Raw genomic sequence first — 72,089 nt, forward strand, 5'->3', positions numbered from 1 at the left:
TAGACAGCTACATTTTGGCCCAACTTTGCACACTCTATTTGCGGCTAGCATGTCTGCATGGAGGGTGCACTTGTTTACTTGCATGTGTGCAACTGTGGGTGTAAATAAACATTTTTTTTCACAGTGGTCAAAGGTCGGCAGAATAAGCTGCCTTCAATTTACTCTACCTACACGAGTCATCCTTGTTCTTGCAGCTCTACCTTCAAGAGTTCAAACTCCAGTGACCTTGGAAGCCAGACAGGCTTACTGGATGAACTCTATGTTTACACTTTTACATAAAGGAAACAAAGCATGTGCAAAACCTATTTTACACAATAGTTTGGCTATGATAACTTCCTGCCCCCCCCCCCCCCCCCCCCCCAAAAAAAGGGGAGAAGGTTACCTTCATAGAGACAGCTTAAAATGAGTATTTAAATTATGTTTTTGCATTTCTTTCTTTCATTTCGTTTATGATCACCTGGTAAATTCAAGTGAAAATGTTTATGAGCAAAGATAAGTTCCTTATTTGTACTAAAATTCAATAAATAAAATATTGGCATAATTTATTCTGAAATAATCATGAAATCTCAGAAAAAAGTCACCCCAAATTACATACATATAAAGTCACACTATTAAGCATTAGCAAGGTATTAGGAAGTGCTTAACTAATCATTTATGTATCATTGTCCTCATTACTTAGGTGTGTTACTGTTACACAATGTACAGCTATCACTGCTACTACATTACTGCTATTAAAAATCATAATCACAGTCATAATTATATTTATGTATTTATAAATGACATACTAAGGAGGAGTATTGCCATTAAATGAAATAACCACTTGCTAATAGCTTACTAATACCTTAATATAGCTTAATAGTGTGATGTAGTAGTGTTTAATATTATTCATTTTTTATTTTTATGATATTTTATGTTATTTTATTTAACTTTCTGTAGAAATTATTGTTGATTTGTATTTATTAGTATTAATAAATGTATGAATCTGTGTGTCCTAGCAACTGTGTGGGTAAAAAAAACCAGAACGTTTCCATGTGTCAGTCTTTGTGTGTGCGGGGTTACAGTGTGTGCTCAAACTGTGTTTCCTTTTGCGTGTGTAAAAACATATGGTGAGTCAGTGTGTCGGAGCCGTGTGCCTGTGTGTCTGTGGGGGGAGGAAGAGTGGATAGGTGGGGATGGAGAAAATTGAGGATTCAGGTTATACACCAATAGATGGCACTCTACCCTTTTTTGATTGGCTGCTGTGACCAAGACTAAGACAGGTCTCACAAGCACCATCCAAACGGAAGAGGAAGTTGGATAATAAAATGTACTTTTTCCCTCCGTGGTCTGGGTTATTTCTGCCTGCCAGCTGCTCTTAATGTAGAGAAGCTGAAATGCAGAGGGAGTAGAGTGTGATAGAGGTTTAAAGCACTATTTCACCTACACCTGGCCATGTGTTGCCTGTATATGTGTTCATGCTTGTATATTAGCTGTCTAAACATGATTGCTTGTGTACCTGTTTGCAGTGCACTCTGTGTTTGCAGTGCGATCAGCTGTAGTTTATTGTAGCATACCCCCACTCATGGAGCAGATAATACTCAGAGTGAATTACATAAATGCTTGAATGAGTCACCATAAATCATTCCTCTACCTTTTTTGTCATGACATGCTCCAATTAGTGGAAACTTGATTAGGTACACCTTATACACCTTATAGTCCTAAGTTGAACCCTGTTTTGCCTCCCAAACTGCCATAATTCTTTATGGCTTGAATTCAACAAGGTAGTGGAAACATTCCTTAGCGATCCGGTTCATACTGACACAATAGCATCGCACACTTGCTGCATATCTATTGACTGAACATCCATGATGCTAATCTTCTGATCTATGAAATTGCTTTGACACTCTGTTGGACTGAGATCTTGTAACTGTTTCATGTTCAAGAAACCCATTCAAGATGATTTGTATCTAATAATATGGCTTGTTTCTGATGGATTGAAGCCAATCAGAAGATGGGTACACTATAGTCATAAACAGATGGGCATGGTCAGCAACAAAATTATGCTCGCATGCACCTAAAGGGCCCAAAATGTGCCAAAAAATATCCCCCCCAGTTTTACACCAATACCACCAGATGTCTTGTGCTTTCACAGATGCTCTTGTGATTTACTTGGTTGTTACAAGTGGCTATTTAAGTTACTGTTGCATACCTTTGCTCAAAGCAGTCTCACCATTCTCCTTTGACCTCTGAAAAGGGATTTTCATTCAGACAACTGGTACTCAATGGATATTTTCACCTTTTCGGACCATTCTCTGTAACCTCTAGAGATGATTCTGTGGAAAAATCCAATTAGATTAGCAGTTTTATAAATCCTCAGACATCCAGTCTAGCAGCAACAATCATGCTGTATTTAAAGTCACTTAAGTCACCTTTCTTCCACATTCTAATGCTCAGTTTGAATGTGCCTAAACCCACTGAGTTACAGGCATGTGATTTTCTGATTTGATATTTGTGTTAATTACAGTTACTGTGCAGCACCTTAACTGCAAGATATGGTCTTCATATAATGTAGTTAAAGGAAACAAATTAAGCTATCTTAAACCGTATTGAGTTTCTATTTTGTCAATAATAAGGAAATGTGTCCTATTGAGAAGAACTACATAAATTGCATATTGAAAGTTTTACAAACAACAGATTGTGTCTTACAAATCTCACAAGAGCTTCAAAGATTTTCTGACTAAACTAATAACACACAAACAAAGGTAATTTTGCCGTGTCTTTATTAAACACACAGAGTAATCATTCACGGTGCAGGCTAAAACAAAAAAGTAGATGAACCTATTTTAATGACTTCTTCAGAGGCTACTTGAAGTCAGGTGTTCCAATTAAGTTAATGCCATCTTATATGAGGTAATAAAAACATGCTAAGTTTGGGAGCTGGTCTAAACCATCCCTGAATTGAAACAACTTTCATAGGACCATAAGTGATGTATTACATAGATGTATGAACCTGATATAAAGCTAGAAAGGCATTTATACAGAGAGGTGTTCACCAGTCCAAAACTGCCTACAAACAGGAAATTCAGGCGCTTCCCTCAAAAGAGCACACTGGGAGTATAACATGCATCATAAAAGACGTGAAAAATAGAAGAAATCTAGATAACTTGCACAGCATTTTGTTAGAGGGAATAGGCACCGCACGCCAATACTAACATAGAGCATCGCAGTTTGAGACTCTTTTCCTATTTTTAAGCCCGGGTTATTCCGTAATCACTGACGGAACAGTGAATTTGCAACTCTTAAAAGAAATGTTACAGGAAAAAAATCAGAGCAATAGTGTATGATCTAAAGGTTGGGTGTTGCAATATTAAAATTACCTGATGCAAATTAAAGCAGAATGCTTGGAAAACAAGAAAAAAGGCTTGAAATGAACCCTAACACTATGCTGTAGCGTGAACTCAGAGTTTGATAAGGTTTTATAAGGAGAAATAGTGCAAATATGTACTCTCATCTCATTGTTGTTCTGATTTCTTTTTTCAGTCTGCACTTTGAGTGATGACTCAATGTATATATAAATGCATGTTTCAATGCATATATATATATATATATATATGTGAAAATGAGCAGGGGTCATTTATTGACAAAACATGGACATATGCACATATTATCTTTTGAAAATAAATTAATAAATAAACACAAACAAAAAGCAAGCCTTACTTGGTAACAGTGTATAAAGGAGCAAAAAGGGATCAACTAAATTCATAAAATGTAAAAAGCTGTAGTCATTCAGACAGGTACAAATGGCTAATATTGTGAAGATGTGGAGATGATCATCAAGCAGAGCCATACAATAGGAGTACATACATAAATATCTCATTATATTCACAAAATATACACATAATATAACAGTATATGGCATTCACTGTCTTCTAAGGTGTGGTAAAAACTTCTAGGCAAATAAGAAAAACAGAACAAAACATTATTTGATAAAGAATCAATAAGCCATGTCTGTGGAATGACCAAAAAATAAAAATAAAAACTGCAAAGGCCAATTTGTGGCCAAAGTCACCAGAACAATAGAATTCTATTTTATATAGAGTCCGTTATCTTCTACATTCAACAACCCTAACATACACATAAAGGGTCAGAGTTCATGCATATGTGATTCTTGCAACTAGGCTTTGGGTAAATGCATACAAGTTCAGTTAGTATAGAAAAAAAGTTTCTCAGCACTGTTTAAACTGATTATTTGACTGAATATTGTTCTGCAGAGAAAATGCCCAGTCACTGCTGGAGGTGGAACAAAGTCAGTGCTCCGAGGCTCCATTGGGGTTGCACCAATAGTTCTCTGGCAGTCTGATTTCACTGGCAGTTCCACAACACAGCCTGACATACAGGGCATTAAGGGTTGAAACGTCCCATCTCTTCAGCCTCTGCCTCATAGACAGAGGGGAAGAGGGTGATGAATAAAGTAGGGAAAGAAGGAAGATACAAGGACAGTTTATAGAGACTGCCATTATTGTTACTTTAGTCTTCTAATTTACATGTGAAAAAAAATGCACAACAGGTTTTAAAATGAGCAAATCTTTGAAAATCAGTTTACAAAGATCGTAGATCACAATACACTTTATCTCAGTGTCAACTGAACAAGGATCTCAAACACAATTTACCTAGAACATCAGATTTTTCATGTAGGATACAAGACATTCTATCTTTCACAGATCTACAAACTTATTAAAACAGAACAAGCAGAACACGTCTTTGCTTAACCCTAATAAAGTGGCTAACCTAATGGCAACTGTGATCATACCATGCAGTGATGGCATACAAAACAGCTATGTATAATCCTTGGCAATATTCAAAGACCCTTCTATTAATGTATTATTATTATTATTATTATTATTATTATTATTATTATTATTATTATTATTATTATTAACAGATTTAAAATGCTAATTTAGAAAAAAAAAGAAAACATTTGCATCCTACCAACATTTTCTATGAAATTGATCTGAACCTTAGAGTTCAAATTGATTTATTATTGCATTTTTTGTTGCATTGCATATTGTCTTCATTTGACCTTTGCATTACTGATTATATCTGTGTTTTCACAAATGTTCATATAAGATACAATAATTACATAAAATGATTGAATACTATTAAACATGATGTTATTTCTTGTTTCAAACTAAATATTCAAAACTGAACAAGAAGATGGGGAAAAACTTCTCCACCATAAAGTTTGTTTATGTTTCATCAATATCAAACAGCCACTCAACAGACACAGACTTCAGACTTCATACAATCTTTTGGTGCTGTAGTCAGGTGTTTTTTTATTTATTTAATATGAATAATAATTATTAATACTATCAAATATTAAATAATATTATTTTTTGTGTCTTTGTCAATAAAAGCACTTTAAATCAAAACACCCTTCGTGCATGATGCATGCAATGAGGCAGTAAACACACTGGTTTAGATGTAGACACCACATATCTTGAACATGTTACCCTTTGTACTTAATTGGAAACACTGCATAATCATATGCTAATCCACATAAGTGGATTATTAATGAATATGTCTTGGCATTTTGTATAATTGGTGATGATAGGTTTAATTTTCTATTTCTGCTGCTTTTTAATGAAAAACTAGAGCAATGGCTGTCATCTTGACAAATTATTGGGAACCAATGCAGGAATCATTTAACTCCAATTAAAATTATGAAAAAAAGGAGAAAAAATAAGTATTGAATAATAAAATGCTTACATTAGCATATAAAGGTTTAAATATTTTCTGTGAAAAGGGGGTTATTGCCATGCCTCGCTGTATTAAATGGTTGCAAGTAATGTCAATATTTTAGTCCAAAAATGTGGCTCAAATAAGTAGTATGCGTGGATGTTTTTAACCCTCTAGTAACTGTATGCACACGTTTTTTCTATCTGCATCTGCATGTGACACTAAATATTCAGTGCAGCCAATGAATCTGTGGAACACACCATCTAAACCCTTTGAAGATTTTTCTTCACATCCTCTATACTCCAGCAGAGGGAAATTAAGCCAATGAACCAAAAAATAGAGTGTTGGAAGGGAAAAAATGAATAGTGGAAAGTAGAGCTGGCAGTGAGAGAGTTCCTGCAATTCAGTCACTCAGTCACAATGGATGCAGTATCAGGACAAGTACACTTATTCCCTTACATGTGTTCTAAATATTGAAGCAGGAAATGTGTCATTTCAACCACAGATGCAATATCATTCTGATGTCTGGAACTGCATGTGAATTGCATGCACACAGAAAATCAATACATACAACAAAGTGGATCTTTGTGGATGCTTTAGCTCTTGCTCTCCCAAAGTAGGTCCTACCCCAGCTATTACTAATGGGTAATTTTTTTTATATCTCAGAGATTTGAAATGAATGAAAAAGAGTGGTAGAGAGATGTAGTTTCTGTTTTAAATTATACCAGAGCATGGGGCTCTGGAGCTCATATGGCTTTGAGTTGCCTGGTCAAGTTGGCAAAAGGATCAGGTACATCTGCTCTCAAAGCACTTGCTTTCCATGCAACAAGATAAAATGAAATACAATGCACTGAGGTGGCAAAAAGAGAGCTTGGCAAGTATTTTTTTCTTTGTGTGAAAATCCAGTTTATTAAGTGATCAGATTGCTCTATGTGGTGAATCTCCCCATAAATGTTCTATCTTCTCCAGCACTAGAATCCGGCAACCTGCTTTTTTTGTTTGTTTGTTTTTTTAAAATATATTTTTGCTTTTGTCGTGTAACTTATAGACGAAGTTTAGTGGCAAACTTACTCTATATTATATTTTTAGATTATATCTGCTTTGCTGTTAGGAAGGGTTCAATGGGTTAATGTTGTAACCCATTGAACCCTTTCTTCTTTATCTTAATGTTGTAAGATAAAGAAGAAATTCTACAGGTAGCCTTGAAGCCTTTATCTGGAGTCTTTCTATACTATGTTTACTTGTATTTGCAGCCATATAAAAGTCAGTGAGCTGATATTAAATTAGAAAATATTTTATCTGAATAAATGGATAAGCATAATATTTTTGGCAGTTCAAAAATAACTTATAACTTTTATAACTTATAGATGTGTGGCTGCCCTAGTTCTGCAGCCAGGTAAACATATCCTACAATTAATATCTGAATCTCCTGTGGTATTCTTTCTGGATTAAGGAACTAGATCTCTTCAAAATGTAAATAACAATGATTAGAGATGGGTCAGATAGAGCCAAGTGACTAAGCAGCAGTCAGTAGTAGAAGGGAATATAATGTCCAAATAGGTGGTACATCAGGTCAGGAGCATGACCAGAGTCATGGTTATCTTTTGTTTCATGTACTGTGTAACTCCAGGTTCAGACTTTTCGCTTACATCCTGAAGTGTTTAAGGGGAAGCATTTGGCACAAATAATCCGGCTTGTGTTGCAATGTGTACATAGCAGTTTTTTGTCACTTACCACCATTATTACTTACCTACATGAGTTGGCTACTTGATATGATAAATGGAGTAGGAGCATTGTAAGTAGTGCAAAACATCAAAAGAACTTAATAGCTTACTTAACTGGGTTTTGCTTTTTTATGGAGAAGTGGAACTTTTTGTTTGTGCCTCTTAAATTTATATCAGATTAGCCATAACAATGAATCTAATTGCCTAGCACTGGGTTCCACTTGATCTGCAAAAGCAAATCTAACCTGTCCAGATATGGACATGGGGTGTCTGAGGCTGGGTGTCCTCTGGTGCCTGGCTTCTTTAGAGTGTATCTCCTGTGAATTTGTGGCTCATTCTGGAGAATTCCACTGATTCATCATCAGATAAGTATCTGGGAACTTTTGTCTTTGTTGTGTTCTTCACCCATTCCTGAGGAGTTTTTATATCACGGGGGTAAATTATACAGCTTGGGAAGGTTGCAGTTGTTGGGGAATGTTGTTGCAATGGTGGGGTGTGCTTAGTCGGGAACAAAGGTTAGGTAAGCAGTTCAAGTCAAAGTAAAATCCATATGAATGTCAGAGCCCAAGGTTTCCCAGAAGAGTGCTGCATTTAAATGAACTGATCAATGTTGTTCACTTCAATGGTCGCTGGTTTTAAGGTTGTGGCTGATACATATAAATGTAAATGTATGCATGTAAGTGTGTGTGTGCCATCCAGAAGAACAAACACTAGGCCTAGATGGTATCCCTGTAAGACAAAAATCAGAGAAGAAAATGTTGAATTAGTAAAAATTATTTAAAATAAAATAGAAAGCATCATGATCATGAAGAATGGATTTTAACACATTCAACTAAACTAATATATGCTTACAGAAACCTACACATGCATACCTATTCAAATCTGCATCTGTCCATATCTGCCTGAACACCATTCCAGACTGAATTTAAAGGTAAAATAAATCTGAAATTATTCAGTGTCTCACTGCCACTGTTCTCCTGAAAGACTTTGTGAAACCCATCTGAAAACTTAGCTAGGTAGTTTACATCTTTACCATCTCTGCCTTATGTGTTGAAGCCGGTGACACTTTTGACAGCACTGAGAGCCATTTTTAGCCAGAGAACTTTACATGCCTGCTGGCAAAAGTTGGAGGTTTTCTGTGTGTTTTTAGTTAGAATTCACTGCAATACAAAAATGAAAACAAAATCTTTAATAGTTTCAGTATGCAAATGTATTTTTTGTGTCTTTTAACTTCATCCTTTATATCATCAAGTTTTAACTGTGATATGCTGAGACAGATTAAAAATAGGCATTTAGCATTTGTAAATCCAGTAGACATAAGTGTTTAACCATAGTGTCATTCCAGTCAAAAGTAAAACACAGTGGAGTATGACAACAAATGTACCATTGTATACTGATTTGTTATAATTTATTGTCACTGCCTTGTATTATTGGTACACTCTGGGGTTTAAGAGGGCTGGAATGATCTAGAATAGCATTACAGAATCTTCGATTGAATGACTAAATAAATCTGATAGTTAGTATTTTGTATGAAACTGCCTAACTTACTAACTCCATCTTTCCAGCTGATGCTACAGTTAATTCACCACTTGACCCTACCCTACCTACTGCAGCCCCTTCTCCACCATTGATTCATTCCTGTTATGCATTCAATTGAATTCAACAGTCGCCTCAAGGCGTTTTATATTATAAGGTAGACCCTACAATAATACAAACAGAGAGGAACCCAACAATGAAATGACCCGCTATGGGCAAGCACTTTGGCGACAGTGAGAAGGAAAAACTCCCTTTTAACAGGAAGAAACCTCCAGCAGAACCAGGCTCAGGGAGGGGCGGCCATCTTCCACAACCGGTTGGGGTAAGAGAAGGAAGACAGTATAAAAGACATGCTGGTGAAGACAGCCAGAGATTAATAACAAGTATGCAGATATCAATAATGTTGCACCAGCAGTACTTCAGCATCTAGCTAGCACTACAAAATAACCTTTTTATGGGTAATCTCAAATGAAACCTTTCTAGCAGTTCAACAAACATCACCAGTGACAAACAGGTTCTCTGTGCAGTTTGGCACAGAATCTGTGCGCTAGCTAGATGTGCACAGTTCACGTATTTTCCAGGAAGAACAAAGATGTTTTAAAACGTCCCACTTTAGGTGGAGAAAAATGCAACAAAGAGAGGACACTGAGAGATTACTTTCAAATGTAAGTGCTGCTCAGCATGTGACATTTGGTAAGCTGGAAATTTAAGGCTTAGGACTAATTCATATTAGCTTTCAGTGGATCTCTATATGATTTATGGCTAAAGTTGGCAATTCATATAATGAAATCTCTTTGACAACAAATTAAATGATGATTGAAATTCATCTTATTTAAAGTCAAGGAGGACAACAGGTGCCGGCCAAACTGGGCAGGGTGCAATAGACTTATTGGGCACATTGTACAGTAGGCAGACTCTTTGCTACACAACTGTTGGGTTGAGCTAGCAGCAGTAGCATCATAAGAAAGATAGACATGAAACTCAAACAATTTCTAAAAATGAAATTCATGGGAGATTTTATAACAGCAAATATGCTGGAAAAAGTGAAAAAAAAAGTCTTATTTATGGGTAAAGTCAACAAATATTTAAGTATATTCGATTGGATTTGGATATTTTGTACATGCAGTTTTTATGGTCCCCTGACCATTGAAATGAAGGGTAATTTTGATAATGTTTCAAAATAATTACTAAAATAACTGCCCCAAATTTGATTCATTGTCGTTGCTAAGTAACAGGACTTGTTTCGAGATGAGGTCGAGTTGAATTTGAATTTCTTTAGCAACTCTTCTCAATTTCCATGTTTACAAAGGCTAGGTTTTGGAAAGCAGCCATAATACAATATTTCACGTAACTCCTGCATATACTATGTAGCATGTACGACAAAGAGCAAAGGAAAACCTAAAGAAGGAGCAACATTTATATGAATATACCCTACAAAATTATTGTAAGACTTAGTTGTAAATGAGTCTTTTTCCCCTTTTGCCCCCTTACCTACACTACCTCCACTTGGCAAAGCCCACTTGGCGACCCCTGGGAACACTGCATAGATTAAACAAAACAATTTGCAATATACATGTGTCCAGGTGACAGAAATTATATATGTGACATTTGCTACGACATTTGTCATTCCATTCTCACAATATTTTACTGTCAAAACAATTCATATGTCTTTAAGAAAAAGATTCAAAGAGTCTGACTTGAAATGAATCATCAGTCTTGTTCTAGGGTGCACTGACAGGTCAAAGAACTGCAGACAGGCTCTTAAAGGAAGTGAACTTGTGACCTTTTGGTAACAGCACCATTTATCTTAAAACAAGGCTGCCTTTCCTTATTAACTGCATTTGTTCAACTAACCAAATGACAAATTTGCATCTGTACAGTTGCTAAAGAGGACTGATCAGCAAAGCACTGGGAGAGTCCCACAGAGACAAGTCTCTTCTTTGCAGTTGAAAGCCTGGGTGATTAATGCTGAGAAAATGAGGTAGAGGGACAGCACTCTGCTTAGCCTGTCAGGCTGTCCCGTTTTATCAAGGAAGATTCAGACTGCAGACTGTGCACCATGGCAGAGTGGAAGATGTGGTAATATAGTGGAGAGATGGTGACTGAGAAAGGAAGCGTTTAAAAGAGTGACACTAGATAGAGTAAGAAATAGAAAAAGCAAATGGGAGCAAGGGGTGATAGACGATGCGAAAAAAAGAAAAAAGAGAACAGATTTCTTGTTTGATAACAAATTATCCTATTAATATTTGTAAATGCTTGTGTTTTTTTTCTGCATGAGTGTGCACACAGGCTTCCATGCAAACAAAGGTAGATGTGTGATAAACGCCTGACAGACAAAGGCAGATGTAAACAGTTCTCACAAGACCCAGGAGAGAAAAATGATAGATAGGGGATCACTGTTTATATCGGTCTTCTCTACTCCCTGTATGAGTGGCCTGTAATTGAATGATCATTACACCAAAGCTATGGCTATGGCCCTGCAGTTGAAAATAGGAATTGAGTTTGAAAGAGCATTTAGTGGTTTTGATTTATGAGCAACAATAGGGAAGTTGTTTTTTCAAGCCTGGAACTCTGATGGCCAATAAAGAGGAGCAAGGCTTATCGCCTGCTGTACCCACTCTGACACACATACACCATTTAGCCTGCTAGGCAGCCAGCAACCAGTCAACCAACCAGCTGGGGCCCTTCACGGAAGGAAGTGTTTTCAGCAAATTTGTTTCCTTCATGTCTCGCCCTGAATGGTGCTATTCATTAAAATAGCCTGCAGTCGGTAGGCACTGCTGCCACGGCACATTTATACACTTGTATGCCTGTATCCTCACTGAAGTAGACACACACTTGCACACAAATCCACCTACACTCACAGCAGACCAAAATCTTTTCTTTTGGTTCACCTCATCTTTGCAGGAGACCCTTCAATAAAAAAGCAAAGACACAAAGAGAGAAAAAGGGTCTGTTGCTTGCACAGCTATCTGCTTTCAGTTAGGCCGCTGGAGTTGTATATTTATTTCTCTGAAATGAAAAGAGCTGCTCACTTTCATTTAATAGATACAATATTTGGATTCATGTGGGTCTTACTGAGAATCAAGAGGTTACTAGTGTAGGTGGTGCTGCACACAAGAGCAAAGAAATGTAAAGTGTTAACTGTGAAAGTATTGTGCAGTGGACCGTGTTTCAGTCATAATCTATAGCGCTCCCGCTATTTTAACTGTAATTTAACTTATAATCTTAGGCAGTGTTTGCACCACTTTAGCCACAATTCAAAATATCAGCCAAATATATCTCAATTATCCCAGGCAACAAGCAAATTAGGTAAAAATGCAATTCACCATTCAGGTTCTCACCCACGTTGATATGTTTCCCTTCATTCATGCTGATAATCAGATGTTTAATTGAGAAAAGGGTGAACTTTACAATACCAAACAGTTTATTTATGGAGAAAAGTCAACTATTGGCAGCTTTATAACCTCTTTATTCATGTTTACCTCCATGTGGCATAAAGATTGGCAGCAAATTTCAGTGTGATTTTACTTGTAAAGGTTATCATTTGGGTGAGTCTGTTGGCAAGATGCCAAAAGTGAATTATCAAGCAACTATATATATTTCATAATAACAAAATGCATGCCAAGAAATGTTTTATGACTGTTTTTAGTGTTTTAGAAATCATCATTATGTCAACAAAAGCGTTGTGAGTTTTTCTCTGCACTTGTCTATTTTCATGGAATGGATTGAGGTGCAGTACTGTTACTTTTTAGAGTCATCTCAGCAGATAACTGCCCAGCTCCTGACATGACGAGCACACCAAAAACCTCTGATCATCCTGCCAGGAACTCTATTCCCTTGCCAAGCCCGATAGTAACTTATTGCTGCCTCTGAGTATTGTATCACCTCCTTCTTGCCTTTCATCAATTTCATCATTTTCTTATTTTTAATTGCTCCTGATTCCCAGAGCTGAAATGCTGTCACTCTGCAATTTTTCTACAGGACGTTTGTCAGGATTTCCTTTCAAGCTTGCAGTTCCTATCAATTAACAGAAACAGTTAGGAGTGTGTCACTAAGCGGGTTAGTCACACACAGCTATCCTGATCCCTTCCAACACTGTCATGTCATCTGACTTGTCTCAGCTCATGCCAGGGGGCTTTTCTCTTTTTAGAGAAAGAGCAAGAAAGGAGAATAAAAGGAGCTGAACCCACACAGTTGAAAAGCCCCAGAGTCAGAAGTGTTGATGCACATTGATAGTGTGCATATCGATAGTGTGAACATAAATGCACAACCAGGCAGACACATTTGTTTAGAGCATATGGCCGGGACAAATCAAGCACACTAAGTTGCACACATACACAATAAAGTGAGCCTTTTTATCTCTAACTAGTATAAATCTCAACATCCTATCAAAGTGTCATACGGGAGCTATAGATGTAATATAAGAGAGCACAATGCATCTCATGATGTCATCAAAAGAACCATAGCGCTATTTGTGCTTTAGCAATAACAAAGCCAAGACGCAGCACGACTGCTGTGTATATCAGCAATAACTGTAAGTTATGTGCAGTATACAATTTAAAAGACAGCACCTGAAAAAACAGAAAAATAGATTCAGATTTAGTTTACTATGTTGTACTATAAGTATTCATAATATAGTCTGTTGTGAGTATTAGCCTCTCAAGTTGCTGTTTCAAGTCACATCCTATATATGATTTGATGCTGTTTACTAAACTGATTTAGTGTAAGCTTAAGGTGTTTTGTTTGAAAGCTGTCGCCTTCGCTGAATTCAATATGTAGAAATCCTGATGTTTGACAAAAAGCTAAAGGATTTCTTTGAGATCACATTTTGTATGAAAATTTGAACGAAAATTTAAAAAAACTAAATATTAGTGGGAGCTTAGTTAGCAAACAGCAAAGAAAAGATCATCATACAGAGTGTGTGTCTGATCAGGACCTGGTGTCCACATATGTGGAAATCACATTTTGGGTTATTTAGACCAAAATACTGAATTTTGCTCTACAAGGTCCTGATATCTACTTACGAGGACATTATACTGCTACTGTTCTATGAAAATTTTAAACGAATATGCTCATATGTGGCTCTCATTTTTCTTAAAAACAAAAATAAGGCAAAAAACAAAAATCTGGTAAATCTTTGTTTTTACATTCATCGGGCCCCAATATGTCCAAATATCAAAGAGAAATTAAAAATCCATGCAGTGGAAGAGTTCGGGTCTTAGGAGGTTAAAAAGTGGATTGATTAAAAAAGTTAGCATGATTCAATAACAAACTTTAAATTTTCATTAGACTATAAATTAAAGTTTTAATAAGACATTAAATTAGCATTTGAGATAATAAACCTATCAGGAAAGTGTTTACTGAGGTCACAGATCAAGTGAGTAGAAGGGTTGTTTTCTGGTAGATTAATGAAGTTGCCAATTATAAAGAGAGCAAGCGGTCCCTTTTTACCATATATTTCACTTAATGTGACTGCAGATTCAACATAAAGTTAATTTTGCATTCAATATGACTTGAAATTCCCAAATGAGACCATTAAGTCATTAGTGAAATGTTGACTGAGACAATAAATTATGCGTGAATTAGGCTACTTTTATCCTAGTCTTCTCTACACTTTGACTTGTTTTAAGATAGGAGAGCCAACCCCTGCTGGCCATTACAGATATTGCACAGTTTTGTACCACATTAGCCCAAATATAAGAGAATTATGACTTTATAAAGAGGTCAAGCAATTATACATTAATTATTTTTTCTTTATTTTCTCTGGCTTGGACAGGCATGGCTCATTAAAGCTTTGCACACAGCTATTATGCCTGTTTACAAGTGCAATCTATGCATGGCAAATGATGGCTAGGAGATATATTTTTAGTAATGTTGCTAAGAGAAACAGAAGATAATTGCATGTTCATCCTATTTGGGCAAGAATTCATTATGTATTGAAAGTACATATTCATAAAACCTGTAAATAATGCAGTCCGTTCAGTATCAACCCCGTGACCAGTCTCTAACACGTTTGGAAAAAGTCATATTGGAAAAATTCTCTGTAAGTTGAAAGATCTTTGTGTATTTGATGAATAATATATGCCCTTCCAGAATAGCAAATGCACAATGAAGAAAGAAAAAAATGTAAAACAATATATATAATGAATACTTCACATTCCCATATTCTGTTTTCTCTCTCTGTCTCTAACTTCCTTTATCTCTTACACACAGAGACCCATTGGTATACAAACACACAAGTACACACACACACAGCAGACAAACTTTAGAACACAGATGGGTATATTTTCAGTTATATTTTGCTCAATAGCCAAAGGTCCCTAAGCGCAACAAAATCCACCAATAAGGAAGACAATATAAGCTATTTCTCACACACTTGGAGACTTAGCAAAATGTAAACTTCCAGAACCACCTGCCCACATAATCAGCATACTGCCTTTCTTTTCATCCAAAACTCTCACATTTTTCTTAATTGTGAGAAATGTGTATGCATGTATGTGTATTGTATTATTGTTGTGGGGACATAAACCAGATTACACAGTCATATTGTGGAACCTTATGAGCCTTTTTTGAGCAAAAAGCATCTTTTGCGTCTTTTAAAATTTACCACATATTGACTCTTCAAGTTTATTATGAAGATCTGGAATCAAAGTAGGTAATTGTAACTGATGAAAAGACTAACACCAACTGCGTGTGAGAACCTCAGCATGCAAACTTGACAGAGAAAAGACTTTCTATTACAGTTTGGTAATACTGTGGTAGTGTGGTATTAATATGAAAGTAGCAAAATAACTAAACCTGCAGTTTCCCATCCAACGTCCTCACTGCTCCTTCAGACTCCACCTTCTCACCCAATATTATTATTACTCAGCTATTACTATTACTCTATTACTCAGCTAAAGCCACTGATTATGCATGATATTACTTAGTTATTACTTTGATATTAATTTGTATTTAAGTCATAGTAAACTCCTATTTCCATATTATTACCTTGTCATTTCCACCTTATTACTCTATTATTACCACACTGTTACCAAGCAGTAATGTAAAGTGCAAATAATTTTCTTGTTCATATGTCAATAATTTGATGAACATTCCATATATCATTATATCTTATATAAGTACAGAAGCTGTACATTTGTTTCGTAGTAGTCAAGTTAATGCTTGACCTCTGACCTTGACCTTGAGGCTGAGATCTGTGAGATTCAAATTGTGTGAGATTTTAGTAGATGTACCAATGGTGCTAATTTGATACTACTATGTTGCGTTGTTCTCAAGTTATTGCATTCACAAATTTGGGTGTCGACGCCGCCTGCCCGCCCACCCTCCCACCCAGCAGGTTGCCGACAATATCCCATCGGGCTTTCCTAGCCGAGTGGGGGGAAAAAAACCCATTCAGTTATAGTCAGTAAGTCAGTAGTCATCCTAAAATCTGTCTGTTGTCTCTCTACAAACACATAAAAACAAATGCTGGAATCATTTGTAACAACATGCCATCTGTTCACCTGGACATCTCCATTGTGTCCTTGGTAAGATAGACAATCCAGTAGACCAGGTTGAAGGCGCCAAACGAAAGGGGGAAAAGGATGCGTGAGTATTTGTCGATGATGCTGGTGCCAGTCAGAACATTGTTGGCCGGTACAGCCGAACCTTGCTGGAGGAATGCTTGGGCATTGACCGGTGGGTTGGGAAATGTCTTGGCAGGACGCTCAAACATCGGGGTGGAGTTCATCCTCTTCTTAAGCACACTACTGGCATCCACCTTGGAGAGGAAAATAAGAACGATACAAAGTATATAAAGACCAGGGAAAAACAAAATGTTATAATGTCAGTATCTTATAACATCAATGCTAGTTAGTGTTAAGGGAGGAAATAAGGAAAAAAGGAAAAATCCATTCTGATGATAGTGGTGTGTTTAACATACTGTAAATAGATAAGTCCATATGTTCTATGGAGCATGTGATCTATATCTAAAATGAGTATGAGTATCACAGTAATTACACCCAGAAAAGAAAATCAATGATGTTTTGATTTTGATTGAAACTTCAGCCCATTCTGTCAAGGCTGGTGTAGTTGTGGGAGGCAAACAAACCATATTAAACGAAAGAAGCTCAATATATTGACGCATGGGTTTCTCACGCCTCATCAACTTTGAGTAAACTAGTGTGATCGCAACACATGCTCCCTGCTCCAATAGTTGTAAATCATATACAGTATGTGTACAGAAAGTAAGGGGAGTGTACATCTGGAAAATGGGTCAAGTAACAATGTGTTGCCTCCAGGTAGAGTAAGTGAGAAAGAACACGTTCCCTTTTAAAGGAACAAATTTCAGCATAAAAAAATACAGTCATTCCACGATGGCCTTTTATTGATCAGCAGCTTCACTGAGTAAGCACTGAACTTTATAATAATATAATTTAATATTTATTTTAAATATGCTGTTTTGTGCCATATTTATGCTTTATAGGACACTTTTTGTTTACATGGAAATTTCAAATATATTCCTTGTTAAATTTGCAAGTTTCTAGAACATTTATTGCAGAGCAGAGTTTGAACAGTTCTTTACATTTTATTTTGGGGGAAAAACTCCTAGTAGTTTACTAAAGCATTCAGTGTTTCTCACTTCAGTGTGGATATTTTTTAGCAGTCTTGGAACAAAATCTGAACTTGTGAGATTTAGGCAGGATTTGTGAGGCTACAGGATTACATGCTCCTCTACAGGTTAAGAAACTATTAAACTGTTACAATCCTAAGGCTTAGGGGAAACATTCCAAAAAATAAATAAATAAATAAAATCCATGGTGGCCAGTTTAAAAATCCATTAGCAGTTAAATTAGAGTTATTAACAACATTAATACTGAATCAAATTAAATATAAAATATTTGTCAGTCATTCCATGGCAGCTATGCTGAGTAGTGCAATCATGCTGTAAAATCTTAATATATTATACGTCTGGGGGTTTAAATGTGTTTATCATTTGAGGAAGTTAACAGGAGTGCAAGTCACAAACATTTGATATGGAGGTGTTAGACAAAGATAAAAAAGCTAATGTTTGAGCAGCATTTTAAACCTTTCTATTCTCTTTAAGCTGTATTATTATGGGCTTGATGAATATATCAAGCTCTGTAAAGTTCTATAGCAACACTGGGGAAGGGCTGTGAGAGAGAGAGCAGGTCCAGATGATCTAACCACCATTACCACCAGTCATTTTCGAGGTTAAGTTCACTCTTCAGTGAATAATAGTGTATCCTCTTATCTGTGAGTGGTATACTGTATGCTTCACAACACCAGGCTGTAGCTTCAAATGTCAGCTACCTGTTTCTGTTTCCCTTTTAGGTAACAACATGCAGTGAGTACACACACCGCATGCATTACTTCTGCATGGTGTACTGCACATGTCTGCAGTTGAGCCAAATGACAAGCTATTGCTCATGATGACAACAGGATCTCTTGGCTTCCTCTTAAATCTCATGGGAGATCAAGTCCTTGTCCCTTATTCACTGCTCTAGTTTTCAACAGACTCACAGAAAGGTTGGGTGCTGACTAACGGATATATGGATCATGTTTGGATGTGGGTCTCCGTGAGTAGAGCAGGTTAAGAGCTACACACGAGTGTGTTTATGTTTCATAGTGTGCGAAGGGGTTAATAGACAGCACGATTTCACTTTCTGTCCACTAAGGAGCCTCATCTCTGGGTGTTTGGATGTAAGTGGGTGAATATATGTAAATAATTATTACAAATTAAAAGCCATGGATATTACACACACAGTCACACACAACAGTTATGATCCAATAAGATGAACCATCGAAGGATACGGATAAATGAATGAAAAGACAAAAAATTTCCTGATCATTGTCATTTTGCACATTTAAACCATATTAATCTCACAATCTCACAGGGTTCACGAAACTGTTTTTTGTTTTTGTTTTGTTTTTTTACTTTTATGTACAGTACCAAGAGATTACTGGCAGAGAAATAAGGATAAGAAACAAATTGTTCACACATATATCAAAGCCTTCAAAAACACTGGTGACAACATAACTCTTTTAACCTCGCAAATTCAGTAACACAGAGATCTTGCCCTAGGCGAAGTGAATTCAGGTAACTTCTTTGAATCATAGCATGGTTGCTCAAGGTGATTGCACAGTTTAAGGCACAGTTGCACATTTTAGATGACTAAATTAATTTGCATGACTAAATTACATTGCAAAACTGCTACTAGTATGACTTCTGAAAATTTCAATAAAGAGTTGGTGGGAAACAGTGGGAGGCATGCAGTTCTGCATAGTGTGTGGGAAAGTTACTTAACTTTCCTACACTACTGCCATTATGGGAAGTGAAAGTAGGCTAATGACATACATTAACTGGCTTAATGGTTGTAGCTTGTTTCTAAAAAGTTCTTAAAAATACAAAATTTCCCAATGATTAAGCCTGGCAGGCAGTCATTTTAGGCTTGGAAACTTTAACTGTGCTGAATAAAAAATGAATAGGCTAGAGATGTAAGCTTCATGTAGCGCCGGTCCCTGGTGGTTTGATTATTTCCTGTCTCATGTTGACTGAAAGATAACAGTTGTTCAGTGTTTTTCACAGCAGAATTTTCTCCAAAAACTGGATGTCCATCGAATTACCATGACTAAATTATCATTTAATAATACCGTTGATAAAGGTGGATATTTATGGTTATGCTTCACATACTGAATTATTATAGAGTTAGCTATAAACATAGAAAAATAGGGGGTGGGGGGTGGAAGACTGCTAAATGATGTAGAAATAGAAATTTCTAAATAAATACCTGTAATCAGTGCATTCAACAAGTGTTACTTCATTACAATTTTTTTATTAGTCCTTCATTTATTCAGGTAAAAAAAAAAATCTCATTGAGATCAAAAAATCTCATTTCCAAGAGAGACCTGACATCTTGGCAACAAAAGTCAAAATGTTATGCACCATCCATGACGCTACTTTTTAGTTAGTGTTGATCCCTGAACCTGAAAATCCTCTCTTTCAGTCTAGTTATTAAGCCGACAGGACAGCAAAAGAATTTCCTTAAAAATGTCCTGATTTAATCAGTGTCTCATCGCCTAAGCAATCTTTTCAAATTCTGTGATTGCAAGTACCCGTGGCTCAACCTCTGCATAAAGATCACATCTTTCTATCTCTCACCTTATTTTTTTTTCTTAATATGAAAAAAATATTTTCTTTATTTCCAGCACTAAATACTGCACCACCTACTCACCACTGGAAATGCATTCAGCACCCGTTACTCACACTGACAAACACTCGATCCCCCATTATGTTTACAGTTGTATATTTGATTCATTAACTGAACCAATTTGCTTTTGTGAGGTTTCCATGCCTGCTGTGTTTTACATGACAGTCATAACAGGTCGTGGTCTTTTAAATCGTGACTGGTAGATGGCTATTTCTATTCCCAGTGATACGCCATTGTTGTGTTTTTTTTCTATGTAATAAAGAGTCTTTCCTCCTACATATTTGGTGAAAGCAGTCATTTTCCATGATGCATCCCTCCCACTCTATTTCTCCTCTCAGTGTAACTTTAATGCATACACACACACACACACACACACACACACACACACACACGAATGCAAACTCACATAAAACACAAAAAACAAACCACACTGGCCCATCATCCATCTCTCCATCTTGTTCCATATAAAAAATAAAAAATAAAAATTTTTTTTTTTTTAAATGGACTGTGCCTGCTTTCTCAGCCCCCTCTCTGCTTTATTGTGGTGGTGGTTGCCCTCCTTCTTGTGAGCGTGCAGTGATATGCTGGATATTCCCTTAATCTATGGCTCTTACATAATCGGCAGCAACATCATTCACTGAGCCACTGGCTGTCTCCCCGTGTCACTCACTGTGGTTATCACACAGTTACAGGGATGAATAAAGGACTGGGAGAAAGGGCTGGATGGATGATATACTGTAGCTAGATGGATAGATAAGGCATTGTTGAAAGCGATGAGTGAACTATATGGATGCAGGGGACATCGTTTGTTGCCGATGATGTATATACACGGGTTGGTTAGGTGTGTGTTGCAGATAATATCTGCATGTGAGTTATATGAGTGCAAAACTGGAAAAAGTGAAGGTTGTTATGTTTCACTGTTTATGTGTGGACAGCACATTCAAGCAAAAGTAGCAGGAGAGACGCAGAAGGGAGATCTGTGTGTGTGTGTGTGTGTGTGTGTGTGTGTGTGTGTGTGTGTGTGTGTGTGTGTGTGTGTGTGTGTGTGTGTGTGTGTGTGTGTGTGTGAAGTAGAGAATAGAGGTCTTACAATAGTAGCATAGAGCAGAGAGAGGAAGCAGGGAAAAGCAATATTGTAACATTTAATTGATCAAAAGGGTGAGATAGAAGCATTGGATAAATTGCAAACAAAAGCATGATTTTGTGATTTTTCATGTATTGTGTTCTATTTACATTATAGATGTGGCAAATGTCGTATTTGTTCTGTCAGCAAAAAATACGACAGAAAGAATTTAGGGGAAAAAGGTTAAGAGTAGAATCAAATCTATTCTTGTCAAGCAGGACCAACATGCTAAAGCAGGGGTAAGGTCTCCCATTGCTCAAAGAACAACCTTTAATTTTCTTTGCAGAATTTCACAATATATCACAAACACTGCATTGACATGATTACTTCATGTATGCAGCAGGGACTTGGCATGGTCTACACTTGTTAAAGCCTGCCTTTCTCATTTACATTCAAACAAAAATTTAAGATTTTTTTCAGGTAATTTGGTATTTCTCTTATGTTTCTGTTTATTATATTTGTTGAATGTCTTTCATGAAAGGCTTTGCTGTTAAACGTTTTTTAAAATATTGTTATTGTTCTTTTTATTAGATATTCGACTGAAGACAACACTCATGTATCGAAAAAAAGTTCTTTAAATTGAAAGGCTGTTTAAAATAAAGTGAACAAAAACACGAATCTGCCGTAACACTAAAATGGGAACATTTCTAATATTAATAAATTGGAATGCAAACTAAATCTTCACTAAACAGAGGATAAACAACAAATATGAAAATGAAAGTGGTTGGTAAATGGACTACCATTATGGACTATATACCACTTTTCTTAAAGTGCTTTATACAACTTGCCTAATTCACCCCCATTCATTCAAGTACATTTTCCTATGATTTTTTTTCTTTTTGGTAAGTGTTTTTTAATCTAAAATTCATAGAAGTTCTTACTCTTATGGATGCATTGGAGAGCAACTCGGGGTCAGTATCTTGACCAAGGATATTTGGCATGCAGACTGGAGCAACCAGAGCTCAAACAACCAATTTTACCTGCTCTTTCTCCTTCAAAGCGGCCTTTAAGCAGTTTTCGGACACAAGCACAATTGTGTGATCCATCACATTGCTCTGTAGAAAGTCTGATGCTTTCAAATTGCTGTAATTGTATCCCTCCAAGAAATACTGGCCCATGTAGGAGTCTTCTGCTATATGATGGATACAGACTCAAAACTCCAGCTAACTCTTTTTGCATTTGTGTGTCCATGGAGCATTCTCTAAAAAATGGCACAAATAACAGGAGTTGTAGAACTAGTCAAAAAAGACATCAAAGTGTGTGGCTCCGGTAGTGACATGGCTTTTGATGCACACTGTGTTGACGCAATAAGTACAGACTAAGCTTTAAACATTGATCAATGAACAATCATTTGTCATGGAGATATCGGTCACAGTGATGAAATATTCTTGTCATCGCTGGCATGAAGCTGAAACAACTATACGATCATAAAACTTAAGTAAATGTGGTTTAAATCATTTTACACTATAGACAGAATATAGTTCGAATATGTGTTTTCTCCCCACGTGGGTTCTCATAGGGAGTACTACCTACATTTTTCCTACAGTATGGCTTTACAGTGTAGAGTGCTCTAAGATAACTCCTATTGTAAATATCAGAAATGAATTGAACTAAATTTGAATAATTACATTTCAAGTTGTGTGATTCATTGCTGTTTTTCAAGTTCCTTGGAATAAAATGACAGCTCTGCTCTTTATATCACTGCCATCATGAATCATTGCATCAGAGCTCAGTTAACAATGGCTTTTTTTATTATACATACAACTTCGTCAGACACTTTTATATAGTCAGAGTTAGCTAAAAAAAATTTCAAGTGTTCAGGTAATTCAGGTCTTTTTCAGCAAACTCTTTTCTAACTCAGGATTAGACAATTCAGAATTCAAGAATTAGACTCAACGTAAGTTAAGCAAAAAGGTTGCATATTGTAGTACTCGCCTTTTTTAACACAATTACTATTTTTTTTATCTACTGCTCTCCGTTTGCCACACAGATGTGCTTATGTCATGCTGACAGAGCCAACATAAACTGTGAAAAGAATGAAACGCTGAAATTGTTATATAACAGCACAGAGCAAAGAATGGATTTCGTCAGCTAAAGAGAGACAAACACAAGCTAGACAGGATGAAAAAAAAATACAGAAGCTTAGCAAGATACCAGAAGTCAAGTCAAACCTCAGATCTAAATAAACACAATGATTAGGGAGAAGAACCTGATATGCAATATATAGAGATGATGTCATAATGCGCATGTTATATACCTCAACCTTAGAACCACAAGCACTTTTGGCCACCTCATTTTTGTGTTTTTAGCCCTTCCCAAACAAATGACTCATACTTCACAAAAAAAAACTGCTTCCCACCTTCCTTGAGTTATAATTCAGAAAAACCAAAACTAATAAGTAAATTTCTAGAATTTGTGTAATTCAAATAGGGGCATATCAATATGTGCAAGCCATTTCACAGAGCAATTAGTGCAAAAAAATACATAAATACACTTTGCTTAGTATTAGCCAGATGTTACTGAGCCACATTTTTTAAATCCCATGCTTCATTCATTTGCTGGGATTAACCAATTTCTAATGTTTAAAGCTGGAGCTAATACTATACCATCACTTTCTGCATGTCCTTTACTGGTTTAAGTAAAGAAAAGCAAAAAAGTAAAGGTGGCATTTCTCTACTTTTGTGATATTAAGATGTTTTATCTGAAAGAAACAACAGCAGGCTGGTCATCTTCAACTAGCTAATTACCAGAATATTTGTTGATACATGTAAACAGAAGTTTGAAAAGGTGAGCTAGACTTACTGAGGACACCTCTACGTCATTCCCTGCGGCCACAGCGGGAGCAGCGGCCGCAGTTGCTGCCTCCTGAGCTGCTGCCTTCATGGCCGCTGCTTTCCGGTGCTCCCTGTTGGCCTGTAAGGTGGAGAAGTAGTTGACGGCGGCAAACTCAATCAGGGCGGAGAAGACAAAGGCAAAGCAAACAGCAATGAACCAATCCATGGCTGTGGCATAGGAGACTTTAGGGAGTGAGTGGCGGGCACTGATGCTGAGCGTTGTCATCGTCAAGACAGTGGTGATACCTGCATATGGGAAGGAGACAGCAGTAGATATATTGTTAAATAAGGATGCTGAGCCAGCCTGTTTAAATTGAGCCTTTTTTTTTTCTCAAAATCTGTAGATCAAATCTTAGAAATCATTTATCATTTTACCCAAATCTTCACACCACTTATTACAATGGTGTTTAACACCAAAAAAGAGAAAAAAAACTATTTCACGCATGTCAGGATTTTAAAGAGAAAGCACTGCTGTTCAAACAGAGGGCCAAAGGATTGTCTGAACACATTTTATTGGATGTATATGAGTCAAAAATCGAGCTTTCTGGTTGAAATGAGAAGTTTCTGTTTGGAGAAAGGAGAACACTGCATTCCAGCAAAGGAACCTTATCCCATCTGTGAAACGTGGTGGTGGGAGTATTGTAGTTTGGGCATGTTTTGGTGCATATGGTCCAGGGCAGCTTGCCATTAGTGATGAAACAATAAATTCTTAATTTTACCAGAGAAAACGTGAAAGAAAAAGACAACCAGTAAACAAACACTGATCGGTCGTTCTACCAAAAAGTTTTTGTAGTAAAAGTAGTAGTATACATCCAGCAGAAATGATGTGGAAGGATCAGGATAAGCAGTTCACGAGCAAACCCACTAACAATGCAAAGTTGAAGCTCTTCTGTAAAGACGGATTTGAGAAAACTGGATGTTTAGGTGTTCATTGCTTCTCAAAAAGTAAAAACATTAAAGACACTGACAGTAACAATCCACACACAAATATGCAATACTGGGACATTTGTTCCTAAAGAACAAAAAAGTTAACAATTTAGGTTAACAATGATTGTTAACCTAAATATTGGGAGAAATCTTACAGTTTCTTCATGCAGTTGCTAAATTTGAGATTTCAAATTTATACTTTCATCAAAATATCAATAGTATCAGCAATATCCATGATGAAACTGCAAACAAACCATCATGATGGACTCGTACGAGTTACTGATAAATATCATAATAAGCTAACTTGACATACACATTTATACATCTTCTTCTTCAGCTGCTTCCTTTAGGGGTTGCTAATGGATCATCTGCTTCAATTTCACCTCATCACTTATATCCAATTCTATCATCCCTACTCTCTGCATATCCTCGTTTGCTACATATATATGAACCATCTCTGTGGTCTTCCTTTTTTCCTTTTGCTTAGCAGCTCCATCTTTAAGATCTTTTCTCCAATATACACCGTGTCCCTCCTCTTCTTATATTCATACTATCTCATCCTTTTCTCTTACTTTCCCTCCAAATTACTGAACCTGAGCTGTTCTTTTCTGTTCATTTCAGCTGTTCATTTCTAATCCTGCACCTCCAGGTCCCAATCGAAATCGTAGCATCGTGTTATTAATATTTATAGAGAAAGATATACTTTTAAAAAAAGGCACATTGCACATCATACAACAAAAGATACTGTGTAACACTAGTTAAGATGTTGATGTCATAAATCTTTGATAAAAATATATGTGTATATGATGTAACAAGAAAATAACAGAGCCAAGCAGAGCATATTTTTCCCATGGAATATTTTTAACATGTGGCAGCAGTCCTGTTTTATGGCATATAACTAGAATGTGGCATTTCAAATCAGAAAGTGTTGCCAAAAAGTCACTTGAGGGAATGCTAATCTGTCCATAAGCAGACTAACCCCTGCCCCCACATTGGCACGTCGGTAAAAAGAGACCGAATATCTATAAACATTCTGGAGAAAGACATCCAGGCTGTATGGTATTTGCTAATATTTGTTTGCTTGTCTAATATGAGGTACAGACAAGATGATGGAGAGAGATGATCAGAAGAAAGAATGAACATGAACTTGAAGCTTAGACTAAGACTAACAGACTTCCTTTTAGTAGGAAATCAATATACATGTATATATATATATATAATTATTCTTTTTTTAATTTTTTTTCTAAGTAATTTTCATTTGGGAGAAGAGTAGTTTATCACACAAAAGGTCCATTACATGTCCATTTTAGATATAACATTTCAGACATAGCCCCTAATACTACTTAATTCATGAATAGAAATGATCCGTAGTTCTTAATCCTTAGATAAGAATTTCCCTTTTCCCCACCCAGATTCCTTCCTTATTAAGTCAGATAAAGATGCTGACAATGGTAAATGGTAAATGGCCTGTATTTGTATAGCGCTTTACTAGTCCCTAAGGACCCCAAAGCGCTTTACATATCCAGTCATCCACCCATTCACGCACACATTCACACACTGGTGATGGCAAGCTACATTGTAGCCACAGCCACCCTGGGGCGCACTGACAGAGGCGAGGCTGCCGGACACTGGCGCCACCGGGCCCTCTGACCACCACCAGTAGGCAACGGGTGAAGTGTCTTGCCCAAGGACACAACAACCAAGACTGTCCAAGCCGGGGCTCGAACCGGCAACCTTCCGATTACAAGGCGAACTCTCAACTCTTGAGCCACGACAATGAACATCTCTTTTAATAGCCCATTACCAAAGTACATATCTAATTCACTTTCATCAAGCAAGCAGGGATAAAGGGCCATTGAACACTGTTCCCATGGTTTACCAAATGTGCACTGTAGCTGTGCACTTTTCATTAGCATTGTAGGAACTTATGGGGGTTTTAATGCACCTAATAATGTCTCAAAAACATTTTCTACACAGCACTTTGATGGTAAAACCTAACAACCCTCAGATGCAACCTCCTCCAACAGTCAACCAGTCTGACTGTTTAAATCTGAAGCACCAGTTAAATGACTGCAAAAGGGAGGAGGAACATGGAAAGAAAGCCTGTCAGGGTAGGAGGGAGAGGCAAAAGAAAAAGAAAGAAAGAGTGTGGGAGGGAGAGGGATGAAGTATAAAGACAGGATAGAAATGAAATGCTTGGGGCATTTATGGGCTTTTATAAGAAAAAAAGCAAGGTACAAATTAGGCCACACTCAATTAAGTCTGTAAGACTTGTGCTCAAGGGACTTTCAGCTCTTAGGTTGTTGACAATTCAGCACGCAATATGGTATGGTTTAATGCACTGTCAGTGTCAGGCCTGTCTCCAGAACAAAACAACCTAGGATGCATCTGAAGAAAATGAGAGTGCACTAGCTCTGGTTACCTTCCAAATAATGATTATCAGATTAATACACACAGCTATTCACTGTTTTCTGTTGTTGTAGCAAATGTATGTCTTGTGAAGTCAAAGAAGTGTTTAAAGTTCACAAATGAATTATGACTTCATAGACACAATAATTGTTTGTTTTGAACTCCCTTAATACATGTTTTGTATGTTTAATATTCTTACACCTATAGGTCACCTATAACTTATCTGTTCTTCTCAAACGTAACTAAACTGTCTATCTTTTAGTCACAACCCAAAACTTGTGTGTTAATTCAATTTATTCAAGCAGTGGCTTTTTGGCCATCACTTGCAATGCAACTTGTTTTGTACATAATCTCTTGTGTCCTCTGTCCTCGATTTAGAATGAGCAGGTTTTTGGGTTTGTTTCGGGGTTTTTTTGCTTGTCTGTATCTTTTCATTCCAGCCAGTACTGAGTGAATTGAGAACAGCAGGATGAGTGAGGCTAATGAGTTGCCACAGATGTGCTTTCTACATGAGGCTTCAACTTCCATGCAAACATTAATGACGGGGATCTATTCTCTGAAGGAGAATGCAGATTTGTTGGAGCGCTGGCTCGTTTCCAAAGACAAGGGCTAGCACTGCTTCTGTGCACAGCTGCATCTTGAGTTTTACAAATAATGGAAATTCAGTTAAAAATGATAGCAAAATCTGTGCACTTTTGCACATTATCCTCACTTTTTGCATCTGTGCTTTTTCTGTCTTTCTGTTGCTGTCATTCCTCTTAGTCTATCTCTGTTTTTGTTCAGTGTATCTCACCCTTGCTGCTCCTGAGGCTAGAGCTTGGTAGCAACTGTAGCGTAATGTAATGTGAGCAAGCGGAACCTGTGAGTGCTCGGAAAAGGGCCAAGTAAACATCCTCCCCCTCTCAGCCCTTGCATAAACCAATTTCAAAAAGGACATCTATTCCCAATTAATTCAGCTCCACCATAGTGGAGGAGGAATAGAGATAATGAAGGTAAAACCTGACTGTGATGACTGTGGTGGTCTTTGTTCTATTGCAGGAGGTTTCATTTTAAAGACAGCTCATTGCAGTTTAATTTAGGGTGCAACAAACAGAGAAAATATAGTTGCTTAAAGTTTGTAAAGTGAGAGTCAGGAGTTGTGGGGTCAACCAGTGGGCGGCAAGTCAATAAATCCAGACAGTTTATTATTTGGCTTTTTGATACTTTGATACTTTACTAAAAAGAAGTAAGCCACAACAAAATAATGGATAATGTATGCTTGGCTATTTTGTTCAGCTAATTAATGGGCACTCAAGTTGTGTCATAATCTGAAGCTAACTGCAATGGTGCAAAATTAGAACTGAGAAAACCTGAATATTTACAAAAAATTGCCAGTTATTTTTGGAAGACAAACTGAAAATGTTCTTCAGCGTTCCAAATATTTCAATCCAAGTAGTCAATGGCTGTGTGAAATGTGTTAGCTCTGGAGTCTACGTCAAAATCCCTTTTTCTGATATTTTTTTCAAATCTTGAAACTGACATTGAAATTTATACACTAAATGAGTATGAGAATTTAAGGAGCTCTTACCGAACACAGTCCGAGCTGGAACTGATTCCTTATTAATCCAGAATGAGACTTGGGCCAGGATGACAGTCATGATACAGGGAATGTAAGTCTGAATCAAGAAGAAGCCCATTTTCCTTTGCAGGTGAAAATGAACGGTCATAATGACATATTCACCTGGAAGAGTAAATACCAAAAAGATTTGTCAATGCTGAGAATTTACTTGACATGGTTGCCATCTGATGAATACACCAGTCTTTTAATACTGACTGGTGAAAAGTATTGTTCTATTTATGATGAAATTTTTAAAAAGAATGCAAGTTCATGCATGACATAACATTCCACAAACATGTAATGGTAAATAGTTCACGGATTCACTGAAGTGTCCTTAGCAGGTTTTAGTTTTAACACAGTGACCACTGCACACTCTTTATGACAGGTGATGTTAAACATCTGCTCACCTGTATTGGATTTTAGTCTCTCACTGGAAACTGTCTGACCAATAAGGTCATACTGCAGCAAACTGGATGATTCTTGTGGCACTTCAACAGATGACAGAGGACCTTTCTTCCATGTGTACACAATTTCACTGATGGGGTAAGCATCTAGACAGCATGGATAAAAAGGGCGATTAAAAATGAAAACTTTCAAAAATTCACACACACATACACACATATGTATGGCATTTCAAATTAAGATCTTTGACGATATCTTGTCAGTCATCTGCTCAGTGACAGAGTAATCAGTGATTGAAAGTGACACCATCTGTCGGGTGAGTAAGGCTGAAAAAAAACTAACTCACAACTCCCAAACTTAAGTGGGCAGGCATGGCCGTCCATGGGGAAGTTCATCAGACGCATGGGGCACTCTGCATTTATAGTTAATCTGTAGGAATAGAAAACAGTTTAATTAAGTGTATGATTTATATTTCATACTAGCTTTATAAACACTGCTCTTTCAAGCTGGGTCTGGTGTGGTGCCATTCAGCATTATAGCAAAAAAACAAGTACAGAATATAGGATTATACAATATTTTTGGTAACATAGATGACCTAAAACCTGCAAGACCATTTCACTGCGGTGAACACACAACTTGGCGAAGGACAACCGTGGATAACACATTTCACAAAGGATGTTTTTATTTATTTATTTATTTTTAATGGCAGAAGAAGAATCCCATGTTTGTTGTCTGCTCATAAGTAAAACATATACTTACATATTTTCATAACTTATTTATAACTTATTTTTAATAACAACTTAATGTTATTTTCTATTTGTATTTATTTTATTTTATTTATTTGTTTATTTACTTGTAAAACACATTTGATTCTTTGGAATTATTCAAGTTATAAAATTCACAGAACACAACATCTTAATAATATCCTTAGTTGTTAAAACATTTCCAGTGATATTATATTGGTTTTATTGTTAATGTAATAAATGACTTAGGTTATTCAGTTCTACAATGTTGTTATAATATTCTTGTTTACCAGAGTGACAGTTTATACAAGAACTCACAGCTAATAAGCAGCTCAGAGCTTTGAGGAAATTTCTCAGGCTCACAGACGAAGGGGGGGAAACTGATCCCAAATGAAATGATTCAAGTTAAACTACTTTAAAAAAAAAAAAAAAAAAAAAACAACTTTAAGATGAAGTAATTCAGAAAAAGTTTAGATCTTTTACCCAAAGCTAACACAAGGACAAAATTCAAGCTGAGACTGTAGAAACTGCATCATTATACTCACAAAACTACAGTTAGCTTATCTGTTATTTAAACATCTATTGCCTTCGAATGTATTTTCTTTTCAGCCAGTGAACCAATAAATGTAGCACTACTTCATATATGTAAAAAAAAAAAAAACAATAAAAAAACAAACAAGTTGGTTTGTGTCTGCCATCTTGTCTATAGCCCCCCACCCCACCCTCATAAAATCTGTAATGTAGACAAAGGTGGCATCCCTTTATTGTAATATAGTTTACAAATTTTCTTAGATAAAGCCTTTTTATTTACTTTTAAATGTTTTAGAGTTCATCCACTTAGATAATCTAATTAAAAACAAAAAAATCTGTTTTTGTGCCATTATTGACTCTAGGGGCTTTTTTTTTCATTCTGCATATCTCCTTTTGGAACAAAGCTGGAGTCATGTTTGTTTGAATCACTTTCCAGGGCTGTTTTCAGTATCAGATGGCACATATCTTGTTTTTGGAATGGCACGCTGTTTCTTTTCATGTCTGTGCATATTCTTGGATGCCTGTTCATCTAATTTGTTTTCCAGGTCTGTGCTCTATTCCGGTCTTGGCTAGGTTTGAATCTCACTGTCCAGCACTGTTACCTCATGGTGTAGAGGATAGTTCCGTTCTGCATGATGCGGAACAGCTTGTTGGGGGTAGTCATGTTGTGAGAGATCGACCTCTTGCCATTGCGGAAAAATGTGTCCGGTGTCCAGATCTTGCTGACCATCAAGTTGTTGAGCCGCAGGATCTCAATGGGGCCCTCAAATTTTAGTCGTTCGTCAATCCACGTCTGACGAAAGAACACATCCATGGTGTATTCCTGGATGGAGGTGAGAGCGTGGGTTACGAATGTATTTACTACTACTATGACCACTCCTACTGCTGGTGCTGCATCTACTATCTCCTGCCATTATTATCTGCTTCCCCCGGAGATAATGGCAGATGGGTTTGTGAGCCATGGTTTCGAAGGAACCTGCTGGATAGAGTATTGGCAATGTGATGAATTGTTTTCTCTTTCTCAGTCTCTTTTTCTTTCTGGAGGATTATGTTATTAATGCCAATACTGCCAAAACTAAAACCTTGTTTATGATGAAAACCCTCAAGACATAGCATATTGTACACTTTGGTCACCTTTACACACACACACACACACACACACACACACACACACACATATATATATATATATATATATATATATATATATATATATATATAGTTTTTCTTCAATTGTTGCAAATTTTACTTTTCTGTTTTCCATGTTTCATTCCCTACCAGCTCTGAAAGTTAAGTGAATTGATTGAGTAATTCATTATTAATACACAGTTAAAATAGACACAGTTTATTTCATCTGTAGAGTCAGCAGTAAGTCAGTATTATGAGTCTATCCAGCCTTTAGATCACATGGATGGCCTTGCTTCCCTTAAAAGCTTTACATACCCCTCTATAGAACTGCCCCTAGCATATCGCATGGCAGTTCTAGTAGGCTTTAGAGGCTGTGAAGCAGTATCTAAAGCTTAAGACCAAAGATAGTAGAGTACAACAGACATACATCACTCAGCCTATCCCGTGGCAGAAGTAGCCCGCCTATTCCATCCTAACACAGCCACATCGCTATGGCGGAGGGTGGGGGGGGTGGGGGGGATTGTCAACCAGATTAAAATCCTAAGCTGCACTAATGACATCCTGCCCAAATGTTGGAATAATGAATGCTGGGAGTAACATGAGTTGAGGTTGAAAGACCATATACATTGCAGTGAAATCTTGTTTTCACATGTACTTTGTTTACAATCAACCAAACACATGTATGTGAATAACATCCACACATTTTTCCTTGTGTATCCTGTATCAGTACTTCAGTGGTCGGCATAGTTGACATACCATCTCAACATCTGAAACAGGTCCAAAGCTGGTGACAAAGATGTCAGTTTTGACCTCTGTAACTGGACCTACAGCAGAAAGATAAGTGGTTGCTTTGATGCAGACAAAAATTTTGGACTAGCTTATTTGTTAATTTCTTAAAATATAAAGAGGTTAAGGAATAAAGTTATATGTATAAAATGTGCCATTTACAGACTTAAAATAACCACATCAGATAAAATGAACACACAACAAAACAGCATGCTTTGGATATGATAATTTTATGAAAAGTTTCTAATAGCAAACTTGTGATTTTATTATAATGTAAGAGGGGAAAGACGGCTAAGAGATAACGTAAACTAGATGAGATACACACAACTAGTTGAGTAAAACTTTATCCTTTAAGGAAGGATATGGATCTAATCATCATGAAGCAATATTATACAAAATACAGTATAATACGTCCATTAGCATACCTCCAAATCCAGGTCGCAGTCTGTTGTCATAGCCATCCAGTAATCTATCCAATATACGCGTGATGTTATCCAAATATATACTGGTCTCACTGTGCTGATTTCCCCAAACACTGCTAGCACTGTAACTAAAGTACATATGCACTGCTCAAAGCTCATTTCAACAGATAGAAAATCAGTTGAATATACTGAGTTTCTCAAAGGCACAAGCATCCACAGTCTGTGATTAAGATGCGTAAAAGTCCGAGAACATGCAGAGAAAAGAGTTGCCATACTCACCAAGACAAAAATAAGCAAGTTACAAGGAAAGCCATGCCTCGACACCTGACAACTAGAAATCCCAGGTCAACTTTTAAAATCAGCATATTCCATCATTTTCAAAGCTTGATAAAATGCGAGTCCGCTCTTGCTTTACTTGTAAACCGTGAGAGGATACCGCGCCAGTCCAGCACGACTTGACTTTCCCTCTAGTGCGGTTGCGCCCGCCTCAGCCTGAATCGCTCAGCTGGAAAAACCTGAAGAGTTTTTAAGAGAGTGAAGAGGAAGAACGACGCGAGCTTTAACGTTAACGGGACAAAGCAGTTTGCAGGGAATACATCGGTCTCGACGGCAACTTTGCTTTAGATCGTTTTGAAGGTTAAATAACGAAGAATGTCGTCCTTTATTTATTTATTTATTTGTGTTTTTAAAGACGATGGAAAAGAAAAGCGCGAAGAGAGATACAGAAGGGGAGGAGGGAGAAGTAGAGAAAGAGAGCTTGCACAAATACAATACTGTTATATCAATGGACAGTATAGCAAGGGACCTTTTTGAGTACAGATTGATTTCAAATTCATTTTTCTGTCTCTCTCTCTCTGTGTGTGTGTGTGTGTGTGTGTGTGTGTGTGTGTGTGTGTGTGTGTGTGTGTGTGTGTGTGTGTAATCGCGGGACTTTGTTCATGCAAAACCCGAAAACTGCAAGTAGAGCGAAAGCATGATTCATATAGTAGTTAGGTGGTTGAGTGGAGTGGGCGGTAGGTACATTTAGTGCACCTTCAAACTCCACAGACCCAGAACAAGGGGGGAAACACCATACTGTAAAAGTCAGAACTGAGTTCACATGAATTTATTTCTGTTGCAAAAGCGCAGTTCAAGAAATTGCACCCTGCTAAGTGAGTTTCCACTAGCACATTTTGTGCAAGGTGTATGGAAGAAAGAAAAATATCGGAAAAGTAAACCCTGCAAATGAAGTGCAAAAGCGAAATTTATCACTCTATTTATTTATTTATTATTCATCTAGGTTCGTGCAAAAAAAGTCAAAGACAGTATTGTGTGGGAGGAATAGTTACTGTACCACCACTATGTGGAAAAAATGCTAATTATAACTCATATGCAATAATCATAAACTGATTTTTTCTCTTGAAAACAGAACAACTTTAAGAGAAAAAAAAAGTGAAAGCCAATATTCACTGACGAATGCCAGCAAGCCTCTGTAAGGTTATATGCTCAGTGATCAATGAACTACAATACTTTCTTCCAGTGCACCATTACTTTTTCATTAGAGGTATCATATCATAAGTGATATCATAGTGATTCCATCAATAATTCATATGAGGGATACAAATATAGGAAATTCTTCTAAAGGCATTAAATTGTGAAGACTGATTATGCAACTGTGGTCTCTTTGTACTCAAAGCTGAAGTTATATAATGATCTCAAAATATTGTTTAAATCATATGGAAACGATCACTTTCAGTTCAAGCATATTCAGATTTGATTCTTTTAAAAGAAAACTGGATATTGCTGTAATTTGTCTGATAAATTGAAGTTATTCTCTTGGTTTTCTCTTTAAAATGGTAAATGGCCTGTATTTATATAGCGCTTTACTAGTCCCTAAGGACCCCAAAGCGCTTTACATATCCAGTCATCCACCCATTCACACACACATTCACACACTGGTGATGGCAAGCTACATTGTAGCCACAGCCACCCTGGGGCGCACTGACAGAGGTAAGGCTGCCGGACACTGGCGCCACCGGGCCCTCTGACCACCACCAGTAGGCAACGGGTGAAGTGTCTTGCCCAAGGACACAACGACCGAGACTGTCCAAGCTGGGGCTCAAACCGGCAACCTTCCGATTACAAGGCAAACTCCCAACTCTTGAGCCACGATCGCCCAATCTTGTATTGTTAGACATATCATCAAAGTAAAAATCGAAAGTTTAAGAAAGAGTTTGGTGAACATTTATAATTCTTTAAAGAAATATCCTGTATGCTGCATTATTAGAAGAACATGGAGGGCATAATTTCACTTTGCATACTGGATGATAAAACTAAGATTTGATATTTCAAAATAGAACACAGCATTTGTTAGAGGTATGGGAGCAGAAGCTTTAACACTACTTTATACAACACGAGTATTGTGGTGAGAGCAGTGGCCATCCTAGAAGTGGTGGGTACAATTGCAACAGTGGCAATAGTAGGAAATACAGACCAGGCATATACTGAGGTAGTACTGTATTAGAAGCAATTGCAGTGGCAGTTTCAGTTTCTCTGTTGACTTGCTGGTACATAATGTTATCTGACCCTAATGCCGCGATCAACTTGATCTTTTAAAGCATGAGGTCAACTCATCTGACCAACCACAGTGCACTGACCATGAAAGGCTTCTGACCTGATTTGCATTGCTGGCACTAGCTGAGATTTTGGATGAGCCACAGCAAAAGCGAACACATTCTATTCCTCCCTGCTGTGAATGTGCTAAACATGCTTTGTAAAGCTTCTGATATCTCAGAAAAGCAGTCACAAGTGTACGCACATAAATACTTGTGATGCAGACAAGGGCCATCACTATTTAAGCCACCTCTGCAATTTGGTTGCTTTAAGTAGTACTGGACGCACCACACATTTAGTAGATCACTGTTTTTTTAAGCATGCCACCACTTATAAGAATATTTAACATTTACAAAAATTAGCACTTCTGAAAAGAGAAGGATCTGAAGCTACATGATGTTGTTTGTGTGGGAGAAGATTGGCTTGACCCAAATCAGAGACTGACATGCACTTTTGAATATATCTGTAACTTGTCTGCCTGTTTGCTCACCTAATTTCCTTCCATCATAGCATTTTTTTCCTAGACAGACAAGTTGCTGCCTGGATAATTACCTGACTGGATAGCTGATTGATAGAACGATGCGCTTGCTAGTTCGACGTTTTGCCTAAATAGCATAATGACTGACTTATAGACAGATATTAAAATGCTGACTGGATCATTGCCTGCCTGGAGACTACATCTAGAAGTGCACTCTGTCAGTCCTCCAACCAAACATTCACAATCAGTGGTGCAGCGAGTAGAGAAACAGATGGTTAGGCTGGCTAAATTGGGAGCCGTCTAAATCCATATTGTTATATGAACAGCCAGCAGAGATAAAATTCAGCTATGGCAACTCCTTACATCAGTTTTATTGATTGTCCTGGCATGGTGATCGTGATCTTACATGTTAGTCGCAATTCTGTCTTCCCAATTTATAATTTCTTTGTAACCGGTCACTACATTCTAAAGCCCATGTCAAGAGAACAATTGCAATTAATGAGAGGTCATTATATCTAACAGAGCATATTTCCATAAAATATAATCACTAAACCATTCATTAGTCTTAAGTTCTGAACTGAGATGAAAAAGGCACAGTGATTCTGATGGATTGCAATTAGGTATGCTTCGTTCCATGAGAACAATACACCTCGTATGCCAGGATGAATAGCAATTCAATTATGTCAATTTAGGAAGTACAATTACTTCGGGAAGATAACGGGACATACTTGAAAATCCAATGTGTTTTGATGAAGGAGGAAAAAGCCTTCAGAAGGAGTTTGTTAATTAGTTCATTATTCAACAAAACAGGATTTAATTAAACATGTCATGATATGCACTCTGTACTTGAACACATATAGCAGCCTCTCAAGGAGCAAGATGCAGAGCTAGGAGATTATTGCAAGAAACTTTTCACAACTTGCTGACCTTTTTGAGGGAGGAGGAACTTTCAGATGGTAGAACTGGAGTGTGTATGTGTGTGTTAAGCTGTATGTTCAATAAAATTCTTTTTAAAGAGACTGAAATTGGTGTGAGGAAGCACGCTACACTGTAGATAAACAGAAAGAAAAACAGATGAGAGAAGATTTGAAGATATCCGCTCTTGTGCATCTGTCCTTCAGCACCATGGACAGCTCTGACAGGCGACTTGGTTCTATTTTGCCAAAGAAAAATACAATAAGAATTCAAAGTCACTGCTGACAAACTTGCACACCATACTCCACAGTCCCTCTTACGGTGCCTGTGATTAGTCAAAAAAAAAAGTGCATTGTCTAAACTCGTTTCTGGCCGCATCACAGTGCTTCTATAAATAAATGATTTTTCCCACGTGAGATGGTCCCACTGTACTTCATGTGCCTCACAATGCAGTATCTATGGTAACCACTTACAGTAGAAGAAACTCAGCATGTGTGGTGTAATGTGGATGCGTGTTTGGAGATGGCATGAACTAAATGTGCTCAAGAACAGTGAACAATTTTAGGTCAGTGCTTCTAAAAGTAATTTTTGGATGACTTTAGGGTTAACGTCAGGATCAAGTTTTATTAAGTGACTGATATGTTTCAGTACGTGGTGGTATAAAGGAGTTGGAATTTGTATTTCAAAGTGCTATTTAGAGTTTAGTATTAGGTTGTTGTAGGGGGACTAGTGGTAGAGGTTATAAAATCATTTTGTGTATCTGAATTTTGTTTTTCCGCTCGTCTGTAGGTTAATGGCTAGAAATATACAGTTAGTGCTTGCGAGTGTTCCTCCATCAATAATGCCGTTGCATAACACCTACATTAAATTCAGTCTTTGAAATCTTTGGGACTTGGCCTGGTTTTATCTTTTTTTTCCCGTCAGCCCCCGTAGTCACACATCCATAACAGCGCACACAAAGCCGTAGTTCTTTAAAATCGCTGTTCCTTACACATGATGTGCTGCACCAGTTCCCGTGGTTTTCAACATTAGGAAGAAATTTCCATTGCAGTTTCCATGGAGACCAAACCATATCATAGTACGATAAAATGTTGATTTGGAGAAAACAGTTGTCCTCGCTGCCTCAGTTGACCTCTTGCCTGACTACAGCCAAAAGCTTCACAATGAACTGTGCTGGATAGCTGCCAACGTCCTGCTGTAAGGAGAGTGGAAATAAAAGTGGTGCAACAAAACAGAAAGCCACAGAATACATAATAGGAAATAATAATATTTATATGTATGATGTGAAAGTTAAATGTTTTGCTCTGCAGATGCTGGTTTAATTATGAAACAGAAATTATTTGATTGCTGACATTCTGGAATCTTGTCATGCGTATGGTATTCCTTATTTTCCATATGCAAGAATAAAGAGTTGATATTCAGTCTCCATGGGAAGAAAAAAAGTCAATGTCAAGTTAAAGTCAGTGTGCTTGCAGAGGCAGTGCCTTCATAAATCTGCGACCTGAGTTGATTAAACTTGATTGAATCAAATTATTTGAAGAAAAGACGCAGAAAAAATAAAAAAAATTTCAAATGGCATTTTGATTATATATTGACAATCTTTCTCATACTTTTTATCACTGGTCTGCCTGTTAAGTTTGTCCTTGAAATTGAAAAAAAAATGAGTCCAACTTTATATATATATATATATATATATATATATATATATATATATATATATGTATATATATATATATATATACATACATATATATATATATATATATATATATATATGTATATATATATACATATATATATACATATACATATATTAAAAAGATTTGTGATTAGATTTGGTTTTGTGCTGTCAACATATAATTTGCTATACAAAAGTAAGGCTCCCTTAATTTTGTAGCTGAGATCACATGTTAAAAAAAAAGTGCCCCTTTAAAGTGCATCAAGTATAAGCCTCACTGTGTAACTGTAGCTCTTGATCTTTGAAATCTGCAGGTGGCATGGTGGAACGGCGACACAAGAAGCCAACTACATCGCTGTCATCCTGTGTCGCAGTCTAAATCATCGCTTTTGATGCCAAGACACCAAACGTGAGGTTTCTGGCAGAGGCCTCCAAATAATCCTCCCACCCTTCCCTCCTTCCATCACTCCCTTCATCTTTCCACCCATCCAACTGTGGCTAAAGCTGACACTCACCCTGGACTCCTGTCTGCAGTTCTGGCAGCAATGACCGACGTCTGTTGGGGCCAGAGTGAAATACTGAGACAGAAATGAAGAGAAAGAAAATGTGGAGGTGAAAATGGAGTTGGCCAACTATCTGCTGTTTTGGTGTTAGCTGGGCAGGTAAGGACACCATAACCTTGAAAAGCTAGCAGGTGGTGCTTCCTCTGGTAGTGAAGCTAGTTAAGGCAAGCTAATGAAGCATAAAACTTGGGTTATGGACTTCTTTTATTTATTTATTTTTTTCAATCTACATGGTAAAGGTCGATACCGCCATCCTCACAATTTGTTTGGTGTAAGCGCATTGTCAGTATTAACCCTGTTCAGGACACATTCACGGACAGCTCAAAGCAGTGCTGATGGGTAGTTTTTAACTGTAATGGATGGAGTGCAGCCAATATAGGATTTTGAATCTATTAGATCTGGTGAAACATTCATGAACTTAAATGTTGGTGAAGTGCAAGAGAGGACCGTCATATTTTTATGTATTCATTATTCAGAGGACCGATAAGTGTGTTTCTATTTAATTCATTCCTGATGCAAAATCCTCAATATGCCATTTAAAGAATATGCAATTTAAAGAAATTAAAAAATGTGTTGTACATTAGAGCATGACTTGTTTCTTTTCTTTTTCTTTAGTCTTCAAATCATGGGATCCTAAATGAAGGAAGTCAAAAAGCTTTGATCAGATATATGTATTAAAAGACACTCATCACTCTAGTCTATCCACTATCCTTCCTTCGCACAAGTCCAAATGATCTCAGTCTTGTCTCTCTTAACTTCGTCTCTAAACCACTCAACCTCTATAGCCCTCCTTCTGGTCAGTCCCACTGAAAATCAGCGCATCTTTAATTTTGCTGCTTGCTTTCCTTCTGTCACCAGTCACCGCTGACAGTCGTCTCCATCTACTTCACCCTGCCGGTACTCTCTCCTTCACCTTTCTTGTGCACTGTCCATTGCTTTGAATGGATGCAATAATGTGCTTTATATTACACAAGCTACTTACATCAATAGCATGACTGATGATTAGTAAACAAAACATTTTTCTAACTTGGAAGTAACCATTTACAAAAGTTTGATTACACATTAATTGACCCTTTATTATTATTATTGATTGTTTTAAAGTAGTACATTTCTTCCTCTGTTTAGGATGTTTTTGGGACATTGTCAGTTGGTGGTTGTAAATGGTCTCTCCTTCTTTATCTTTAACTAGTATATATTGACTTTTTAGGATTCACCTGGGAGAGTTTCATTGTGTGGGAACTCATTTCAGGACCTTTAAGTATGAAGAGGTTGTTAATAGAGGCAGATTTAAGTACTGCACCGCTACTTTATGCTAATTTGTACCTTTTGTTTTCATTTTAAAGGCCACTATATAACACTTTGCAGCCTGGAGGTGAATGTCTTCTCTACAAAACTTAAACTTGCGAGAGAATTTTTACCTCGTAAGATTAGTTATGCCTGAGAAGCAACTGTTGCTTAGACAGAGAATCTGACTATTTCCTTCACTACTGCACCGCGTAAGCTTTTTTTTTTCCATGTCTAGCTATCAATAACTTTATCTGGGTCAACTATGCTTACACTACACACTGGTGATCGTCTTTTTGTGAAGCTTTTTTTTTTTAAATTTAATTATTTTATTTTAAATTGAACTTAAGTTAACAAGTCAGATCAACACAACAGATTCAAGTTACACACAACACACAATAAGTGAAACATAACTTAAATAAACTTAAATATTTAAATAACTTCTATAATTTCAAGATGATGGAAAAATACACCACTGTCACAAAAGCAGAAAGCTGATTGAGAATATTTTAAAATATTGCATTACCTCAAGTACATCTCAAATACCCTTTTTACAATTTAATTGACCCAAACACTAAAATAAATGAAAAAATACAAGTAATATTTTCAAAAAGCCCTCCATATAAACAATCAATGGTTGTTTGCACCATGCCTCAAAACTGAAACAAAATAAAATAAAAATAATTACTGAAATAGTAAAGAAGGGTTTCTGGGTACTTAGCAACATGCACGACTTTCAACTGAGAGGCTGAGCTTTAGAGTCATTTTTTGAATCATTTTTTTTACATTTAGAGTCAATCGATGTTTACTTTCATTTTCATTCGCTGTTTGCCCAGATTTAGGCATTAAAACTAGGCTACTTGTCAGGATTAGGACCAGATTATAGTTTGGGATAAAACAGAACCTTTTACAAGGATAAACACATGTTAGAAAGCTCCATTTTCTAGGTTACCAGGGTGATGAGTTCTGCCCCATATAACAGCGACACCGCCAGCGCATATTTTACATGCATTTACCACTAGAGGTCGTTCAATTTTAAAAACACAAGGATAATTCATATTAGCTGCTTGCACAAACAACCTATTGGGTCGTACTTTACGCGAGGACAGTCTCGCATTGACATAATTTAAAAGTGCCTTCCCAAGTCCTCTAATGGAGCTCTCCTGCTGAGTTAAGGAGCTCTAATCAGCGGTGTCAATGCTGTAATTGCAGTTCGCATAAAAGAGAAATACAGAGAGGTGTTTTAATTACAGGGAAAGGCAGAGTGCAATTTCCTTCCCTGCCTGACAAATTGTGTTTGATTATATTATAAATGTGATGTACGTTAACTGTTGGATACTATGTTGTTTTGTAATTTTAGATCTGACAGTCAATCCAACTTTATCCAACACAGGGACATGGTGAGAGAGAGACAGAGAGAGAGAGAGAGAGGATGAAATGACGGCACTTTATTTTGGCCATGAGCTTTGGCATGCTGCTGGTCCATCTCTGTCCATCTGGATGGATATCAGACAGTCAATCCATGGGAAGCCTTACCTGCTGAGAACATACCAGGTGCAAACTCCACAGTAAGACAACAACCAGTAGAGGTTTATTAAGTACTGCACAGTAATCAATCTTCTTCCCTTCCCACCTTCCCACAGCATATGCGTGATAAATAAATAAATACAAGTAAACTGCTTTGGTCTGATTGTTTTGCTAATATTTGTTTAGGTTTTATAAAAGCTTTGACAAGATTTTAATGTGTAACAATTCATTAATAAGATAAATGGTGAGTTGAGATGACATTATAGGTACAACGGTTAACGCAGAAGAGCTCCGCATCATAATGAATTTGCTATGAAATTAAAAGTATCGATAAATGACCATTTTTAAAACAAAGATCCAGTATCTTTGAACGTTACATTTACGTATCAGTGACATATGGAAAAATATATATTTCCTATCTATAGTCACAATGTGTCACTTTCAATTTGTGGCCAAAAAGCTGATCGCCCTTCAGTTAAATATGTTTGTATATGTGTGAAGATCAAACTATTAGAATACTGAATGTAGTGCCCATCCAAACAGTCAGTGTTTGACATCCTCTGCCATTGTTTGAGTTTTCCGTCATGTTCAAAACCTAAATCAACGTTATGGCAGATGATTAACTGAGATCTGCTATCTGTGTGCTCAGGCACAGAATGCTATCTCTCTCTCTCTCTCTCTCTCTCTCTCACACACACACACACACACACACGCAGAGCGAGATCACAAGCCTCTTCCCTGAATACTTCCATCATATTGCCAAGATCCCAGCAAACAAACGCATGTTTACTGACATGAAACAACACAAATGCTTCTTTGAAAACATTGCGGACATCCTTTTTCATTCCTCAGCACAGGGCAGCCTGAGTATAGCTTTGGAAGAAGTGTTTTACTGGGACGCTCAGAAAGGCAGTCATTACATTCCTCTTAGTGCAAAGATGCAGAAAGACAGAGAGGAAATGGAAGCATGAGAGCCCATTTGAGGATGTTTAACAATTGGCCAAACCAGGCATTAAGAACAGCAGAGCAGGTCAAAATATTTAATTGCTTTCTTCAGTGGCAGATTCAAGGTAATGTCTGAATCTACACACTGAGATTTGAGGGCTAGATTACAGCATTATGTTTTTTATACACACAGTATTATAACTTGTGTAGAATTGTATAATTCCTCCATCTGTTTATCTTCGAATGAGTATTGGTGAGTCAAAGATATGTCATAGTCTTCAAACCAACATACTTTTATAAACTGTTTTGTTTATACAACCATGTATGATTAATTATGTGAGCTACTTTCATATAAGACATGCTGGCAGGATTAAATTAAATAAATAGACACAAGCACACAATATTCACGTTAAAGCCCGACTAACTTCGGATATACATCATGATTTACAGGGAATTGTGTAGGAGAATGAGGAAGAAAAGTGATTTAAGTGACACTGATGGCTGTTAATGCCAAATGTACTTGGCCAGGCCTGTAATTCAGAAACTGCTGATATACCATCTGTAGGATCTGCAGAGAATAGCCTGAAAAAAGGCAAAACATTCAGTAAGTGCCAGTTCTCTTTATAAAATTGTTTTATTAATGCCCGAGACCAGAAGAGAATGGTCCGACTGCTTTGAGCTGATAGGAAGGCAACAGTAACTCAAGGAACCATTTGTTACACCCAACATATGCAGAAGCCCATTTCTGAATGCACAAACATACCAACTAATAAAATCAACAGAAAGCATATGATTTATGCTCTTGTTCATTTGGATTTCTATCAGCAAGTGACCAAGTACAACATTTCACAAAAGTCTTGACCCATTTCTTTAGATTTTGCTTCCAAGGAGACAGACTTTCTGATTCTGCAATTCAACAAGTAGTCTTGGGGATCTTGATTAATGTATTTATGAATGCAGAAAAGTACATTTGACCTGTCATGCAACACCATCTGGAATGCATCCAATTGGTAATGGCTTTATTTTTCAGCATAACAATGATTCCAAACACTCTGCCAATGCAGTAAAAGCATACCTGGATGGCGAAACAAAACACACACACAATGGAACACTATCAGTCATCGAATGAGCACCACAGAGTCTAGACATCAAAATTATTGAAGAACTATGGGATCATCTTGAGAGAGAAATGAAGAAAAGATACCCTACATCTAAAGAAATTATTTGAGTCTTCTTCAGGAAGTCTGGAGAACTATTCCTGAAAACTAGATGAGGAAATGACAATAAAGGTTGCCTAAGAGATAAAAAGTTCAGATTGCCATACCAAACACTGACTTTCAAGCTTGTTAAATGCGTAAAAACTCTTTACTTTATATACTCTTTTTCCATGTATGGCTGCATGTTTCGATAAATTGCTTCACCTATTTCCTAAATTCCCAACAAAATATAAAGAAATGTGGCGTGGTGGAATACTTTTGCATATCATGGTATTGAAAGGATAGCTCATTAAACTAAAACTGTATTTCCATGTGTTCATCTTGAGTTTCCAAGTCCCTAAATTTCGTCCTTTTTTGTCTATAGTTATAGCTGGGCTTTGTGCCAGAAATAATTTTAGCAAGACCAAATAAATAGCTTACAACTATAGCAGATTTGAAGCACAATTAAACTTATCTATGGTGGCTTCCAGATGACAAAAATGGGGACAAAGTCATTAAAGCACCATAAAAATAATTTGAGTTTGAATGAATTCAGCCAAAATAATGGTGGTAAACATTCTTACGGGTGATCATGTAAAGTGGAATGCCAACTGTTAACTACCCAAGAGGAGCACAGTGATATATGAGTTTTCAAGGCTTTATGAGGACCAAAGCATCTGTGCATGTGTTTCAGTGTAAAACCGTACAAAGACTTATTAGTAAAACAGGCCAAAAGCCCATAATGCTGATGTGCAAAACTTCAAACTTGTTCAGGTTTTTTCTTTTTTTTAGGTAGGATTTGTGCATTTGTGTGCAAAAGATGATTTGCAAATGGCCAGTGTTCATTAAAGACTATTGAAATGATTGTACCTCCCTGTAGTGAAATGCAAGCTACTTCATAACTTACAGCAATAAAAAATGTTTGGTTTTGATGTATGGGGTTGTATAGAATTAACGAAAAATTAATAATAAATCTGGCAACCTAATGTTTGTCTCTTAACGTGTCATATCAGCCCCCTGCAGATAAAGTTTCAATGTGTGCAATGGGGCTTCAAATATACCCCGATTATTATTTGATTTACTTAGACTTTAAGTTAAATTTACTTTGGTTTTTGTTTTCAGATTTTTGCACAATTTTTAGTTCCAGAAACGCCATCAGGTCGAATAAGGTGCAAAAATTCCACCTGTTGTCTTGATAATACAGGGATTCCATTGATTTATGTGAATAAATCACAGTAATGAATAGAAGTCTCAATATGAAGAGAGTTGTGCTTTGAATTGAAGAGAAAATTCTGCAGCTTCCTGGCAGGATCCCCCCACCCCCCACCACCAGTACCACACACACACACAGAGCTGTGAATCGCTACTGGACTCCTACACGGGGCTCACTGCCTTTTGCATCTGCCTCTGATCCCACCATATTCATGACGCTTCGTGTCCGAGTTTACACAGCGGCGCACATCCTGCTTACCGGTGCGTGGAGCCACCAGCGTGCACGGCTGTGTGAGACGCGCAGAGTGCAAGCTTCAGCGCATAGTGCTCTCCTCCATGAAACCTGCTTCCAACCTCGAGGCACTGCGCTGGCAAGGCGCTTCCCAGAATGTAAAGCCAAGCTGCTCTTTTTGTCAGAGGCCTCAATGCGTTGAGGTCGATGTGTGAGCAACTGCTGGTTTAGACACGATATCACGATATACAGGAGAGAGAGAGAGAGAGGGAGAGAGAGAGCTCCATGGGCAATGTCAAGGGGAGCGGCTGACTGAATTCACTGGTTTAAGCATCATGGATAGAAAGGCTTTTTTTTCTCTTTCTCTGGACGTTGAGCAAATTGCGGACCTGTTGTGTACCCCAGCTGTAGGAAAAGTTTTTTCTCCTGGTTTGGGCAAACAATGTCACTGATGTATACTCATATCTGATAATATTTGCACATATCCTATGTCGATTAGATCTTTGCTTTAAGAACGTATCATACATATCCTTTCCTCTTCACCAACGCTTAGGTCTGTGACCAATTCCAGAATCTATAAAACTAGATTTTAGTTAAATGCTTCACCACAGTGCTGCTGTTTCACAAACAAAGATGCTAAATTTAGAATATGAACTGTGTCGTGCAGACTTCAACTGAGAGCTGCCGAGTTGCTCTGCAGGAGCAAAGAGATTTAGTGCCTTCAGTGGTTTGCTCGGGGACTGACGAGTTGGCTAACTGATGTCCGGAAAAAAAAGCTAGTGGAAAGACACAACCACACCCACAATTTTCAGTAATCTCACGAGTGTCGAACTATCGCTTTTTCTATCACAGTTGTTGCTTTTTAAACAACCGCTCAACGTGTAAAAAATCAAAACACACGCCCACGCATTCTCTCTCTCTCTCTCTCTCACGCATATCCAAAACAAACAAAACAAAAAAAAGGAAAGAAACGGGGAGACCCCCATATGCCCCTGAGCAACCTAAAGTCTTGATTCTCCTTTAAATTTTCTCCTAGATTTGCCAGTACCATCAGCGGCAGCGGTGCTGCCTCTCGGTGTTGTGGTCGGGAGTACGCATGCGCCCGGCATTGGAATTACTGCGCTGGCAAGAATAAGTTAGACCTCGTCTTTCCTAAAAGAGCGAAAAAACACAGAGTTTAAATATGGTAGTGTTCAGAAGACGAAGAATGATGTGTTTTATCGTCTGCTTGCTCCCCGTCATTGTGGCCATGGTGTGCGCTCAAAGGTAAGTGACGGAGGATGCTCCACTCGTTTTACTAAGTGTATTACAGACGGCATGGGAAATACTTAGGCACTTCTGTTTGAAGAATATATCCTGTTTGAATCTGATTTTGTCTCTTTCTGTGTTTTCTTCGTCCATAGTGCCAGTGTCAGTGACCCTAGCAATATGTCTTTGGTCAAAGAAACGGTGGACAGACTGTTAAAAGGTTATGATATACGATTGAGGCCAGATTTCGGAGGTAAATGTACTTCTATTTTCCGATACTATGTTAAAGGCAGCGCGTTGTCAGCCTGTGAAATATTACAGTTAATGTGTTAACTGGGCAGTTTTAAGCAAGTAAGGAGGGGGGGGGAGGATATATCAGCTTTAGAATGACAGTGTAGATAAAATACGACTAACGCCAGAACACATGTGGATGATAAATTGCACCAGCACATTTATTTGAATGACGAGTCTCCAGAGTTGGGGAAAAAAACAGTATCTGCTCATTTTTCTTAATATTAACGTCCAACTCAGGCGTTTATTGTCACGGAAATACGTTAGAACTATCTGAGCTAAAGTCAGCAACTTTTAGAGGCAATACCAATACTTTCACTGCTGGCCAACGCATCTAATCCCACCCGAAATGAACACTGTAAACTGTTATTCAGCTGACAAGAGCTAAATTCACAACTGTGTGCTTCCTAGTCACGTACTCATTATTAACCGATATGTCAGCGAATCACTCGGGCTACATCTGATGTGCAGTGTCTTCTTTTTTGTGTGTGCTTGTTTTCATCTGCCCAGGTCCTCCGGTTGGAGTGGGAATGAATATAGATATAGCCAGCATAGACATGGTATCAGAAGTCAATATGGTAAGTAGGCCATTATCACCTCTACTTTTGGGACAGTGTGTGATGATAGTGATAGCTGTTATGCTTAAGCCTATGGTGGGAGATGCCCACCATAGGCTGTGTGAACGTGCCAGATCAAATCAGTGGGCGTGAGTTTGAGACTTCAAAGCCACTGATCATTGTGTGTCATGACACGAATTAAACCTCTTTGGAGCTTTTAAATTGACTGGAATAGATGGACGATTGGTTTTTGGTCTTTTAAGCTGATTGCAGCCTCATTTTCTGAGCAAAAAGGCTGCACAGCCAAGCATCACTAACCTAACACAATCAATTGTTTTAGGGAATAAAGTTCAATCTGCATACATGGCACGCACCTGCAGTGTACTTCCATCTATCTTGAGGGAAGTTTTGATATTAACAAAAGTCTCAACGCTGACAAGATTTTCTGAAACATCGTTTTTGACGAGTCTGTCAAAGCTGGGATTTTGCTAGTAATAGTGACAGTGGAGGAACTTCAGCAGCTGTAGCTATGAGAGGTGATTAAGTTTCATACAAGTGCGCCTCCTAGTGACGATATTATAGAACATCACCTCGGTTTTGAGAGAAACAGAGACATGTATTTTATCACACTGGAAGGTCAGCTTGACACTTATAATACACCAAGCAAAGGGGGCCAAAATGATATTTATGATGTTATGCATTAGCTTTTGATAGGTGCATTGTCACTCCTACATTTTTTTTAAACTTCTTCTTTTAATGTTTTACTTCAACAGTGGGAGCTGGCACATTAGTATTTACAACTTTTACATGAAATGTCTAGCTGTGTCCTGCTGCAGCAGTTGTTTTGGTGTTGCTATCTGTGATATGTTGCATATGTTTCACTCTAGGAAATTGTGGGCTGCAGCACCCAAACACTGTCGCTTGTGTTGTTATCTTCGTGCCTCTGTTGATTCGCAAGAGTGAGAAAACAGATGATAATATGTCTATTTGCATGTATTTGAGGACTTGCACAATCAGTCACACACACACCCACATACACAGGTACGCACACACATGCATACACAATGCAAGTCTTTGGAGCCTAGGACTGTGGCTTTGAATTCTTAATTAAAGCCATGTTTTCTCTGTGTGAAGGATGTTGAAAGCTGCCTTACATAGAGGTTGTTCATGTATATGTACTTGTTAAAGAGAGTGTAGGTTCAGAACTGTACTGTAAGTGCTAAAATAAGATGTATTTTCATGTATCAAATGCATTCATGATGTTCTTTCCATCCTCATCCAGATTAATTATAGAATAACTAAGCATGTGAACATGTTTATGCAATTTATAGATGCAGGCTGGTTAGGAAAAAAGGACAGCATACCATGTGTTACGTTACTAGTGATTCACATTATTTTCAAACTCATTAAACCACATTAGGACCCTTATGCCCTATGGATGGGGAAATTGTCATCCAGGATGACACGATAGAAGTGTTTCATCGTAGCAAAAAGTTATTATTAGAACAACCTTATACTTTTCTCCTATTTTGATCAAGTCTACCCAAATGGCAGGGTTCAGGTTCCCACAGCATAACAGGTCGTTACATCACCTCACTGTACAGTGGGGGTCGAGCATCATGGTTTTTCATTTAATTTGTGTCCTCTCTGTATATTTTCTCAGAAAATGCACAACAGCAGGAACTTATTATTAAATGACAATAGTGCTAGAAAGTAAATAATGATATTTATGTTATTTAGATTACATGGAGCAGTGCGGGAAGCAAATCAGGAAACTGTAATAGATTATGAGCTAGATACCATGGTGTGCCAAAACTATTTTTGCTAATACTTTCAACTCCCAACAACATTCAGAAAAAAAAACTGACCTAACCTAACATCATTATTCTTGCCTACAAGCACACCACAGCTGGGATTTATATTCATGCACCCCCACACGGACAAACAACAAAAAAAAAAATCCCACTCTCCATCTAAACACAAAAAAGCTGCTTCTTTTGATCATGAGAAGCCTTTGTTAGGTTTGGCCTACTAAACACCCTCTAATGTGAAAGCAGAGTCATTACCACCTGACCCACTGGAGTCTCATAAAAAGAAGAGGCCACATGTGTGTGTAATGGTCTCAGCATCTTTGATCTCTTGTCTTCCTCTAAATGTAGCCACTTTTCAGGATAGCAGCTGGTGTAGAAGCACTTTCCTTTCTTCCATTTCCTCTACCCCATCTGGCTCTCTGTCTGCCACTTATTTCAGTGCAGGGATAGAACCTCCCTGTGTACTTTCTTTATTGAACGGAAAAGGGTTGAGGGTCGAGGATAATGGAGAGATGTCACAGAGGAATGCATCCAGCAGAGCTGCATTTATCTTCATGGTAGAACAGAACATCCATGTTTTGGTATGTATATATCAATTGAATCTGCTAGTCTGGCATTACTCTATGTTGGAGGCCTCACATCTGAAGCAGAGACACCAGGTGATGGCATATGTATTTGTTGACATTTTGCAAAAGACCTTTTAAAATAAATACATCTTTTGCAGCATTTGTCCTCAGTGTCATAGATCCATTTGCATCAAACTCACTTTAGATGAGTTCTCAACCTAAAAGAGCCTTTAAGCATGGGTGGCCGTCTCTGGTATTCATCACATAACCCCTCATAATATTTATGAGGGGTTTTAATATTAAAACTGTACATGCATATCTTCACTGATGATTGTGCCATATAGAAAACTATATTACATGTTTGGGTTTTTTTAAGGATTGCGGCTTGACAATGAAGAGGATGTGGCCAGTGAAAGGTCACTTGTTCCTGTGTTTTGGACCCAGTGTCACAATCTTTGGCTTGGGACTTTGGATATGATTGTCTAAGACCTAGGGGTCACATTTTTCACTTTTCAGTATGTGACATAAAGAGACAGAGAGAGAGACAGATAGGAGAAAGAGCTCTGACATTAACAAGTTACCATGTGGAGAGCCAGCAGCGGTGCTGGTGTTGGAGGGAAGGTCATGTACCTAGTGCTGCAGAGGGTTCATTCTGCGTGACTCAGAGGTGGACATGGGTCATTCTTACTATTCGGTGCCATTTGAGTCCTAATGACATAATATGGTATATTTAGTGTAAAACTTGTCTAATGCTTATTTCTAAACCATTTTCTTGTATGTTTAACCCCCCTCTACCATAGAACACATTGATATATACACAGGATAAATACATTAAAAGTAAATTACTTTTATTTTAGCACAAGTCACTAAAGTACTATGTCCCCAGTCATGCTTGCTCGACTTCAGTTACAAATATAACTTAAAAAAAAAAAAAAAAAATCTAAATTTTTCATCATTTCTGGATTGGCTTATTTCTAATGTTCCTCATCAAATGTTCTTTTTTATTATTAATGCATGTTTAATACTTAAAATCTTTAAAAAATGTTGTGTCCCTGAATCAACTGTCACCCCTGTTACTCTGATAAGAATTCCATAGAACACATCACCTGATTATTCTTTTAGTCACATGACACTCCCGGATGTAACATGTTTTGGAGGGAAAACTTTCAAGAAGAAGACGAGTAAGTACCACTCTTTAATCAACCCTTTTTTCAATGTTTTAGCAAGATTTTGTAATGTGGCAAAGCATAACACGTCCAACCTGTTACGCTTATTAATAGTGGAAACAATTTTTTTTTTTGTAATTTTTATATATGGCTAATAAACATGTTAAAAATGGTTCTTAGTGGTCACCATGTACTAGCTTGTTGTTAATCATACTAGTAGTAATGGCTAAGTTTAGCATAAAATCTCCCCCCTGTTACCGTCACCCCTGTTATTGCTATGCACTGTAACATGAAATTTCCTTGCAGATTTTAAAAAGGGACATTGTAGCTTTTAGAAAATGTAAATATTACTATAACTGTGTATTCAAAACAGTTATTAATAGAAAATTGAATGTCCTGTAACAGGGTGGACATTTGGCACGTCATGGGTAAAGACTTTGATTTTAAAAAATATTATAATATAATATCCTTAGCTGGACCAATACATTTTTCTTATAGGTTGAAAATCCCTCTTTTAGATGAAATGTTAAAATAATTCAATATTTTGTATTTTTTGATGAAGAGTGATCACACTGAAATGGCACCGAATAGTAGGAATGACTCACATACAGAGAGGGACGCACACTCGGAATACCAATGACATGTTAGACATTCAACCTAAGGCAAGTGGCTTGCAAGCCTTGATTCATGTCGTGGTCAAAATAAAAAATAGAAAAAATAGTGGAAATTAAGTGGGAATATAGAGGCATTAGTAGATCTCCCTTCAATCCTCTCAGTAATTGTCTTCTGCTTCTCTGCTGCTCAAGTCTCAATATTTACTTTTGGTTTAGCTCCTGAGCAGTTGAAGTTTAAGCCAGCAGTTTTCACAGGAGAGAAATATTCCTGTCTGAGGATGAAGAAAAGTTTTTATCCCCCTCCAAAAGGCAGAAATACCATTATTGATGCACATAAAGGTCGAAAGGAGCTTATTGATTGTTGGAGAGGGACTGCAAACTTCAGACCCCCTTCAATTTTGGTACCACCTCTCAGCACGTCTGGTGTAAATGCATGAAGACTGTACGGAAAACTCTACCGCTTATACTATATATCATAAAGATACATTATAATGGATGTTGGCTGAAAGGCAGGAGATTATTGCTTACCACATGATATTAAAAAGGAAGAAAGATTGTGATAGCACTTATGTGGTATTGCACAATATCTCATCCCGGACCTAAGAGCTTTAAAATGATATTAAGCCTGCTTCTATAGATATGTCTAAATCTATGTCACAGCCACCTTCAGTAATCTGGATAGAGCTGTATACCAATGAGCAGATGACGTACGGAGGAATGTTCAACCGTGTCAGTATTAGTTTAAATAGGTTTCCATGACATGGGTTTGAACACTGAAGAACACTTAGTATAAAATGTCAGTGGGGAAGAAAACATCTGCTTAATCAGATCATAATAAGGTTAAACCAATTGATGGGTGTCATGTAATCTTAGAAAATAATGAGCGCCACTAAATCTATTTTCATTAAAGAATACATCAGCTCTATTGTCTTTTTTTTGTCAAAGCCCACACACTTTGGCAGGGTTTCACCAAAGCTATACACAGGTTGATTGCTGCAGGCTTTGCCAGTACTCCAATTACCCCCACACTCCTGCTCCATGGTTGTTGCATAGTAACTAATGGAAGCGAAGAAGCAATGTGTGAAGATTCACAAACTGAAACACCTTTCATTTGTGGAAGGAAATAAAAAGAAATGTGCTAAAACTCAATCAACATGTGTGAATTTGTGAAGACACACCAATGTTTTTTGGTGTGCAAAGTGTCAAATTAAATGTGAAACTATTAAATCGTCTTTGCTCAGATATAAATTTGAAACAAGCTATTTAGAAAATATTGGTAATATTTATTTGAGTTGGAAATTTTGCAACTTGATGGCATACTTTGATTAAAATGACTAAAAAAAAATCTTCTTTTTTCAGTGTAAAAGTTATAACCATGCCTCTAACTTTGGGAAGGCTATAACTAGTCAAAACGTCTTCATTAAAAGTTACACTTGCTAAAAGCTCATTGAAGTGCCTCGTGTAGTGAAGTGACTTCTTATCCTCAGTCTGTGAACAGACATGGACATACTTAAAATGTCTTTAAAGAGAGTGCTGAAGGATCTCCAATCTGGATTGCTGAGTGTAGCCTGAAACTGTAGAGAAGATTGAGTATTTAGTTGCTCAATAAGCAAGCTAACAGTTGGAACCAAAGTCAATCAGATGTAGCAAACACATTTAAAATGCCGTGGGTAGGCAGTAAATCAAAAAGGAGGCTGATGATCATATAAGCAGGTACAGACAAGTGGAACACAGTGAAGGCTGCAGCAACACGGGAATAAGACAACTTAGGCAACCTGGAAAATGTTTTCTATGTGCTATTAATTTCAGATAAGGTAGAAAGAGAGGTCATTGTGATCAGTGTCAAGAAGCAACAGGAAAATTCAAAAACAGTGGCTGGTGGGCATGAAGAAAGAATGACATAGCTGAAAGTGATATTATATTACTGAGAGCACAGGAAATAGTCAGAGGCAGAGGAGGGAGGAGAGAAAGATGGAGCAGCTGTCCCCATGACAAGATTACCACAGGTTTTTGTGCAGTCGAAATCTCTTAAGCCGTGTGTACAAAGATGTCTGACTAAATAGGGACTAAGGAGTTAGCTTGCCATTATTTCTCATCTCACTGCAGGTATCTTTTTAAAATCACACAACTCGTCTTTACAAAACCTGTCCTCAGCCCCGAGTTATGATTCAAAAGTAGTTTTTCGATCACTGTATTTAATTAGGCGTAGCCAAGTGTTGAAAAGCTTTCACTTGGGCAGTCTAACAATCCCTTTTTGCAGATGATGTGGTTCTGTTGGCTTCATTAGGTGGTGGCCTCCAAGTCTAAGGCCATGGTCCTCAGCTGGAAATAGGTGGAGTGCCCACTCCAGGCCAAGGATGAGTTACTGAAAGAAGGAGTTTAAGTATCTCGGGGTCTTGTTCACGAGTGAAAAGAGCAGTAGATCAACCGACAGATTGTTGCAGTGACTGCAAAAATGCCGGTATGTCCATCAGTTCGTCATTCTAAAGAGAGAGCTAAATGTAGAAGCCAAGCCCTCGATTTAACGGTCAATCTATGTCCCTACCCTCACCAATGGTCACAAGCTTTGTGTAGCGACTGAAAGGAAAAAGTAAACGGATACAAGCAGCAGAAAAGAGCTTTCGCCGAAGGAAACCTAGCTTTTCCCTTAGAGATAGGGTGAAGAGTTTGCCCATCCGGGAGGGGTTCATAGTACTACTCCTACAAATCGAAAGGAGCCAGTTGAGGTGATTCGGGCATCTGATGAGAATGCCTCATGGGCGCCTACTCGGTGAAGTGTTCCGGGCATGTCCCACCAGCAGGAGGCCATGGGGCAGACCCAGGACACGCTGGGCTGGCCTGAGTACACCTTCTTGTTCCCACGGACAAACTGGAGATGGTGGTTATCCGCTTAGGCTCCTGCCCTGTGACCCAGCCCCAGATAGGTGGAAGAACATGTACGTATGGATGGATGGTATTTAATTAGGTTCAAAGTTTAGGCACAGTTCACAGCCTTGCTATACTTAGCCTCTCACTTTTCATCCTGTTCCATCATAAGGTTAAAAGTGTTGAACCTTAAGCTGTTAAAAAGTTTCTGTGCTGGGTTGAATGCAAGCTAAACAGCAAAGATGGATATATTTACTGCCAGAATACCATTGTCTTACTGCACTTTGCCTCTCTGCACTCTTTCCTGTTAAGGAAACTGGATAGGCAGAACAAAGAAAGGAACATATGGAGTTCAACACTTTCGCAAATGCAAAAAAACAAATTCACTAAAACTTTTCAAAATATTAAAAGCTGGGTGTCCCATGGGTACACTAAATTGTACATGGAGGAATCCTTTAAGTGTTTGGCCACTGCATTTTCACATCTTGATATAACTCAAATCTGGTTATCTTTGAAATATCAGCTGAGTTTCATACACCCATCACTGTATCCACACATGCACCAGAAATGTACTTCTTAGATTGCTATTAATATTACAGACATTGCATATTGTACAATTAGTACCATAGCTCTAAATGTCAAGGGAAGGAAGGCATGTAATCAATTCCCTCAGGTTAAACAAGCTCACTAGTTAAGCATCTGATTCACTGCTGCCTGTGACAGAGAATGATGGGCTGGATGTTCAGACAACAGCACATTCCCTGCAGCAGTAGGTCTAAAATCATCTTGTTTTCGTGTCGGTGGGCAGAGCAGGGCGATTTAACAGCATATTGCCACTGTTCTATTGAGTATTGCAAGGTAATAATTTCTACCCTTATATTATGTTGCTCTGTTATATTTTCCCGTCTGTCTCTCTCTTTCTCTCTCTCCCTCCAAAGTGTATCTCTCATTTTCATTTTTTCTTTGCCTATTTGATAATGACACAAGGCTGAGGCCCTGCTGCAGGGGGGATTAGACAGAGTTACAAATCAAAGTGGGTTAATCGGCTAGCCTACCATTTTTGCAGGCATCTCTCAGTTCAGTGGTCCCACTACTCTATTTGTTTGTGTGTATTACTGTAGTGTTTGCGCACACCTGCTCAATGGTTGTTGTTTTTTTTTGTTAGTTTATTCGTTAAAACAAAAACGAGCAAAAAATATCACAACATATTTCTTTTGAACTTTTTATGGACTCACCTTTGGAGAGACAAATTAGGAGTGACAGTACAATCAACCATCCGCTTTCAGGAAATAAACCCAAGATGGCTTGTGTGGTTGCATACAAAGTCAGTTGATGAGCATGGTTCTGGTGATTCTCCTGCCTTCAGGTTTGGACATTGTGGACTCTTTTTTTGGAGACTGCTGTTTGATTTTTTGTGTGCAGCAGAAAACTCTCCACGCCAGGCATCATCCTGCACATGAAGATTGGGTCACATTCAGAGCTCTTTGCACAAGTTTGAAGTCCATGTTTAAATCACAAATGAGGATTTGCAAGTTTAGTCCTAGACTTCCAAGGAGAAAATGTAGCATGAACTATGTGCTGAGCTTTAGAACCTTTTTATTCAACCCCACATACTGATGAATATTCTTAAAATCCTGTTAGTTGCTGAAACTAAGACAGTCAGCACAGTGTGGAATGGACTGGACTAGGACACAAACAGGTCTAATCTCAGATTCCTCAAACCTAGTGTTATTTTTGCCAAAGACGCTGAGCCTATATAATTACTTAATTCCCAGTGTTAATCAGTGATAAATGTTTAGTGGCAGCTATTTTCCTTTGATTGAAACATTTTTTTAGCCATATGCTGTCATGGCTGGATGCCAGGTGACTATTTATGCATTAAAGATGGTATGATATGTCTCTGACACTCACAGTTTACTGTGCACACATTTATCTTCAAAGCTGAGAGCTGCACAGTATGTTGTGTCACTGAAGTTGTGTTACAGAAAAGCAAAGACAGATGCATATAATACTCATAGTCACAGCCACATTTGGGTGCACTTTCCATTTTGCCTGCTCTTTTTCTTAATAGGAAGGGCACGAGTTGAATCACGATCGACTGTGTGTTCAAAATATGAGTGTTAGTGTGTAAGCATTGCTGTTGAGTGTTGTGTACCAGGGATAACACTCATCACTGCGTGGGATCTATTTTTAGGTTGTTAATCAAGTAACATGTTCTGACTGACACACTCAGTATGATATCCCATGAAGTGTGAGTGCAGGGAGATTGCTTCATTTTGGCTCATCCCACCGCAGTGACCTACCAGAGGTCAAAATGATGTGTGTGAGAGTGCACATGTCTATGTCCACACATAGACATGGACTTCACACCTGACATTTGAGGTAAACAATGATTTCACAGGCTACCCTTACCACAGCAGTTAAAACATTTGAGTTGAATCACATAAAGACAAGGAAAATGACACAAGTCTTTTTTTTTCTTACTCTCAGTTTATTGTTAGTGTAGATGTTATTCACATACATTAAAAATACAGTGTGTACAAAAGCGTGGCCACTAAGAGATACAGTGGTTTAATCCTAAAACAGGATAACTATTTGCATTTGCTGACTTTTAATCCAAATTTATAGGCAAGCTGAGTCTACATTTGATAACCACCATAGTGTGAACACATTGCTGAATTGCTAGTATTAAGATAACTGAGCCCAGATAAGACAAAGTTATCCTGGGTATGCTAAACTTGCTTTGTAGTACAGCCGCCGCAAAAATTCTTAACAATGCTGGGTTTTTTTCTCCTATTATAAGAGAATAATGATCCAATCAGTGATACCTGTTAAATACAACAGTAATACTTACCGGGGTGCTACATTAGGAGTCAAAATCAAATCACTATTTCATTAAAATTATTTCATTTTACCAACCAACTGAGAATGTTGTCAGTTGCAATAACTATAATGTATAACAAACCAAATGAGAAAGTTATTTGGAAGATTCTTGACGCTAATCTTTTAATAAACCTTACATGAGGCCAGCAATTACAAAGTTACAATATTTTTTTTCCTTGTGTATATTCTTGTGTGTATATATTTTCTTCCTTCTCTGATTAAACAGATTTATTAACGTGTTTGTGACTGTTTATCTTTGCTATAAATTTGACTGTTGGTCACATGATTTGCTTCATGTCTGGCAATAACATAGATTTTACAGTGTGTGAAAACTCATGATACTAGCTGTCAATGGAGCACAGGACTATATCCTACTTTATCGCAGCTTGTCAAAATACGAGAAGTTGATAATGGCTTGGCAGGAGAACCAGGGGGTGTGGATTGGTTTTCACAGCAGTTGAACGTGGCACAGAGTTGATAATGGGATAGCGCTGAGCGGTGTAATGCAGCAGTAGCACTTGGCCTAAAGGATATGTTTGCTCTCACTTCTGTCTTATGGGAAAGCATTTTAGCATTGTTACTTTTATGCAAGTTACAAGTTTAGTTTAAATTTAGATGGCTAGTTTTCGGTCCAAAAAAACCCAAAACACAGACAATACAAGCTTATTGATCATAGTCTTAGGTATGGGCTAGGTATGATTTTCCCTCTCGTATTTGTTTCCAACAAGATAGAACAAGTTCTGTGGTTGCCTGTTGTGCCATTAAAGGGAGTTTTATGTCCAGCACCCGTGTTGAATATGAATCATGAAACAATTTCTATCTTATTCAACCTTGTATAGACAGCTGTGATAAAGTATGAAATGAGTCTTTTGAAGGGCTTTTCCTTTTGCTGTTGCAGATTCTCTCTCTCGTACTTCTCTCTCTAACTGTGATTTGTGTTTATGTATGTATAATATAATAAGTACATTTCCTAAGTTCAATTCCATTAACAACAACATGTAATTTATATTACATGGCAAAGAAACTATTATAAGGAAAACCCCCAACAATCAGTTGAGCAAACACCTATGAGCAAGCACTTGGTGACAATGAGAAGGAAAAGAAGAAACCTCTGGAAGAACCGCTATCAGGGAGGGGCAGCATTCTGCCATGACCATTTGGGAGATCATGAGAAAGAGGGGGGAAAAGAAAAGCTTAGAGAGAACGGACAAAACAAATACATTTTATATTGCAATACTAACAGTTTCTTGATTGATAAATGGTGGTACAACTTGATAGCCAGAAGAAAGTACTGTACTTTTTGTCACTCCCATATATGAAATAAGGTTTTTTTTCTGCACATTGCAATGGCTTAAAATGTTCATCAGACCTTTGGGAATTTGTGAGATCACTGTCGAAGTTACAATTGTAGATAAACAAAATAATTCTCTTCAAACAGTTATATAAGGATCGAATGGCTCCTAGCAGTGGGACAGATACCACATGCTCCCAAAGCACCTCTCACAGAACACACAAGTGAAACAGTCGAATGCCTTCTCCAAGTCCACAAAACACATGTAGACCACTTGGGCAAAATGTCATGTACTCTAAAGTATCATTGAGGGGGTAAGGAGGTGTTCCAGTGTTCCATGACCATGGACATGACCAGTTCTTTTCCAGCACCCTGGCATAGAGGCTGAGGAGTGTGATCCACCTCTAGTTGGAGCATATCCTTCGGTCCCCTTCTTCAAAAATGGGAAGCACTACCCTAATCTGCCAATCTAGAGGTACTGCACCTGATCTCCACTAAACATCGTGGAGGTGTGTCAACCAAGACAGCCCTACAACATCTAGAGTTTTCAAGCAACTAAGGAGTTGTTTAACTGGCTCAGTGACCTTGCCCCCGGTGATGGACGAGTCATCCCCCTTGTCCCCAAATTCTGCTTCCTCTATGGAAAACTTGTCGATGGGATTAATTAAGTCCTTGAATTATTCCTTCCACTGTCCAAAAATATCCTCAGTTGAAATCAGCAGCACTTCACCCACACTCTTCCACCATACACAGTGGAAAAAGAGAACCTCCTTAGTCGCCTGACAGTTTGCCAGAATCTCTTTCAGGCAGTCTTTTTCCGTGGCCTCTCCAAACTCCTCCCACAGCTGAGATTTTTCTTCAGCCACCACCAAAGCCACGTTCTGCTTGGCCTGTTGGTATCTATCGGCTGCCTCCGAATTCCAAAGGCTAACCAAGATGGATAAGTCTCCTTCATCAGCCTGATGGCTCTGTTCATCTCCAGTGTGCACCATCTGGTTTGGGGGTTACAACCATAGCATGCACCAACCACCTTGCGGCCACAGGTCAGTTCAGCAGCTTCAGCATTGGAAGTGCTAAACATGGTTCATTAGGACTCAATGTCCCCACTTGCTCTTGGAACACTGTTGAACATCTGCCAGAGGTTGGACTTGTAGAACTCATGGATGGGGGCTTCTGTCAGGTGTTCCCAGTTTACCCTCGCTATACGTTTAGTGACCCCAGGTCTGTCCAGCATCCTCCCCTGCAACCTGATCTAACTCATGGCCAGGTGGTGATCAGTTGACAGCTCAGCACCTTTCTTCACGTGTGTGCGGAATTAATGGTAGCTCTTATGATGCGATTACAAAATCGATCATCAACCTGCGACCTAGGGTATCCTGGTGTACATGCACTCATGGATACCCTTATTTTTGAACATGGTGTTTGTTATGGACAGACTGTGGTTTGCACACATTGCCCACATGAGCGTTGAAGTCTCCCAGTTAGACTACAGAATCCCCCAGGTTGGTTCCACATTAGACAGATCAAACCACACAAAGATATTCAGCCTTTTGGAGTTGCCATGTAAGACCTCAAACCTTAACTAAACAGACATGATCTCAAGGGACTTATTCACATTGGACATTCAAAGAATATGGCTTCACTAACACAGCTGTGTGAAAACGGATTGCCCTATAGTCATCTTGAATAGTATGCATGACTAAAGTTTCCGATTAAAAGTTAATGTTTAAGTAACTGTGGCCAAAGGAGATTTTATTATTAATTAAATATCAAAGTTCAATGTTTTTTGAATGCCTAATTGGTGTGTTAGTAAATGCACACAAATCTAAGAAACTTACCTGTTACTGTCTTCTGTGTACTTTTTGAAGCAGATACTTAAATATTTTTAAATGGAAGGTGAAATATGAAAAAATGTTGAATTGTATTTTTGTTTGTAGAGCACTTTGAGCATTAAGGCTTCTTGATGCTCATCTGAGATTATTAATGGTATACATTCATGATGGCAAATATAGTTCTCAAAACAATTCAAACTGATCTATTTGCTTAGGATCTCTCCCGCACTATCATATATGGACTTGCACCTTCCTAAAAAGTGATACATTTGCAACCTATTACATTTAGTTTCAGTGAAAGCAATGCAAGTTCAAGTATGTAGGTCATCTGTTTCAAATCATCATTTGTTCGTACTTAAAATGGCTTTGCAGTTATCATTCCACTTTATGCCCTTCCCATCACTGATATTTTATATGTTTTTGTAGTGTTGTCAAGACAGATAGAATTATGGTCCACAATAACACATTTCTAGTGTTATCCTTGTATGGCATTGCCCCACATACACATACATACATTTTGGCACTGACACCCCTAAAGCACCCCTGTGTGTATTGTAGGTCAATCCAGCTGTGAGGAAATATTGCTTCTTCAAGGGTATCCTAGCTCAAGGAGATACTGTATTCAGACCATCAAATCTGAAGTCACAAAACTATGTGCATGAAAAAGAAAGAGACATTTGCTCCTAGCTACATAGGTAAACTGGAATAAACTGTATTTGTGGGTTATGCATATCTTTATAGCCAATTTTTTTATGCTCACTGTGGTTGTATATTTTCCTTCGATCTGGAGATACTGCATTAGCTCACTGTTGACAATGTGTATGTGTGCTGTGTACTTCTTGTTACACAACTTGAATAACAAACAGGTTCTTCCTCAGTTCCCCAAACGTCCATAATGCATGAGATGCTGGAGTCCAGTAGATCAGCGTATTTCTATGTGCATTGTATATGTGCTGTAGTAAAAGGATAGTTGTAGAGAGCCTCAGCAGCATCAGAAAGGTAGATATTTGACAAGTTTTCAAATGAGTATATGCATGCAGTGTGCACCACACATTTAGCTTCATGAGACATGCAGGTCACACACATATACCTGCCCACACACACATACCCCCACCCAAAACCCACACATGCAATCTTTGAAAGCAGGAGCGGTAAGTGGAACAAATAACATGCACTGAGACAGACTAATTTTTTTTTCCCCTTCATCTCTTTGGCTAGCTAGCCTTCTGATGTGAATGAGATTGAAAGCTCCATCAGCTACACCCTGTCTTTCAGTGAAATTCAAAAGCACCCTAATAATCTGCGTCCTACTCTGTCCTCTCTTCTCTTCCCCATCACCCCCCACTGACCCCCTCTCTGAATTGCCACTCCACTCTACTACTCTCCGGGGATGCAAAAGGGCCTGCAGATGCTCCAATCGTCTCTAATAAATTGTATGTAGTCAGTTACGCTATACAGCTGCCAACTGGCAAAGATTTTAACCTCTGCTTTGGGAGAACTCTGGGAAATAAAGGTTCCTCTAAATTCAATTCACCTTCAGCGATCGCTTTTGAAAGCTATGTCCAGGCCAAAGTAAATGATGAAAAGTATAGAGGGGGAAAATGGGTGACACACAGAAAGAGACAAAATAGAGAGACAGGAGCTACATGATGGAAAGAAAGATTAAGCAAAGTAAACAAACAAGAATCTGGCAGTTATTAAAATACATCGTCTGGATTTTGACCAGATGATGTATTTTATATATAAAAAGAGTATAAACAGTTTTGGTCAGATAAATATCCTCATGGAAATTAAATCTCAAGACCTGAGCAACAAACAAAATTGATCATACTCTTTCTAATAAACTCACATTTACTACTCTTATCACTCCAATCTCATGTATTAATCAAGAGAACACTAATAATACTGGTCCTAATAATTTGGGAAAATTTTACAAGAATCCCTTAAATTTGCTTACACTTGTGATTATGAGGTTTAATCACTGAAAAATATGATTTAAAAAAACTCATTTATTTTTTTTGCATCTGTTTGATATATTTTTACATTATATGTATTTTCTCTCAGCTTGACCACCTTGTGACGGAGTCACCCCGTCCCGAGCCGCCGACAGCTGATCTGGGTGCATACCCGCACCACCACCATTAGTTTTTACAATTACCGGGGCTGCGCGGCTTTTCGGCGACCGGGCAGATAAACAAAAAGGGGTGAGAGGTATAGTTTGAGCAGCGCAGAAGGTGGCCAACGTATTTTCCCACTTACCTTCCATAAAGCCGGTCGCGGAGACTCGCTATGATCGCCGAATTATACGGGGGTTATGCAAGCCGATGGTATGGGGTTCCGGGGTTTAAATAGTGTGTTCGCGCGCTTGAAGAGTCACGTGAACTGCATTATTCTTTTGGTTTGTTTGGTGTTATTGTGAAACACTGTAGGCTGCCGGGAAGTGGCCATAAATGTCTGTATATACATATATGTATTGTAGGACTACAGCAGGAAATAAGCTGAGGGGGAAAGACGGTTTGATAAAAGAAATAATAAAGAGATGACTATTACGCCTAGTGGGAGGGGCTATGGGGTATAAGAGAAGGCGGTCAGGGCCCACCTGTAGTCTTTTGTCCAGTGAGCTGTTACAGAGAGGGTAACATGCAGACTGTGTTTTGTATATAGATGTTTGTTTGTGCTGACTTAAGTCAGTTCTATTTTCTTTGTAAATAACTTTTTGTGCACCTGGGAGGCCGGCAAAATAAATAAATTATCCACACTGAATGCTTTCCGACTACGCCTGTATTTGTTCGGGAGAAGTTTAGGAGAGGACCCCGCGACATATGGTGTCAGAAGTGGGATGGCTAGTCGGAAGAGGAAAACGCGCCTCCCAGCGAAGCGCACAGGGCTGCGGTCCCAGCAGCATGAGCTTCCGGGGGAGAAGACAGCAGAGGAGCTGGCGTGGGACACAGTGCCGGCGTCGTCTTCTTCAGCAGAGGAGGAGGAGATTTCCGGCAGGATTGGTCCGGAGTTGCCTACAACCTCGACCGCAGCACGTGATGGAGAACTGATTGCGATGATGAGGGACTTCCTGGCGGGACAGCAAAGGAGAGAGACGGTGTTATTGGCAGAACTCAGGGGACTGAGGACCGTTTCCCCTCCTAATGCGCCGCTGCCCGCAGATGTGGCTGGTCAGCAAAGCCAAGGGCCCGCACTAGCTGGAGCTAGCACCACGGCAGCAACGGCTACGCCAAGCACGGCAACAGCAAGTAGCCCCAGGATGGTGCTGCCTACCCCGGCCCGGCAGCGAGAATACCGGCCGTCGTTACTGGAGGAACCGGCTCGCCAGTCCCTGGCAACGACAAGCAGCCTCGACCAGACGGGCGGAGAGTGGAGGCGATCGGAGGGGCCAAAGATTCCACCGTACCAGATGGGGGAAGATATTGAGAACTATTTGTTGCGCTTTGAGCAGGTGGCCAGAACCTGGAGATGGCCGGAGAATGAATGGGCCTGTCGGCTAGTTCCGTTGCTAGCGGGGAAGGCGTTGGAGGCCTATACCGCAATGGATGAAGAAAGAGCCCACTGTTATGAGGATTTAAAAGCTGCCTTGTTAGTTAAATTTGACATTTCCCCGGAGACGTATCGGCAGCGGTTTCGCTCTAATATTATTCCACCTGGGGAGAGCCCCACCGAGACGTACTACCGGCTGAAAGGACTGTACCGGCGCTGGCTTCGACCAGAGCAGCATACGAAGGACGAGATGGGAGAAGCGATTATTTTGGAGCAGCTAATCCGCGTACTTCCAGGGGAGGTGAGGACCTGGGTGAGGGAGCATGAGCCAGCAGATGGACTGACCGCCGCTAAGCTGGTGTCACAGTACTTCAATGCGCGTAAAGGAGCACCACCTGCACGCTCATCTGGGACGCCACAGCGACCACCACTCCCATCATCGGGTCTTCTGAAGAGGGAGAGCAACCCAGAGCCACCCGGGAACCCCAAGGTATTCAACGTACGAGGGCCGGGTAAGGACTTTCTTTGTTATTATTGCCAGCAGCCAGGTCATAAAGCCTCGGTATGCCCTATCCGGAAGGCTAAAGTCACTGGTGCCTGCTATGCACCCCGGCTGGAAATGGAGCCCACAAGGGTCCAGCCAGTGGATGTGCAACGCTATAAAAAAGTGAAGGTCAATGGTCAGCAGGCTACTGCTTTGCTGGACACTGGTAGTTTTATGTCTTTAATTAAGCATAGTTTGGTACCAGTGAACAGTGTGGACTATAGCAGACAGGAAGAAGTTTTATGTGTGCATGGTGATAAACATCCATACCCAAAAGTGGAGGTAACAGTGACTATTAATGAACAGCCATACCTGTTATCAGTTGGGGTGGTCCAGAACTTGCCTGTAGAGGTTATTCTGGGGATGGACTTGCCTGTACTCATGGATTTGTTGCAAGAAAAAGAAGAGCGGGACACAGAGACAAAAGGGAGGGAAACGGGGAATGTTCAAATGAAGGCGTTAGGCCCAGTGGTCACTAGGGCCCAGGCGAAGGCGGGATGCCAACCCCTGCCAGACTTGGACAGTAGTCTGTGCGAGGGTGGCACTAAGGGGCCAAGAAAATCCCGCCGCCAACGCCGCTTTGAAAAGCAGCTATGGTCAAAGGGGCCGGACACTAAGAACATGAAATGGGATGTGCCAGAAAATATCACTTTGTTGCAAAGGGAGGATGAAACGTTGAAAGTTTTGTTTGCTAATGTGACTGAAGGGGGAACTGGGAAATGGGGAGGGAAAGAGAAGTTCATTGTTGACAAAAATGTGTTGTATGCAGTTGACGGTGACCACCAACGGCTTGTGATACCTTCTAGTTGTAGACCCCTCATTATGCACCTAGCACATACCCTCCCCTGGGCAGGTCATTTGGGTCGCCAAAAAACCTATATGCGAGTTAGCTCACGTTTCTTTTGGCCGTCAATGTACACAGACATACAGAAATATTGCCGTACATGCCCTATCTGCCAGAAAACATGTCCAGCTCGCAAGTCTGACAGGGCTCTGCTACAGCCACTTCCAGTCATCTCCACCCCCTTCCGTAGGATAGCTATGGACATTGTGGGTCCTCTGGTAAAAAGTAGTCGGGGTCATCAGTACATTTTGGTGGTGTGTGATTATGCGACTCGTTTCCCGGAAGCTTTCCCCCTGCGTACGCTCACGGCACCCAATGTTCTGCGTGCACTGGTACAGCTGTTCTCCCGGGTGGGGATACCAGATGAGATTTTGACTGACCAAGGGACTAACTTTACCTCTAGGTTGATGCAGCTCTTCCACAATCAGCTAGGCATCTCTGCCATCAGGACGTCACCTTACCATCCACAGACAGATGGGTTGGTGGAGAGGTTCAACCAAACTTTGAAGAGGATGTTGCAGAAGTTTGTGTCAGACACTGGGAAAGACTGGGACCAGTGGCTACCCTTCCTGCTGTTTGCGTACAGAGAAGTTCCCCAGGCTTCCACTGGTTTCTCACCATTCGAGCTACTCTATGGTTGGGATGTGCAGGGCCCGTTGGATCTCCTCCAGAAGGGTTGGGAGTCTCCTGCTTCTGCTGCAAATGAGAAAGGAGTGGTGCAATTTGTGCTGGAAATGAGAGATCGGTTGGGGAGATACCATGAAGAGGCCGAGGTCAACCTGCGAGACGCTCAACGAAGCCAGAAGACCTGGTATGACCAACAGGCCCGGCAACGTGAGTTTCAACCTGGTCAAAAGGTGTTGTTACTTCTCCCCTCAGCCAACAGTAAACTGCTGGCGAAATGGCAAGGGCCATACACAGTTCTTCGCAGAATGGGGCCAGTGACCTATGAGATTCATCATCCTGAAAAGAGAAAACAGAAGCAGACTTACCATGTGAATCTCCTGAAAGAATGGGAAGAGCGTCCCCACCAGGCCCCTGCGAAAGCTCTGATGGCAAGAGAAGTGCCAAGAGAAGGGAAGACCGAACCCGAGCAGGGAGCCGATCCGATGTTTCCGGTGTTGACTCATCTCCCCCTACAGCAGGCGGCGGAGCTACTCCAAATCCTTCGGGAGACTCCCTCTTTGTGTTCAGTTAACCCCGGCAGGACCACCCTTGTCGAACATGTGATACGCCTAAAGGAGGGACATCCCATCCGCCAACGGCCATACCGGATTCCACAACACTTGGTGGAGAAACTGCGACAGGAGGTGGAGAAGATGCTGGAGCTTGGGGTGATAGAGCCGTCCTGCTCAGAGTGGTGTAGCCCGGTGGTCATCATCTTCAAGAAGGATGGCTCCCTACGCATCTGCATTGATTTCCGGAAGCTAAATTCTATTTCAGAGTTTGATGCCTACCCCATGCCTCGAATCGAGGACTTGCTGGAGAAGATCGGAGCGGCCAGGTACATCACCACCTTGGATCTGTGTAAAGGGTACTGGCAAGTGCCACTGGAGGAGTCTTCTCGACCGTACACCGCCTTCAGGACCCCTGCCGGCCTGTTCCAGTTCACAGTGATGCCATTTGGCCTACATGGGGCACCGGCCACCTTTCAAAGGCTGATGGACAAATTACTACAGGGGTGTGACCCCTATAGTGCTGCCTACCTGGATGATGTAGTGATCTTCAGCAACACCTGGGAGGAGCATCTGCAGCACTTGTCCGAAGTCCTGGGAAGAATCCATAAGGCAGGATTGACCCTCAACCCCTCTAAATGTGAGTGGGCACGGCAGGAGACCCGCTACCTTGGCTACCAAGTGGGCAGAGGTGAGGTGCGCCCGCAGATGGATAAAGTGGACGCTATCCAGAACTGCCCTCGGCCTCGCACAAAAAAGGAAGTCCGGTCTTTCCTGGGGCTGGTTGGCTGGTACCGAAGATTTGTGCCCCAGTTTGCAACTATTGCGGCCCCTCTTACTGCATTGACCAGCAAAGACCAACGGAATCCTGTCATATGGACAGCGGAATGTGAACAAGCCTTCAACGGGCTGAAAACCTGCCTGTGTACGACTCCAGTTCTCAGGAGCCCCGACTTCAGGAAGAAGTTTCTGGTCCAGGTGGATGCCTCCAAAAGTGGCCTGGGAGCAGTGCTGGCCCAAGGGGACCCGGGAGATGAGCATCCGGTCCTATACCTGAGCCGCAAGCTGCTGCCACGGGAAACCAACTACTCAACGGTGGAGAAGGAGGCTTTGGCCATTAAGTGGGCACTGGAGAAACTCAGGTATTATTTACTTGGAAGAGAGTTTGAGCTGGAAACTGATCATCGAGCGCTCACCTGGATCCATTCCATGAAGGACCATAACAGCCGACTGACACGCTGGTACCTTTCACTGCAGCCTTTCAGATTCATCATCCGTCACAGACCAGGCAAGCTCAATGTAGTGGCAGATTATCTCTCCAGGTTGCCGCACAACGCCAACCTCCGGGTGGAAGGGGATGATGTGACGGAGTCACCCCGTCCCGAGCCGCCGACAGCTGATCTGGGTGCATACCCGCACCACCACCATTAGTTTTTACAATTACCGGGGCTGCGCGGCTTTTCGGCGACCGGGCAGATAAACAAAAAGGGGTGAGAGGTATAGTTTGAACAGCGCAGAAGGTGGCCAACGTATTTTCCCACTTACCTTCCATAAAGCCGGTCGCGGAGACTCGCTATGATCGCCGAATTATACGGGGGTTATGCAAGCCGATGGTATGGGGTTCCGGGGTTTAAATAGTGGGTTCGCGCGCGCTTGAAGAGTCACGTGAACTGCATTATTCTTTTGGTTTGTTTGGTGTTATTGTGAAACACTGTAGGCTGCCGGGAAGTGGCCATAAATGTCTGTATATACATATATGTATTGTAGGACTACAGCAGGAAATAAGCTGAGGGGGAAAGACGGTTTGATAAAAGAAATAATAAAGAGATGACTATTACGCCTAGTGGGAGGGGCTATGGGGTATAAGAGAAGGCGGTCAGGGCCCACCTGTAGTCTTTTGTCCAGTGAGCTGTTACAGAGAGGGTAACATGCAGACTGTGTTTTGTATATAGATGTTTGTTTGTGCTGACTTAAGTCAGTTCTATTTTCTTTGTAAATAACTTTTTGTGCACCTGGGAGGCCGGCAAAATAAATAAATTATCCACACTGAATGCTTTCCGACTACGCCTGTATTTGTTCGGGAGAAGTTTAGGAGAGGACCCCGCGACACACCTATAAACAAATACTAGTGTTATTAATTCTGGAGCAAACAGGCCAAACAAAACCCCCGCAGCAGCCCTTGTGTGGTTTCCTGTTGCCTATTTACTCCATGCAGTGTGCAAGCTGTTCTAGATACAGCTCTGAATCATAACCCCAGACTGAGAAATATATGTCACTCTGCTCTGGAGGGATGGATGTTTATTATTAGACTTCTTTAGAAATGCTGTGCCCTATTCCAGGTTTCCCGTACCCTGTCGATGATGGGGTGAGGGCCATGGGAGACAGGAAATTGAAAGCCACTTGTTGTTGGAGGGCTTTTTTGGAGGAACTGAAGTACTGGTGTACTAAAGTATGGGCATATGGGTGAGTGGCGAAGTGATCACTTCTCGTCCTCACTAAAGATATTGCAAAATAGAGGAAGAACAAAGAAAATGAAGCAGAAAGAGTGATAGAGGCCTTACAGTCAGGATGCTTTAGTATTCAACCCCAGTATTCAAGGTTACTGCACTTCAGAAATAAATTTAAACAAAATTAGGTGAATGTGTTAAATATGAAAATCATTGTTTTGTGTTTTTTTCAGTCAAAATTTGGTTGATTTTACCTGAATGCAGGATATACAGTTTGGGGTAATACACTGGAGAGGAGATATTTAAATCAGAATCCTTAATGGAATTGAACAGCTACAGAACTCATATAGCACCTTAGAGGCTGATACACCACCTGTCATAAGATAAGATAAGATAAGATACTTTTATTAGTCCCACAAGGGGAAATTTCATGTTCTCAAGATGGCTTCCATCTGCTTAGTGATCATGATACCAGCTATTAAAATTCCCCATTGATGAATTCCCACCTATTTATTTCCCAAACCACATGCAGTAAATGCAACAAGAAGTCCTCTGAGAGTAAGAAAGATGGAGAGAAGAATCTAGGGAGAGAGGAAAAGCTCCAGGGGAAATAGATGGAAGGATATTCATCAAAGGAGTGGGGAAAATCTGAGCTCAAATGGGAAAAAATAGCATGAAATAAGAAAAAAATAAATAGTTGGAGGAGATGAGGAAATAAAAATGGAGGGGAGACAATGTTTCAGAGGGAGGTCATAGCTGGTGCTGACTGGGAATGAAGAGCAGTGAGAATAAAAGCAATTTGCATTACCGTTCCACTGAGCTTTCCAGTGCCTTTCATTTGCCCCCATACCTCTCCACTCCACCCCCCCCCCCACACACACACACACACACACACACACACACAATTCCTTTCTGCAAACTAACCACACTGTTCCACATCTCTCAATAGGAAAACTTTCTTCAAGGTTAGTTAGAAGAAGGAGATCTATAGTATTTAGTAATCCTTATTCTGGCCCTCACCTTTTCTCTTTTGATGTAGACTTTGTATTCCCACTCTAGTCCAGCCTTGTTCACTTACAATCAAAACAAATCACTTTCCATGACTTCTGCTATTTATTTTTCTGCTTTGTGTATTTGGTTCACAGTTTTTGTTAATTTCTTTACCATATCTAAGTTACATTATGCCTTAGAATATATAGCTATATATACTCCTTAAGCTTTAAAATTGTATATATACTATAAACACTAAATAGAGTGTGAGCTGAGCAATCAGCTGAACACAACTTGGTAGTAACCTGGATCAGGTGGTGTACCGTCCTAGTGTACCATTCAATAAGGTGGCAGTGTACCATGTTCCACACCTGCATTGCTAAAATGTCTGTATGGAGCTGTGGCTTTAACACAGTTGGGGCCTATACTTGTGGTGGCAACCCATAAACTGAAGGTGAACAGAGGGCCATCAAGCTAAAAAGACCTTTTCAAGGGTGGTAGGCCAAGTGGAATGCAGCTTTGGCAGCCATGTTGGTCTTAAACTGATTTTTCCAAACTGTTGGGGTGTTTGTGTCTCAGAAGGTGGAGTAGGTTGTAGTTTGAAGGTTAGTGGTTTGATCACTGGCTGCTCCAGTCTGCCAAAGTATTTTTGGGCAAGATACTGAATTCTGAGTTGCTCCCAATGCATTCATCAGAGTGTGAATGTGTTTGTGAAGTTTAGATAGAAAGCATGTAGACACTAAAAAAAATATGCTTGTATGAATGTGTGTGAAGGAGTGAATAAGCCTGCTGAGAAGGGGAAAGTGCTGCTCTTTTTTTTTTTTTTTTTTTTTTTATATTTTTATTGAGAGACAAGTGTACAGTAGTTTACAATGACAACACAATCTGTTCCCCTCACATATTTTTTAGTTTTTCTTACATGAACAGACACAATAACACACACACAGGCACACCTACACACACGCTTAAGTAAACAAACAAAACAAAACCTAATAAGAAACCCAAAACAAACACAAACCCCAAAAGGGGAAAAAAAAAAAAAAAAAAAAAAAAAAAGGGGGGGGGGGGGGAAGAGACATGATATTAATCAGCTGGTAGAGCGTTTAATGACTTGCAATAGTCCACGAAGGGGCCCCAGATAGAATAAAATTCTCTGTATTTGCCCTTCGCCACAAGGCCTATCTTTTGCAATTTAAGAGATGACATCACATCTCTAAACCAAAAAGAAACTGAAGGTGGCTTTGAAGATTTCCAAAGGAGTAAGATGCAACGTCTAGCCAAAAGTGATGTAAAGGCTAATATTTTGAAGTGTGTAGGGTCGGTTAGACCAGTGTTGACTGGAAGCCCAAAAACAGCTAGAAAAGGGTCCATGCAGATTTGGGTCCCAAGAGCTTTGGAAAGAATAACTGAATACTGACTCCAGAAGCCATGGAGTCTTGGGCACAGAAAGAACATATGGCCTAGGTCACATGGGGTGGCATGACATCTCTCACACTGATCCATCACTTGTGGGTAAATCTCAGACAGACGAGACTTTGAATAGTAAACCCTGTACAACACCTTGAACTGGATGAGTTGTAACCTGGCACAGGACGTACTATAACGGACATTGGATACTGCTTTCTCCCATTGCTGATCCGAAAAAATTATTCCTAACTCCTGCTCCCAAGCCCCCCTAATTTTAGCAACAGAATGGACATTTAAATCCATAAGTTGTTTATATATTAAAGATATAATTGACTTCTTATTGGGTTTAAGGGA

General features: G+C 39.0%; 2 protein-coding genes across 2 annotated transcripts in view; one reads left to right on the forward strand and one right to left on the reverse strand.

The window, feature by feature from the left end:
• Positions 1 to 2,741: 2,741 nt before the first annotated feature.
• gabra6b (gamma-aminobutyric acid type A receptor subunit alpha6b) lies at positions 2,742 to 33,691 on the reverse strand. The gene is made up of 10 exons (XM_086309218.1): positions 33,373 to 33,691; positions 33,097 to 33,221; positions 32,642 to 32,709; positions 31,360 to 31,580; positions 29,830 to 29,912; positions 29,489 to 29,632; positions 29,052 to 29,204; positions 24,117 to 24,394; positions 16,484 to 16,740; positions 2,742 to 8,168 (listed from the first exon to the last, which is right to left on the reverse strand). Exons 1-10 carry the CDS (start codon positions 33,456 to 33,458, stop codon positions 8,156 to 8,158), a joined length of 1,428 nt encoding a protein of 475 aa, XP_086165344.1. The 5' UTR covers positions 33,459 to 33,691; the 3' UTR covers positions 2,742 to 8,155.
• A 12,821-nt stretch (positions 33,692 to 46,512) lies between these two features.
• Positions 46,513 to 72,089, forward strand: part of gabrb2b (gamma-aminobutyric acid type A receptor subunit beta2b) — an 85,878-nt gene continuing 60,301 nt past the window's right edge. Inside the window, exons 1-3 of the mRNA XM_086309225.1 lie at positions 46,513 to 46,981; positions 47,119 to 47,216; positions 47,765 to 47,832. Of these exons, the coding sequence (XP_086165351.1) occupies positions 46,899 to 46,981; positions 47,119 to 47,216; positions 47,765 to 47,832 (249 nt within the window). The 5' untranslated portion in view covers positions 46,513 to 46,898. The remainder of the gene's footprint in view (positions 46,982 to 47,118; positions 47,217 to 47,764; positions 47,833 to 72,089) is intronic.

The sequence above is a fragment of the Aulonocara sp. 'chitande type north' Nkhata Bay genome, linkage group LG10, assembly GCF_057382095.1.
Source record: "Aulonocara sp. 'chitande type north' Nkhata Bay isolate Kocher_YH1m ecotype deep benthic linkage group LG10, A_spYH_male_GT1.1, whole genome shotgun sequence".
NCBI classification, from domain to species: domain Eukaryota; kingdom Metazoa; phylum Chordata; class Actinopteri; order Cichliformes; family Cichlidae; genus Aulonocara; species Aulonocara sp. 'chitande type north' Nkhata Bay.

Bases quoted from the DNA above. Each gene is read 5' to 3' on its own strand.
- gabra6b (XM_086309218.1), bottom strand. From the start codon at position 33,458: ATGCTGATTTTAAAAGTTGACCTGGGATTTCTAGTTGTCAGGTGTCGA. The intron at 33,222-33,372 runs GTGAGTATGGCA...TATGTACTTTAG, and splicing joins ACTTGCTTATTTTTGTCTTG to TTACAGTGCTAGCAGTGTTT. The intron at 24,395-29,051 runs GTAAGAGCTCCT...TCCCATATGCAG, and splicing joins TCCAGCTCGGACTGTGTTCG to GTATCACCACTGTCTTGACG.